The sequence below is a fragment of the Rhinoraja longicauda genome, chromosome 40, assembly GCF_053455715.1.
Source record: "Rhinoraja longicauda isolate Sanriku21f chromosome 40, sRhiLon1.1, whole genome shotgun sequence".
In the NCBI taxonomy this organism is placed as follows: domain Eukaryota; kingdom Metazoa; phylum Chordata; class Chondrichthyes; order Rajiformes; family Arhynchobatidae; genus Rhinoraja; species Rhinoraja longicauda.
In genome coordinates, this window is record NC_135992.1 from 2,174,605 (window position 1) to 2,245,746 (window position 71,142).

Consider the following 71,142-nt stretch of genomic DNA (forward strand, 5'->3'; position numbering starts at 1 on the left):
TGCGCCAGCCCATGAATGGCATCGAAAACCCGGCGCTGAAGGGAGGGCGGTACTACCGGCCTGGGACGGGGAAGAGAAACATCGCACCAGACTTTTGTGCCTTCCGACCCACAAGTACCTGGGCCAACTTCAATCCCGAAGTGGTGGACTGGTATGCCGAAGCGGTATCCGCTAGAAGCTGTGCCTCCGCAAGCTCCTGGGGATCCACTTCGCAGTCCACCGCCGAAATAGGGGAAAAAGCAGGTCTAGACAGGGCGTCAGCAATGGCATTAAGCTTACCCGCGACATGACGGACATCGGTGGTAAATTCGGAGATAGCAGTCAGGTGCCGCTGCTGGCGGGCCGACCATGGGTCAGACAATTTAAAAAAAGCAAATGTTAATGGTTTGTGGTCCGTAAAGGCCACAAATGGGCGGCCCTCAAGGAAGTACCTGAAATGACGAACAGCTAAATAGAGAGCCAGAAGCTCTCGGTCAAATGCGCTATACCTCAGCTTAGCCGAATTTAGTTGCCGGCTGAAAAACGCTAAAGGCTGCCAACGGCCACCGACCTGCTGCTCCAGAACCCCACCCACCGCCACGTCAGAGGCGTCAACCGTCAGGGCCGTGGGGGCGGAGGGGCTCGGATGGACCAACATGGTGGCGTCTGCCAAGGCTGCCTTAGCTGCTGTAAAAGCCGACTCTGCGGCCGGGGACCACAACAACTCTACCGGTTTTCCCGCAAGGCATTGGAAGAGTGGGCGCATGACTCGCGCAGCTGCCGGAACGAACCTATGGTAGAAGTTAACCATGTCTACGAACTCCTGTAGCCCTTTTACTGTGGTGGGCCTGGGAAATGCCCGGATAGCCTCCACCTTCTCGGGCAAAGGGGAGGCGCCGGCAGGGGTAATTCTGTGCCCTAGAAAATCAAGAGCAGGAAGGCCGAATTGACACTTGGAGGGTTGGATAATGAGCCCGTGGTCTTGGAGCCGCTGGAACACGGTCCGCAAGTGGGCTTGGTGTTCCTGCACTGAGGGGCTGGCGACCAGGATGTCGTGTAAATAAATAAACAAAAAGGGTAAACCCCGGCCCACGCGGTCCATCAGTCGTTGGAAAGCCTGTGCCGCGTTCTTTAAACCGAAAGGCATACGCAACCATTCAAACAACCCGAACGGAGTAATCGTTGCAGTTTTCTGTATGTCCTCCGGTCGCACCGGAATCTGGTGGTATCCTCGCACCAAATCGATTTTGGAGAACACCACCGCTCCTTCCAGCCCAGACGAAAAGTCCTGTAGGTGCGGTATGGGGTAGCGATCAGCCGTGGTGACAGCATTGAGACGCCGATAATCGCCACATGGTCTCCACCCCCCAGATGCCTTGGAGACCATATGTAACGGCGAGGCCCACGGGCTGTCAGACTGACGGACAATTCCCATTTCCTCCATCTTCCTGAACTCCGCCCGTGCCACCACCAGTTTGTCTGGCGGTAGTCTCCTGGCTCGAGCGAAAACGGGAGGGCCTTCGGTGCGGATGTGATGGACCACGCCGTGCTTGGTCGAAGACGTGTCAAAACGTTGAATGAGCAGCTCTGGAAACTCCGCCAGGATCTCAGCATACGAGTCAGGGGCCGCGACGACGGCCTGGACAGTAGGGCTGGGCGGGGAGGCGATTGTCGGAGCGACGTGCTCATCTCCGGCGGAGGGTCGGAGGTCGTTACCGCGGACATCAGGGACCAGTGAAAAAGCCCAGAGAAAATCTGCGCCCAGGATCGCTTGTCTGACGTCGGCTATGATGAATGGCCATTCGTACGTGCGGAGGCCTAACACAAGGGACATCTTCCGTATACCGAAAGTGCGAATGGGGCTGCCATTAACCGCGATGAGGGTGGGACCTGTCTTACCCGATCTGGTTTCGAGGTCGGTCGGCGGCACTATACTGACGATGGCTCCCGTGTCCACCAAAAATTCTGTGTCCGTGAATCGATCATGGACGTAGAGGCGTCGGTTTTGGCCAATCGTAACTGCCCCTATGTACGATCGGCCGATGCATTTCCCGCGAAGGTACAAGGCGAGCGGCAGTTGCGGGATTCGCTACCCCATCGTAGGTGATAATAGCACCAGCTGCGCTTGTGCGGATCTTTTTGGCGGGCTTTCGGAGAATTGGCGGGAGACGCGGCGCCATCTTGATGTCGCTGTGGCGTGGTCACTGATGTCGAGACCTTGTTGATCGAACCGCTTGCCTTGTTTATAGCCGCTATGAGCGCGTCCGCTTTCGCTGCATATGCTTCGGGGTCCTTAAAAGAACAATCCGTGAGCAGCAGTCGGACATCCTCAGGGAGCTTCTCTCGGAATGCCTGTTCGAACATAGGGCAATCCGTATGCTCACCGGCTAGCATCATCATTTCGGACATGAGAACGGAAGGTGAACGCTTGCCGCGCTTAACTCCGGTGTGCCCGGCGCGGCCATCAACAACGAGGCGTCGTGTTCCTGCATAGTCGGTGATCGTCCAGATCACGTCGGGGTCACCAATATGGCGAGTCCGAAAACTTGTTGGTTGTAGAAGAAGTTTATTGCAGCCGCAATATTTGAATACAGAGTTAAACAACAAGGTACAGGACAACCATCAAAAACTTACTGTCTTCTTCGAAGACTTCGCCGAACTGAACATTTCGGGCGCCAAAAGCGCACATGACCACGCTGGCCAATCAGCGATGTCGCTCCCTGGACCAATCCCCATGGTCGCGTTCACACGTGACCTCGCTGGCCAATCCGAGGGTTCGACGACCTGGACCATTCTCTATGGTCGCTACATTATGGCCTTATGACCTTTGCTTTACTGTTCTGTGTACAAAAGATAAACTTACTTAAAGAGAATGCACTGACAATTCACAAGACTGTTCCTTAGTTTAGAGATATAGCACAGAAACAGGCCCTTCGGCCCAACGAGTCTGCACCGACCAGCGATCCCCACACACTAACACTATCCGACACCCACCAGGGACAATTTACACAGGGGGCGCAGTGACCTCCTCCCCTCCACAGGGGGCGCTGTGAACTCCCTCCACAGGGGGCGCTATGAGCTCCTCCTCTCCACAGGGGGCGCTGTGACCTCCACTCCACAGGGGGCGCTATGAGCTCCTCCCCTCCACAGGGGGGCACTGTGACCTCCCTCCACATTGGGCGCTGTGACCTCCCTCCACAGGGGAGGCTGTGACCTCCTCCCCTCCACAGTGGGCGCTGCGACCTTCCCTCCAAAGGGGGCGCTGTGACCTCCTCCCCTCCACAGGGGGCGCTATGACCTCCCTCCACAGGGGGCGCTGTGACCTCCCTCCACAGGGGGCGCTGTGAGCTCCTCCCCTCCACAGGGGGGGCTGTGACCACCTCCCCTCCACAGGGGGCGCTGCGACCTCATCCCCTCCACAGGGGCGCTGTGACCTCCTCCCCTCCACAGGGGGCGCTGTGATCTCCCTCCACAGGGGTTTATATCAAAGGTGTTTATTCACAAAATGCTGCAGTAACTCAGCAGGTCAGGCAGCATCTCAGAAGAGAAGGAATGGGTGACGTTTCGGGTCCAGACCCTGCAGTTATTTTCTTATACTCCCTCCACAGGGAGCGCTGTGACCTCATCCCTTCCACAGGGGGCGCTATGAGCTCCTCCTCTGCACAGGGGGCGCTATGAGCTCCTCCTCTGCACAGGGGGCGCTGTCACCTCCCCTCCACAGGGGGCGCTGCGGCGAGGAGGATAGTCGTTGCTCCGGGAGACGGGCGGGCGGGCGGTCGGTCGGACGAACGGCGGCTTCTCCTTCTCTGCGGACCGGGACCGGGACCAGGTACCTGAGGCGACGGGGGCGGGGGTTGGTTACGAGGCCGGGGCTCTGGGCGCTGGCGCTTCATTCCAGGCCCGCTCGGCTCTTAAAGGGACCGCGTCTCCCCAGGAACAGGCCCTTCGGCCCACTACCTCGCTCCGTGCTCAACACCTCCACACACGCCCGGAGAACCGTCATCGCCCGGAACGTCGTCACCCGTTCCTTCTCTCCACCACAGACGCTGCCTGAGCCGCTGAGTTAGTTACTCCGGCATCTTGTGTCCACCTCCACATGGCTCAGGCCTTCAATTCTTCACAAAAGACTTCGCAAAATGGACCACCCCCACCCCACCCCCACCCCACCCCCACCCCACCCCCACCCCACCCCCACCCTCACCCCACCCCCACCCCACCCCACCCCCACCCCACCCCCACCCCCACCCCCACCCCCACCCCACCCCCACCCCACCCCACCCTCACCCCACCCCACCCTCACCCCACCCCACCCTCACCCCACCCCACCCTCACCCCACCCCACCCTCACCCCACCCCCACCCCCACCCCCACCTCACCCCACCCCCACCCCCACCCCCACCTCACCCCACCCCCACCCCCACCCCCACCCCACCCCACCCCACCCCACCCCACCCCCACCCCCACCCCACCCCCACCCCACCCCCACCCCACCCCACCCCCACCCCCACCCCACCCCCACCCCACCCCACCCCCACCCCACCCCACCCCCACCCCCACCCCCACCCCCACCCCCACCCCCACCCCCACCCCACCCCCACCCCCACCCCACCCCACCCCCACCCCACCCCCACCCTCACCCCACCCTCACCCCACCCCACCCCCACCCTCACCCCACCCTCACCCCACCCCACCCTCACCCCACCCTCACCTCACCCCACCCTCACCCCACCCTCACCCCACCCCACCCCACCCTCACCCCACCCTCACCCCACCCCACCCCACCCTCACCCCACCCTCACCCCACCCCACCCTCACCTCACCCCACCCTCACCCCACCCTCACCCCACCCCACCCTCACCTCACCCCACCCTCACCCCACCCTCACCCCACCCCACCCCACCCTCACCCCACCCTCACCCCACCCCACCCTCACCCCACCCCACCCTCACCCCACCCTCACCCCACCCCACCCTCACCCCACCCCACCCTCACCCCACCCCACCCTCACCCCACCCTCACCTCACCCCACCCTCACCCCACCCTCACCCCACCCCACCCCACCCTCACCCCACCCTCACCCCACCCCACCCTCACCCCACCCCACCCTCACCCCACCCTCACCCCACCCCACCCTCACCTCACCCCACCCTCACCCCACCCTCCCCCCACCCCACCCCACCCCACCCTCACCCCACCCTCACCCCACCCCACCCCACCCTCACCCCACCCCACCCTCACCCCATCCTCACCTCACCCCACCCCACCCTCACCCCACCCCACCCTCACCCCACCCTCACCCCACCCTCACCCCACCCTCACCCCACCCCACCCCACCCTCACCCTCACCCCACCCCACCCTCACCCCACCCCACCCCACCCCACCCCACCCCACCCTCACCCCACCCCACCCCACCCTCACCCCACCCCCACCCCACCCCCACCCTCACCCCACCCTCACCCCACCCCCACCCCACCCTCACCCCACCCCCACCCCACCCTCACCCCACCCCACCCCACCCCACCCTACCCTCACCCCACCCTCACCCCACCCCACCTCACCCCACCCTCACCTCACCCCCACCCCACCCTCACCCCACCCTCACCCCACCCCACCCCACCACAACATGACATGTTCTGCTCAAATCTCCAGTCTCCCTCACTAACTCATTGACTGGATGTCCACACAAGAGGGTGGTGGGTGTATGGAACAAGCTGCCAGAGGAGGTAGTTGAGGCTGGGACTATCCCATCGTTTAAGAAACAGTTAGACAGGTACATGGATAGGACAGGTTTGGAGGGATATGGACCAAGCGCAGGCAGGTGGGACTAGGGTAGCTGGGACATGTTGGCCGGTGTGGGCAAGTTAAGTTGGGCCGAAGGGCCTGTTTCCACACTGTATCACTGTATGACCTGTTGCAGGAAGGAACTGCAGACGCTGGTTTAAACCGAAGGTAGACACAAAGTGCTGGAGTAACTCAGCGGGTCAGGCAGCATCTGTGGAGAGAAGGAATGGGTGACGTTTCGGGTCGAGACCCTTCTTCAGACTCTTTGAGATTTTGATACTCTTTGACGTTTTGAGATGCTGCCTGACCTGTTGAGGTACTGCAGTTTTTTGTGTCTATCTTGTATATCATATCATATCATATATATACAGCCGGAAACAGGCCTTTTCGGCCCACCAAGTCCGTGCCGCCCAGCGATCCCCGTACATTAACACTATCCTACACCCACTAGGGACAATTTTTACATTTACCCAGCCAATTAACCTACATACCTGTACGTCTTTGGAGTGTGGGAGGAAACCGAAGATCTCGGAGAAAACCCACGCAGGTCACGGGGAGAACGTACAAACTCCTTACAGTGCAGCACCCGTAGTCAGGATCGAACCTGAGTTCTCCGGCGCTGCATTCCCTGTAAAGCAGCAACTCTACCGCTGCGCTACCGTGCGCGGACTCGGTGGGCCGAAGGGCCTGTTTCCGCACTGTATCTCTAAAAATCTTTTTTTTTAAATTTTAATCTAAACCAAATTCCACCATAGCAGAATCTAAATTAAAAATAGTTTAATCAATCCAGAATCGCAGGTTTGAGTAGCAGTGACCATGAAGTGAAAGGGTTAGTTACTCAGGTCTGTTGGAGAAGGATCCTCCTCCATCGACTGTGTCCAGGGTCCCCGACAGTCCTTTCAGGTTAGACATAGGTTCACATCCCCCTCCCCAGGTACCTTCCCCAGCAACTGCAGGAGACGCCACACCTGTCCCGATACCTCCCCCCTCGACTGTGCCCAGGGACCCTGACAATCCTTTCAGGTTAGGCAGAGGTTCACTTGCACCTCCTCCAACCTCATCTACTGTATCCGCTGTACAAAATGTGGACTCTTGTACATCGGCGAGACCAAATGCAGACCGGGCGATTGTTTCCCTGAACACCTTCGCTCAGCCCGCCTGAACTTACCTGATCTCCCAGTTGCTAAACACTTTAATTCTCCTTCCCATTCCCACACTGACCTTTCTGTCCTGGGCCTCCTCCATTGTCAGAGTGAGGCTAAGTGCAGATTGGAGGAACAGCATCTCATATTTCTCTTGGGCAGCTTGGAATGAATATTGATTTCTCTAACTTCAAGTAACCCCAGCATTCCCTCTCTCTCCATCCCTCCCCCACCCAAGTCGCACCAGGTTTCCGTTCTCACCTAGCAAACAGCTAACTGTTTCCTTTATCATCGTTATGTTTTTGCATATCTATCATTCATTTGGTTTCATTTCATTCATATCTTTCATTCAAAATGCTGGAGTAACTCAGCGGGACAGGCAGCATCTCTGGAGAGAAGGAATGGGTGACGTTTCAGATCGAAACCCTTCTTCATTCTGATCCGCTGAGTTACTCCGACATTTTGGGTCTATCTTTAATTACTAACTTACTTCTCTATCAGACACCGTGGCATTGTAATATATTACACGTCATTATTTAATTATATGGACTAAACGATGCGTCTCATCACATCTGCAACCAAAGCAAATTCTCAAACTGGCTAAATTGGAGCCCTTCTTCCCCGGAAGCTGTTGTTGACCTCACTGCAACATCTCGTTACCTCTCCACTGTTTCTGAACTGTTAGTCCAGTGGTTCCGACATTTTCCTTGACCTCCGTCCCCATTCATTTCTTGGGGTAGGCCATTTAGAATGGAGATGAGGAAAAACCTTTTCAGTCAGAGAGTTGTAAATCTGTGGAACTCTCTGCCTCAAAAGGCAGTGGAGGCCAGTTCTCCGAATGCATTCAAGAGAGAGCTGGATAGAGCTCTTAAGGATAGCGGAGTCAGGGGGTATGGGGAGAAGGCAGGAACGGGGTACTGATTGAGAATGATCAGCCATGATCACATTGAATGGTGCTGCTGGCTCGAAGGGCCGAATGGCCTCCTCCTGTACCTATTGTCTATTTTCACACCTTACCCATCCATATCTCTGTGTCTCCCTCCCCCCCCCCAACTCAGTCTAAAGAAGGGTCTCGACCCGAAACCTTTGCTTCTCTCCAGAGATGCTGCCTGTCCCGCTGAGTTACTCCAGCGTTTTGTGTCTATTCCCCCACAGTTTGCTGGTGTGTTGTGCCTCTACCCGACAGCACAGCGGGCAGCTCCTCTACAGCAGCATGTCGGACTGGCGCTCGCACTATCACAATGAGGATGCGGAAGATCAGGATGATGCCGAGGACAATGAAGGTACAGCAGCAGCAGCACATCACTGCACGCTCACACCGCCCCTTGGTGAAAGGCAACCGCACGCAGGGAACACGCTTCATGCACAGTACACACTAGTCTAGTCTAACAAAATAACTGCAGATGCTGCTACAAATCGAAGGTATTTATTTCACAAAATGCTGGAGTAACTCAGCGGGTCAGGCAGCATCTCAGAAGAGAAGGAATGGGTGACGTTTCGGGTCGAGACCCTTCTTCAGTCTCGACCCGAAATGTCACCTAGTCTAGTTTAGTCTACTTTAGAAATACAGTGCGGAAACAGGCCCTTCGGCCCACCGAGTCCGCGCCGACCAGCAATCCCCACATACTAACTATCCTACACACACTAGGGACAATTTACACACACACCAAGCCAATTAACCTACAAACCTGTATGTCTTTGGAGTGTGGGAGGAAACCGCAGATCTCATAGAGTCATAGATTGATACAGTGTGGGAACAGGCCTTCGGCCCAACTTGCCCACGCCAGCCAACAATGTCCCAGAGGAAGCCCATCTCGGACAAAGCCCACGTGGTCACGGGGAGAACGTACAAACACCATACAGACAGCACCCATAGTCAGGATCAAACTCTGGTCTCCGGTGCTGTAAGGCAGCAACTCTACCGCTGCGCCACCGTGCCGCACTGCTGTGCCATAGTCGATGATGCTTTCACCAGCACACACTTGTCATGTGTTCAGGTGGTGTTTTGGATCGGGACCCTTCGTCAGACTGAAGAAGGGCCCCGACCCGAAACCCATCACCTATCCATGTTCTCCAGAGATGCTGTCAGACCCGCTGAGCTACTCCGGTATTTTGTGTCTTTCTTTGGTGTAAACCAGCCTCTGCCGTTCGTTCCTGTGAAGGAAGGAGTTCCTGTGAAGGGTCCCGACCAGAAACGTCACCCATCCGTTTCCTCCAGAGATGCTGCCTGACCCGCTGAGTTACTCCAGCACTCTGTATCCATCTTCTCTGCAGTTCCTTGTTATTACATTATAGATTGTGATGTAGTCAGAGGGAGGTGAATCTGTGGAACTCATTGCCACAGACAGTTGTGGAAGCCGAGTCAATGGATATTTTGAAAGCAGAGATAGATAGATTCTTGATTGATACGGGTGTCAGGAAGGCAGATGGGTAGAAGGCAGGAGAAAGAGGTTGAGAGGGAAAGATAGATCAGCCATGATTGAATGGCAGAGTAGACTTGATGAGCCAAATGGCCTAATTCTGCTCCTATCACTTATGAACATGAATTATGTGTTTGTTCTTCTTTCAGAGGAATTTAAGTTAGTAGGAAGGGACAGTTTAATCTTCCTCATTGATGCCTCGGAATGCATGTTTGAAGTGGACCGTGAAACGGACATTTCTCCGTTTGACATGACGTTACAGGTAAGAAGCGTGCTCGCTATAATCCACTAGCCCCCTGAAGCCATCGCCTTTAACTCTGGCAGGTACAGAACCACTAATGCAAAGGCAGTGAGCGGAAGTGGGAGAAATACAAAATTAATTTTGGCGTCGCCTACCTGGTAGCTGCAGCTTTCCATGAATAAACCATCCCAATTGCACCTCATATTTCGCCTGGGCAGCTTGCAGCCCAGTGGTATGAACATCGACTTCCCCAACTTTAGATAGTTCCTCTGTCCCTCTCTTCCCCTCCTCCTTCCCAGATCTCCCTCTATCTTCCTGTCTCCACCTATATCCTTCCTTTGTCCCGCCCCCCTGACATCAGTCTGAAGAAGGGTCTCGACCCGAAACGTCACCCATTCCTTCTCTCCTGAGATGCTGCCTGACCTGCTGAGTTACTCCAGCATTTTGTGAATAAATACCTTCGATTTGTACCAGCATCTGCAGTTATTTTCTCATACAATGTATATCAAGAGTGTTTAATTGTCACATGCTCTGACAACAGACTATTAATTTCCTCCTTGCAGCAGTGTTACAGGTCTGTGAACACAGTACACATAGATAATATATAATAATAAAGCTAAAAATTCAATAAACTAATAACCCAAAAACGAGTGTAAAAAAGCTCGACATACTTTAATCTTCCTGAACAATAGCAGCCCGGTGGCGCAGTGGTAGAGCTACTGCCTCACAGCGCTGGGGACCGGGTTCGATCCTGGCTACAGGTGCTTGTCCGCACGTAGTTTGTACGTTCTCCACGTGATCAGCACTGGTTATCTCCGACATCTTCAGTTTCCTCCCACACTCCAAAGACGTGCAGGTTTATAAGTTAATTGGCTTGGTGGAAATGAAAAATTGTCCCTGGTGTGTGTAGGATAGTGTTAGTGTCGCTGGTCGGCGCGGACTCAGTGGGGAGGCGAGGGGCCTGTTTCCACGCTGTATCTCTAAAACTTAACAAGAACCTAAAGCAGTGGCGTTGATGGACTTTCTTTACGATTGGCATCAATGTGAGTCCGTCACCGTGCCCATCGGAAACCATAACCACTGCGTCACTAATGTTCTCAACGATTTTAATTAATTCATTCATTAACGCCAGGCACGACGCAGATCTTCACAGGTAGGCACGCCCAGGAACTGGACACTGACCGATCTTGCTCAGGAACAGTTGTGGGGCGTGTGGATTGCACACTGACACTGTTAACTGAGAGCATCTGTTGTTGGAGTAGAGTGGAGGATGCTGCTTTGCAATCTCTTGACTAGAAAGTATTAGAAAGTGAAAATGGTTAGTTCTTTCACCTTGATTCGCACAGAGTTCAACGTCAGGAAAACAGCAGCAAAGCGGGCATGAGGTCTCACGGACGATTACACCTGTCTTGATACCCAGTGACTGGGTGAGGCAGTGAAGGTAGACACACAAGACTGGAGTAACTCAGCGGGGCAGGGAGTATCTCTGGATAGAAGGAGTTCCTTCTCTCCAGAGATGCCGCCTGTCCCGCTGAGTTACTCCAGCATTTCCTGTCTATCTTCAATGTAAATAGACAATAGGTGCAGGAGGCCATTCGGCCCTTCGAGCCAGCAACACCATTCAATGTGATCATGGCTGATCATTCTCAGTCGTCAAGTTTATTTGTCACATACACATACACGATGTGCAGTGAAATGAAAGTGGCAATGCCTGCGGATTGTGCACAAAAAAGAATGACAGTTACAGCATATAAATAAAGTTAATAAAGTTAATATAGAGAAGACAAAAATTTAGTCCCTGGAGTTATAAACGTTAACAGTTCTGATGGCCTGTGGGAAGAAACACCGTCTCATCCTCTCCGTTTTCACAGCGTGACAGCGGAGGCGTTTGCCTGACCGTAGCAGCTGGAACAGTCCGTTGCTGGGGTGGTAGGGGTCCCCCATAATGTTACTGGCTCTGGATCTGCACCTCCTGATGTATAGGTCCTGCAGGGGGGCGCTTCCGCAAACTCACTGACGTCTCTGGAACTTGCAGTACCCCGTTCCTGCCTTCTCCCCATACCCCCTGACTCCACTATCCTTAAGAGCTCTATCTAGCTCTGTTTAGTAAACCAGCATCTGTAGTTCCTTCCTACACATTGGGCTAGGCAACGTTTGCTCGCAAAATGGTTACGTAACTTGACCATTGATCCAAAAGTCTAAACTCATCAAGGCATCCGAGTTCAAATCCCACTTTGGAAACTGGGAAATTTACACTTGTGTTATTATATTGATCTGGCTTTAAATGAAAATAGCAGCAATAACCATGAACTAACTAGATTTCTGTCAATTCAACCCCGTTAATAATGTCACCACTGGGTCTGGCCGGCCTGCGTACGACTCCAAAATTGGCTCAGAAGGACGGTGCGGTGACGCAGCGGGTAGAGCTGCTGCCTCACAGCGCCATAGACCCGGGTTTGATCCTGACCACGGGTGCTGTCTGCGTAGAGTTTGCACCTTCTCCCCGTGACCATGTGGGTCTTCTCCATGTGCCCCTGGCTCCAAAGATTTGCAGGTTAATTGGCTTCTGTAAGTTGTCCCTAGTGTGTAGGGTAGAGCTAATGTACGGGTGATGGTTGCTCAGCCCGGACTCCACGCTGTACCTCTAAACTAAACTAAATCGTTCATAAGTTCCAGGAGCTGAATTAGGCCTTTTGGCCCATCGTCTACTCTGCCGTTCAATCGTGGCTGATATAAATTGTCCCGCCCCATCCCCTGACATCAGTCTCGTCCCGAAAAGTCACCCATTCAATAGACAATAGGTGCAGGAGGAGGCCATTCGGCCCTTCGAGCCAGCACCGCCATTCAATGTGATCATGGCTGATCATTCTCAATCAGTACCCCGTTCCTGCCTTCTCCCCATACCCCCTGACTCCGCTATCCTTAAGAGCTCTATCCAGCTCTCTCTTGAATGCATTCAGAGAATTGGCCTCCACTGCCTTCTGAGGCAGAGAATTCCACAGATTCACAACTCTCTGACTGAAAAAGTTTTTCCTCATCTCAGTTCTAAATGGCCTACCCCTTATTCTTAAACTGTGGCCCCTTGTTCTGGACTCCCCCAACATTGGGAACATGTTTCCTGCCTCTAACGTGTCCAACCCCTTAATAATCTTATACGTTTCGATAAGATCTCCTCTCATCCTTCTAAATTCCAGTGTATACAAGCCTAGTCGCTCCAGTCTTTATTATCCCGCCCCATCCCCTGACATCAGTCTCGTCCCGAAAAGCACCCATTCCTTCTCTCCCGAGATGCTGCCTGACCCGCTGAGTTACTCCAGCATTTTGTGTCCACCTTCTGTCAACTCCATTCTCCTGTCTTGTCTCCGTAACGCTCCCCAGCATTTGAGGTGAAGGGGTGGATGGGTAATGCATGGTGTTGTTGATTAGCTGTGGCACTGTTGGTGATTGACGTGACTCTGTTTTGCTCGCAGTGTGCCCACAAGGTGTACACCAGCAAAATCATCAGCAGTGACCATGACCTCCTGGCGGTTGTCTTCTTCGGCACTCGAAAGCACAAGAACTCTGTTGACTTCAAGCACATCTATGTCCTCCATGACCTGGACACTCCAGGTAGGTTCACCTGCCAGATCCAGGCCCCACTCTGTTTGAACCCAGGTATGGCGTGTTCCTTGCAGTGTCCTTTCCCCATTCTTTGTAATCTCCTTTAGTTTAGTTTAGAGATGCCGCGCAGACACAGGCCCTTCGGCCCACCTAGTCTGTGCCACCCAGCGATCACCGTACACTAGCACTATCCTACACACATGGGGGATCATTTACAATTTTTATTGAAGCTGATTAACCTGCACGTGGGAGAAAACCGGAGCACCCGGGGAAAGCCCACGCAGTCACGGGGTGAACGTACAAACTCTGTACAGACAGCACCCGTAGTCGGGATGGAACCCGGGTCTCTGGCGCTGTGAGGCAGCGACTCTACCACTGTGCCGCTCTGGCCGATGGAGTTGCTGAAGCAGGCCGTGATGCAAGCAGTCAATACGCTCTCTATCCACAAACAGGACTGCAGTTACAACCAAGAAATCTGCTTCATGATGTTGCCTGAGGAATAATTCCAAGGTATTATTTTCACGAGTCGCTTTAAGAGCACCGCATTAGCTGTGAAATGATACAGGATGTCCAGAGTTTAAGAAAGATAATTCATGATAATTCATGATTGCGACTGTTTTCAATTTGCTTTTGCACAGGTCCCATTCACCACTCGCTTCTTCCTCCCCATTTCCTTCAGCCGATTCAGTGTTCAGTTTCTGCATCAACCACAAATTGTGCACTTCTCACTCCTTCACACCTTGTGTGAAGACATTTCTTTGCCCAATGAGAAATCTGGCTTTAGTTTTTACTTTAGTTTAGAGATACAGCACGGAAACAGGCCCTTCGGCCCACCGGGTCGGCGCCGACCAGCGATCCCCGCACGCTAACACTATCCTACACACGTTAGAGACAATTTACAAATACACTAAGCCAATTAACCTACATACCTGTGGAGTGTGGGAGGAAACTGAAGATCTCGGAGAAAACCCACCAGGTCCCGGGGAGAACGTACAAAGTCCGTACAGACAGCACCCGTAGTCGGGATCGAACCCAGGTCTCCAGTGCTGTGAGGCCGCAACTCTACCGCTGCGCCACCGTGCCTCCCTTTAACTCTACCGCTACACCACCCCGGCATTTAAATTTGTTTCAGTAGCTCATCCTAGCTGTTGGCCACATTCTGTTTCTGCCAATCCCATCCCTTTCCTTTTATGAACATTACATCATTCTCTTCTCTTACTTTAGAAACTAGAACAAGCTACAGCTCATCATAGTTTGTACTTTCGGACATTAGATGAACAAGGAACACCATCTTCAATGGAGACATAGTTATTTATGACATTCTGCTCTTGTATCAGTGCATTTCATTTATTTCCTGCTTGCGTCAAAATACGCTCAATCACTTACTAAGGAAGGCCATACCTAAATTATAGACTAACTTCAAAAATATGGGGTCCAAGTCCCTCGCTCCCTGAAAGTGGCAACACAAGTAGATAGAATGATAAAGAAAGTATATGGTATGCTTCAGCTTATTGGGCAGGGCATTGAAGATAAGATTCAGGGAGCCATTTTGTAGTTTAATAGGACTTTGATTCGGCCCATTTGGAGTATGGCTTGCAATTCTGGCCACTCCATTACAGCAAGGATGGGAAGGCTTTTGGATAGGGTACAGAAGAGGTTTACCAGAATGCTGAAGAGAGACTCAAAGTGCTGGAGTAATTCAGTGGGTCATGAGAAAAAGAATGGGTGGCGCTTCGGGTCGGAACCATTTACAGCAGTGCTTCTTAAACTGGTGAATGGTTCACCCAAGGGTGAATGAAATTATTTTGGGGTGAATGAAACCAGGGGGGTGAATGAAGGGTGAATGACTTAATATATATAAAATTATACACAAGGGAGAACGAGACGAAAATTACCAAAAAGCATAAGAAAATGTAGTCGAGGGTGAATGAAATTTTGTGATAAAGACTCACGGATGAATGAGACTGAAATAGTTTAAGAAGCACTTATTTACCGTATCAGAAAGCCTCCTGGATCAGTGGGTGTTACCTGTAAGGAGAGTTGGGACAAGGTCCGAGGTTGAGAGGAGACCCGAGTACATAGAGTTATGTGAGATAACGTGTACAATGAAGTATTATGAAGAGGATGGACAGTCAGAACTTTTTTCCCCAGAGTAGAAATGTCAAGGACTGCAGGGCAAAACGTTATGGTGAGAGGGGGAAAGTTTAAAGGAGATGTGTGGGGCAAGTTTTTTAGACGGAGCATAGCGGGGGCCAGGGGTGGTGGAGGAGGCAGATACGATAGTGGTGTTGAGGCTTTTAGGTAGAGATATGCATCACATGTAGGCAGAGGAGATCAGCATCTGTATCTCCTTCCTACACACTCAATCTGGGTCTCACTCACTCAGGGGAGAAGGGTCTCGACCCGAAACGTCACCTATTGCTTTTCTCCAGAGATGCTGCCTGACCCGCGGAATTGCTGCAGAACCTAGCGTCTACCTTCAGTGCAAACCAGCATCTGCGGTTCCTTCCGACACAGTATCAAGCGTCTGTCTATCTATCTGTCTGGAAACAGGTGCCAAGCGAGTGGTGGAACTGGATCGGTACCAAGGCGAGAAGGGGAACAAGATGTTCAGGGAGGACCTAGGCCACAGCCGGGACGTCTCGGTGGGAGAGGCGCTGTGGGCCTGTTCCAACCTCTTCAGCGACGTCAGGCTCAAGCTGAGCCACAAGCGCATCATGCTGTTCACCAACGACGATGACCCTCACGCCAACGACAGCTCCAAGGCACGCATGGCCAGAACCAAGGCCAGCGACCTCCGTGAGACAGGTGGGTGGCTGCCCCCGCTGCTATGCAAGCAATAATATCTGTACGACGCAGTCTGCCAGCCACTACAACAGTAACACCACACGCTGTTCAGTCTAGCACACTGCACAGCAGTAATACACAGCATAATTCATAGAAGCATGGAAAACAGGTGCAGGAGTAGGCTATTCAGCCCTGCAGCCAGCACCGACCGCCATTCAATATGGCTGATCATCCAAAATCAATGCCCCGTCCCTGCTTTCTCCCCATATCCCTTGATTCCGTTAGCCCAAAGAGCTAAATCAAATTCTCTTTGAAAACATCCAGGTTGTGTGAGTGGGCAGATGCAGTATAATATAGATAAATGTAAGGTTATCCGCTTTGGCGGCAAAAACAAGGAGGCAGATTATTATCTCAATAGTGTCAGGTTAGGTAAAGGGGAAGTGGAGCAAGACCTGGGTGTCCTTGTATACCAGTCACTGAAGGTTGGCGTGCAGGTACAGCAGGCAGTGAAGAAAGCTAATGTCATGTTGGCCTTCATAACGAGAGGATTTCAGTATCGGCGTAAAGAGGTTCTTCTGCAGTTGTGTTGGACCGTGGTGAGACCACATCTGGAGCATTGCGTACAGTTTTGGTCTCCTAATTTGAGGAAGGACATCCTTGTAATTGAGGCAGTGCAGTGTAGGTTCACAAGATTGATCCCTGGGATGGCGGGACTGTCATATGAGGAAAGATTGAAAAGACTAGGCTTGTATTCACTGGAGTTTAGAAGGATGAGGGGATCTTATAGAGACATATAAAATTATAAAAGGACTGGATGAGCTAGATGCAGGAAAAATGTTCCCAATGTTGGGGGAGTCCAGAACCAGGGGCCACAGTCTTAGAATAAAGGGGAGGACATTTAAAACTGAGGTGAGAAGGAACTTTTTCACCCAGAGAGTTGTGAATTTGTGGAATTCTCTGCCACAGAGGGCAGTGGAGGCCAAATTACTGGATGGATTTAAGAGAGAGTTAGATAGAGCTCTGGGGGCTAGTGGAATCAAGGGATATGGGGAGAAGTTGGGCACAGGTTACTGATTGTGGATGATCAGCCATGATCACAATGAATGGTGGTGCTGGCTCGAAGGGCCGAATGGCCTCCTCCTGCACCTATTTTCTATGTTTCTAATTGCCCTCCACTGCCTTTGTGACAGAGAATTCCACAGATTCTCAACTCTCCGGGTGAAAAGGTTTTTCCTCATCTCAGTGTTAAATTCATACAAAATCACTGCTGAATATTCCAGAGCATTTTGCAGCAGTATCGGAATAGATGAGCACTGAAATGTGAAGTGATGTAGAGATCTGGGAGAAAGCGGAAATCAGGCTTGCTTGGATGTTGGATGTTCATAAGTGATAGGAGCAGAATTGGGCCATTCGGCCCATCAAGTCTACTCCACCATTCAATCATGGCTGATATACCTTCTCCCCATAACCCCTGACACTGACATCCGTACTAATCAAATTAGTATTGTTGAAGGTGAGGTCACTTGAGTCTTGTAAAAGAAGTAGTGGAACTTCTGGTGAAGAATTGGATTTAACTAGTAACTTAAGGAAGGCATATATTCACAAAATGCTAGAGTAACTCAGCAGGTCAGGCAGCATCTCAGGAGAGAAGGAATGGGTGACGTTTTGGGTTGAGACGTCTGAAGAAGGGTCTGGACCCGAAATGTCACCCATTCCTTCTCTCCTGAGATGCTGCCTGACCTGCTGAGTTACTCCAGCATTTTGTGAATAAATACCTTCGATTTGTACCAGCATCTGCAGTTATTTTCTTATAGTAACTTAAGGAAGGAGATTGAGAGGGAGTGATGAGGAAGGAATTCCAAAGCGTTTGGAATTCCCTCAAATATCACTTCGTTTAGTTTAGAGATACAGCGTGGAAACAGGCCCTTCAGCCCACCATGTCCACACCGACCAGCGATCCCCACACATTAATACTATCCCAAGCCAATTAACCTACAAGCCTGTACGACTTTGGAGAGTGGGAGGAAACCAAAGATCTCGGAGAAAACCCACGCAGGTCACATGGAGAACGTACAAACTCCGTACAGACAAGCACCCTACGTCAGGATGGAACCCGGGTCTCCGGTGCTGCAAGTGCTGTAAGGCAGCACCTCTACCGCTGCGCCACCGTGCAGCCCTTAGGGGGTAAAGCTGTAGGGCTTGTGGCAGCCTGTAGCTGGCGTGTTGACGATGGTTTACCCCTGCCGTTGTTTAGGTATCATCCTCGACCTGTTGCACCTGAGGAAGCTTGGTGGGTTCGACAAGTCGCTCTTCTACTGTGACATTGAGAGCCAGTCGGCGGATGAAGATGTGGGCATTCAGGTCAAGGAATCGGCCAAAGTGGACGACCTGCTTCGGAAAATCTGGGCCAAGGAATACAAGAAAAGAGCGGTCACCAGGTCAGCCACCTCAGGCTGAGCTTCTCCTGGCTCCTAAAACACCTGCGGTTCCTGATCCCTCTCCCTCTTTAGGGTGGACCGTGACACACGTGTCTAAGATTATGTCTCGGTGCAGAATCAGGCCTTACGGCCCATCGAGTCAACTCTGCATTAGTGGTGCTGTATCTGCCAGAGCTAAAGGCGATGGGGGCAGGTGGATTAGAGCGACCTGCTTCTTACCTGTATCGTCATGTCAAACGGTGACATGTCTTAAACGGACATGACGATACATGTTCACTTCAAACATGCATCAATGAGGAAGATTAAACTGTCCCTTCCTGCGAACTTAAATTCCTCTGAGAGAACAAACACATAATTCATAAGTGAGAGGAGCAGAATTAGGCCATTCGGCCCATCAAGCCTACTCCGCCATTCCATCATGGCTGACATATCTTTCCCTCTCAACCCCAATCTCCTGCCTTCTCCCCGTAACCCCTTGACATCCTTACTAATCAAGAATCTGTCAATCTCTGCCGTACAAATATCCACTGACTTGGCCTCCACAGCCGTCTGTGGCATTGAGTTCCACAGATTCACCACCCTCTCGCTAAAGAAATCCCTTCTCATCTCCTTTCTGAAGGAACGTCCTTTCATTCTGAGGTTGTGGCGTCGGGTGCTAGTGGAAACACCCTCTCCACATCCACTGTATCCAGACTTTGCACTATCCGGTAAGCAGTTTGTGGTGATGTTGACGTGTGTTCTCCCTTGTCCCAGGCTGAACCTGAAGCTGGGAGGAGGTGTGGAGCTGTCGGTCGGCGTGTACAACCTTGTCCACAATGCCAAGAGACCGTCTGCAGTCCGCCTGTACCGAGAGACCAACGAGCCCGTCAAAACTAAAACCCGCTGGTTTAACGGTGAGACCGGCAGCCTGCTGCTGCCCAGTGACACCAGAAAGGCCCAGGTAATGAACCCTACAGGAACGGGGTACTGATTGAGAATGAGCAGCCATGATCACATTGAATGGTGGTGCTGGCTCGAAGGGCCGAATGGCCTCCTCCTGCACCTATTGTCTATTGTCTCCACCACCTGCATTGCTCACAGGAGGCCAATCAGCCCATTGAGTCCAGGGACAGCCTCGAACTCTCATTAGACTTTCGAGATACAGGCCCGACGGTGATCGCTGGTACTGACCAGCGATCACCCACCCCCCCCCCCCCCTGTACACAAGCACCGTCCGAAACATTAGGGACAGTTTACAATTTACAGAAGCCAATTAACCAACAAACCTGAACGTCTTTGGGATGGGGGAGGAAACCGGAGACCTAAAGTCTGGACTTCTCTCTCAAAACCTCTTGTCCTTCAAGCTTGTGGGGTTAAAACCTGCAACTTCAGCCTGCCCTGGTGCAGCTCCTATGCAGCTCGTCAAATGTTGTTGCTTGGACAGGTAGACGGATTGGAAAGATTTTGAGGAATAGACACAAAGTGCTGGAGTAACTGAGGCAGCATGTCTGGAGAAAACGGATGGGTGACATTTTGGGTCGGGAACTTCTTCACGTTTCGAGGGGTATGGACTAAAATGCAGGCAAATGGGACTGGGCGTCTTGGACCGGCTAAGCCGAACGGCCTTGTTTCCCTTGCGGTATGACTAAGACTTATTTGGAACACATGGTACACCTTGTTTAGTTTAGTTTAGAGATACAGCGCGAAAATACCGTCGGCACACCAGGTCCGCACCGACCAGCGATCCCCGAATATTAACACTATGTGGCACGGTGGCACAGCGGTAGAGTTGCTGCCTTACAGTGAATGCAGCGCCAGAGACTCAGGTTCCATCCTGACTTCGGGCGCCGTCTGCACGGAGTTTGTACGCTCTCCCCGTGACCTGCGTGGGTTTTCTCCGAGATCTTCGGTTTCCTCCCACACTCCAAAGACGTACAGGTTTGTAGGTTAATTGACTAGATAAATTGTCCCTAGTGTGTGTAGGATAGTGTTAATGTGCGGGGATCACTGGGCGACGCGGACTCGGTGGGCCGAAGGGCCTGTTTCCGCGCTGTATCTCTAAATCTAAATCCTACACACACTCGGGACAATTTTTACATTTACCAAGCCAATTCACCTACAAACCTGTACGTCTTTGGAGTGTGGGAGGAAACCGAAGATCTCGGAGAAAACCCACGGGGAGAAGGTACAAACTCCTTACAGACAGCACCCGTAGTCGGGATGGAACCCGGGTCTCCGGCGCTGCATTCGCTGTAAGGCAGCTACTCTACCGCTGTGCCACCGTGACCGCCCCTATAGGTGAGGATTGTTAGTGTGAGGCCACAGAAATTGAAGCCTGCTCTTGTGCTCTGGAAACCAGGTGTATGGACAAAGACAGATTGTCTTGGAGAAGGAAGAAACTGAAGAGCTGAAGAGGTTTGATAATCCGAGCTTGGTCCTCATTGGCTTCAAACCATTGTCTCTGTTGAAGAAGCACCATCACACCAGGCCCTCGCAGTTCATTTACCCTGAGGAGGAGTTCATAACAGGTAACCCACACCTCCAGTCACTGCCACTTACACAGGGCACTTGCTTTTATGAGGTTTTTGGATATGGAGAAATATGGATTATGTGCAGGCATATAAGAGTTGATCTAGGCATCATGTTCTGCATGGACATTGTGGGCCGAAGGGCCTGTTCCTGTGCTGTACTGTTCTGTGTTTACCACCCGTTGCAGGCAGGGGTCAGTGGGGATGAATCCCATTGAGGGCGTTGAGTGATACTCTGCCACAAGCTGCAAGATCGCAAGGTCCAACTAGTTCATAGCAACACCCCCGCCTCCTCTGTTAGGCTTCAAACGGTGAACGTAAAATAGCACCGCACAGAAACAGGCCCTCAATGTCTGCCAAACATGATGCCTAGTTCAATTAGTCTCCCCTTCCTGCACATGATCCCTCCATTCCACACGTGTATATCCACGTGCCTGTCTGAAAGGCTCTTGAACACCACTACTGTACCTGCCTCCACCCACGTCACCCTGAACCTGGGCCATCTGCTTTCTCAGCATGCATTAGGATTGTGTGGGCACCACCTCGTGTGGGCACCACGCTTGTGCGGGCACCATGCTTGTGTGGCACCACCTTGTGCGGGCGCCATTCTTGTGTGGCACCACGCTTGTGTGGGCACCACCTTGTGTGGGCACCAGGCTTGTGTGGCACCACCTTGTGTGGGCACCATGCTTGTGTGGCACCACCTTGTGCGGGCGCCATTCTTGTGTGGCACCACCTTGTGTGGGCACCATGCTTGTGTGGGCACCATGCTTGTGTGGGCACCAGGCTTGTGTGGCACCACCTTGTGTGGGCACCATGCTTGTGTGGCACCACCTTGTGCGGGCGCCATGCTTGTGTGGCACCATGCTTGTGTGGGTGCCGCCTTGTGTGGCAGGATTTCCAGAAACTGGGCAAGGGATGGCATCACCATGCGGCGCTGTTTTCATAGCTCCCCGTACACAGCGAGCCCTGCTGTTGTCAGGGAGTCTTCATCCAGCTCTGCATATACAACAGGCTACATTAAGACCAGCCTGGTGTGGGCTGCACACAAGGAGTCCCTCTTTTCCTGGCCTCGCTGCTTTGAGACTCCCCACGATCCCACCACATCTGCCCTTCTCACCATCCTCCCCAATCGACAACCCCATTCCCCTCCCCACAGGTCCTCATTCAAGGATCCACCTCCTGCCCCTGATCAGGCCATTCCCCACAAAGACGCGGTGGTGCAGCGGGTAGAGCGGCTGCCTCACAGCCCCTCGTTGTCTTCCCCCCCCCCCCCCCTCGCCGGGCCCCTCGTTCTCTCTCCCCCCTCGCGGGGCCCCTCGTTGTCGTCGTCCCCCCCTCGCCAGGCCCCTCGTTGTTCTCCCCCCCTCGCCGGGCCCCTCGTTGTCGTCCCCCCCCCCTCGCGGGGCCCCTCGTTGTTCTCCCCCCTCGCCGGGCCCCTCGTTGTTCTCCCCCCCTCGCCGGGGCCCCTCGTTGTTGTCGTCCCCCCCCCTCGCCGGGCCCCTCGTCGTCGTCCCCCCCCTTGTCGGGCCCCTCGTTGTTCTCCCCCCCTCGCCGGGCCCCTCGTTGTTCTCCTCCCCTCGCCGGGGCCCCTCATTGTTCTCCCCCCCTTGCCGGCCCCTCGTTGTTCTCCCCCCCTCGCCGGGCCCCTCGTTGTTCTCCTCCCCTCGCCGGGGCCCCTCGTTGTTCTCCCCCCCCTCGCCGGGCCCCTCGTTGTTCTCTCCCCCCTCGCGGGGCACCTCGTTGTTCTCCCCCCCTCGCCGGGCCCCTCGTTGTTCTCCCCCCTCGCCGGGCCCCTCGTTGTTCTCCCCCCTCGCAGGGCCCCTCGTTGTTCTCCCCCCTCGCCGGGGCCCCTCGTTGTTCTCCCCCCTCGCGGGGCCCCTCGTTGTTCTCCCCCCCCTCGCCGGGGCCCCTCGTTGTTCTCCCCCCCCTCGCCGGGGCCCCTCGTTGTTCTCCCCCCTCGCCGGGGCCCCTCGTTGTTCTCCCCTCCTCGCCGGGGCCCCTCGTTGTTCTCCCCCCCTCGCCGGGCCCCTCGTTGTTCTCCCCCCCTCGCCGGGCCCCTCGTTGTTCTCCCCCCCTCGCCGGGGCCCCTCGTTGTTCTCCCCCCCTCGCCGGGGCCCCTCGTTGTTCTCCCCCCCTCGCCGGGCCCCTTGTTGTCGTCCCCCCTTGCCGGGGCCCCTCGTTCTCCCCTCCTCGCCGGGCCCCTCGTTGTTCTCCCCCCCCTCGCGGGGCCCCTCGTTCCCCCCCCTCGTCAGGCCCCTCGTTCTCTCTGCAGCCCCCCCTCGCCCTCTTTGTTCTCGGCTGTGGGCCCTTTGACCGACTGACGCGTGGGTGACCGACCTTTACCCAGGTGCTCCTCAACGTTCGATGGGGTTACGTTCCGACAAACCCATCGTAAACCGAAAATATCGTAAGCGGAGGCACGGCAAGTCGGGCAGCATCTGCATAACCTTAGTTCAGCGACCAGGGGCCGTTGCCTCTCCGCTGCCCGCTGGCTCTCTGCTCACCGCTGACTCTACAGGGTCCTAGTGCCTGGCTCATCTGATTTTTGCCTGTGCTTGTATGGCCAACAGGAAGCACGAGTCTGTTCAGCGCGTTGCTGACCAAGTGCCTGGAGAAAGGAGTGTACGCCGTTTGTCGGTACACCCCGCGGCGCAACACGCCACCTCGGTTCGTGGCCATGGTCCCACAGCACGAGCAGCTGGACGACCAGAAGATGCAGATCCTGCCTTCAGGTCAGTGGCCAACGGGTCCACTCAACACCCAATCTTCAACGGCACTTTGTAGGAAGGAACTACAGCTGCTGGGTTAAACCGAAGAGAGACACAAAAAGCTGGAGTGACCCAACAAACAGCTAACAAAGGCCTGTTTCCTTTATCATCTTTACTTGTTTGCATATCTTTCATTCATTGTTCTTTATCTCTCTACATCATCATCTATATCTCTCATTTCCTTTATCCCTAACCAGTCCAAAGAAGGGTCTCGACCCGAAACGTCACCCATTCCTTCTCTCCTGAGATGCTGCCTGACCCGCTGAGTTACTCCAGCATTTTGTGTCTATCTTCAATGGTACTTTATTTTCACATGTGCCTAGCTACAGTTAAATGCCTTTTATGCATGCGGTCCAGTGATATCTTACCATACATTGGCGCTATCATACTTAAGTACAAGGGTGTCGGAAGAGTTCAGTTCACTTTAGTTTATTGTCTCGTGTACCGAGGTACAGTGAAAAGCCATTGTTGCGTGCTAACCAGCCAGCGGAAAGACAATACATGATTACAATCGAGTCGTTTACAGTGTATAGATACATGATAAGGCAATAACGTTTAGTGCAAGGTAAAGCCAGCAAAGTCTGATCAAGGATAGTCCAAGGGTCACCAATGGGGTAGAGATTAGTTCAGCACTGCTCTCTGGTTGTGGTAGGATGGTTCAGTTGCCTGATAACAGCTGGGAAGAAGCTGTCCCTGAATCTTGAGGTGTGTGTTTTCAACATCTGTACCTTTCACGTACAGTCAAAAGCCTTTTATGTATACAGTTCAGTAAAAATCTTGGACGATCCTTGATCGGACTTTGCTGGCTTTACCTTGCACTAAACGTTATTCACTTTATCATGTATCACTGTAAATGGTTCAATTGTAATCATGGATTGTAATCATGGATTGTAATCATGGATTGTCTGTCCGCTTTGCACTGTGACAATAAACTAAACTAAACTGGATTTAGGTACAAGAGTAGGGCGGCAAGGTTGTGCAGCGGTAGTCACTGCCTTACAGCGCATGCAGTGCCAGAGACCGGGCTCCATCCTGACTGCGGGTGCTGACTAGGCTTGTATACACTGGAATTTAGCAGGATGAGAGGGGATCGAATCGAAACGTATAAGATTATTAAGGGGTTGGACACGTTAGAGGCAGGAAACATGTTCCCAATTTTTGGGGGAGTCCAGAACCAGGGGCCACAGTTTAAGAATAAGGGGTAGGCCATTTAGAACGGAGATGAGGAAATACGTTTTCAGTCAGAGAGTGTGGAATTCTCTGCCTCAGAAGGCAGTGGAGGCCAATTCTCTGAATGCACTCAAGAGAGAGCTAGATAGAGCTCTTAAGGATAGCGGAGTCAGGGGGTATGGGGAGAAGGCAGGAACAGGGTACTGATTGAGAATGATCAGCCATGATCACATTGAATGGCGGTGCTGGCTCGAAGGGCTGAATGGCCTCCTCCTGCACCTATTGTCTATTGTCTGTCTATATATTAATGATTTGGATGAGGGAATTAGAAGCAACACTAGTAAGTTTGTGGATGACACTAAGCTGGGTGGCAGTGTGAACTGTGAAGAGGATGTTAGGAGGTTGCAGGGTGACCTGGACAGGTTGAGTGAGTGGGCAGGTGCATGGCAGATGCAGTATAATGTAGATAAATGTGAGGTTATCCACTTTGGCGGCAGAAACAAGGAGGCAGATTATTATCTCAATGGTGTCAGGTTAGGTAAGGGGGAAGTGCAGCGAGACCTGGGTGTCCTTGTACACCAGTCACTGAAAGTTGGCGTGCAGGTACAGCAGGCAGTGAAGAAAGCTAATGGAATGTTGGCCTTCATAACGAGAGGATTTCAGTATAGGAGTAAAGAGGTTCTTCTGCAGTTGTATTGGGCCCTGGTAAGACCACATCTGGAGTATTGTGTATAGTTTTGGTCTCCTAATTTGAGGAAGGACATCCTTGTAATTGAGGCAGTGCAGAGTAGGTTCACGAGATTGATCCCTGGGATGGCGAGACTGTCATATGAGGAAAGATTGAAAAGACTATGCTTGTATTCACTGGAGTTTAGAAGGATGAGAGGGGATCTTATAGAGACATATAAAATTATAAAAGGACTGGATGAGCTAGATGCAGGAAAAATGTTCCCAATGTTGGGGGAGTCCAGAACCAGGGGCCACAGTCTTAGAATAAAGGGGAGGCCATTTAAAACTGAGGTGAGAAGGAACCTTTTCACCCAGAGAGTTGTGAATTTGTGGAATTCTCTGCCACAGAGGGCAGTGGAGGCCAAATTACTGGATGGATTTAAGAGAGAGTTAGATAGAGCTCTGGGGGCTAGTGAAATCAAGGGATATGGGGAGAAGTTGGGCACAGGTTACTGATTGTGGATGATCAGCCATGATCACAATGAAAGGTGGTGCTGGCTCGAAGGGCCAAATGGCCTCCTCCTGCACCTATTTTCTATGTTTCTAATTGGCCTCCACTGCCTTTGTGACAGAGAATTCCACAGCTTCACCACTCTCCGGTTGAAAAAGTGTTTCCTCATCTCAGTCCTAAATTCATGCAAAATCACTGCTAAATATTCCAGAGCATTTTGCAGCAGTATCGGAATGGATGAGCACTGAAATGTGAAGTGATGTAGAGATCTGGGAGAAAGCGGAAATCAGGCTTGCTTGGGTTATTGATTGAGAATGATCAGCCATGATCACATTGAATGGCTGTGCTGGCTTGAAGGGCCGAATGGCCTCCTCCTGCACCTATTGTCTATTGTCCTGTTCCTTGTCATTGGTAAACAATTCCCCCATTTACCACCTAACAAATGGTGCAATAGAGGACACATGTACACCCATTTCACCATTGACCAATGTGTGTAGGAAGGAACTACAGATGCTAGTTTATACCGAAGATAGGCACAAAAAGCTGGAGTAACTCAGCGGGTCAGGCAACATCTCCAGAGAAAAGGAACAGGTAACGTTTTGGGTCGTCGTAAGAAGGCTCCCGATCCGAAACATCACCTATCCCTTCTCTCCAGAGATGCTGCCCGACCCGCTGAGCTACTCCAGCTTTTTGTCCCTGTCTTCCATTGAAAAATGGTCAATATCCTGTTTCCTGTCAATCCCTCTATTTGTCTAACAAAAGGGTGTTATAAGGGACACTGTTTCCTGTTACCTGTGGAATTTACACCTATCACATCCATTCATCCATCCAGTGTGAAGAAGGGTCTCGACCCGAAACGTCACCCATTCCTTCTCTCCAGAGATGCTGCCTGTCCCGCTGAGTTACTCCAGCTTTTTGTGTCTATCTTCGGTTTAAACCGGCATCTGCGGTTCCTTCTTACACATCCATTCATTGCCCTGCTCAACATCCCCTCTGCTTCCCTCATTCCATGCTGCCATCTCCCCCTCATCCTGCCTTCCCAGCACGTAAAGCTCCTGGGCTAAACACTCCACAAACTACTCATCCTCTTCCAGAAATTCCCACATCACACTGACTGTGTGGTCAGTGGTTTATGGGGAGTATATTCAGTTGCTCTGGGCAGTCAGATCCCAGCTTTGACCATATTTCTGTGGAAAGGTTGACATCCATTCTAAGGTTCAAGCAAGCAAATCAAATACAGCCTATGTCCATAAATTATAGGAGCAGAATTAGGCCATTCGGCCCATTAAGTCTACTCTGCCATTCAATCATGGCGGATCTATCTCTCCCTCTTAACCCCATTCCCCTGCCTTCTCCCCATAACCCCTGACACCCGCACTAATCAAGAATCTCAATCTCTGCCGTAAAAATACTCAATGACTTGGCCTCCACAGCCGTCTGTGGCAATGAATTCCACAGATACACCACCCTCTGACCACAGAAATTCCTCCTCATCTATCTAAAGATACGTCCTTTTATTCTGTACCCACATGTGGAACCAAAGTCTGGGGGAATATGGATCATGTGCAGGCAGATCAGATTAGTGACCCGGCCTTAAACGTCACCTATCCATCCTATCCATGTTCTCCAGAGATGCTGCCTGACCCACTGAGTCACTCCAACACTTTATGTCTGTTTTTGTAAATCAACATCTGTAGATTAGTTTTGTTAAGTTTGGAAATACAGCGCAGAAACAGGCCCTTCAGCCCACCGAGTCCATGCCGACCAGTGATCCCCACACACTAACACTTTCCTACACACACAAGGGACAATTTACAACTATACCAATATAATTAACCAACAAACCTGTACGTCTTTGGGTAGGGGAAGAGAAAATACATTCTGGCCTTCCATCACAGTGAGGAGGTGACTGGAGGAGACTCACTGTGATGGATGTCTCTTTTTGTTTTGTGTTGGTTTGTGATTGTGTGTGTTATTGTTTCTTTTTATTGCTCTTATTGTTGGACTGTGGGTAATCTTTCATTTCACTGCATGTGTATGTGACAAATAATATTGACTATTGACTTTGGCGTGTGAGAGGAAACCGGAGATTCCTGAGAAAACCCACGCAGGTCACGGGGAGAACGTGCAAACTCTGTGCATACAAACACCCGTGGTCAGAATCGAACGCGGGTCTCTGGTGCTGTGCGGTAGCAACTCTACCATTGTGCCACCCTCGTACCTCCTTGAAGCTTCATGTATCTCCCCTACACATGGGCAGTGTGAGCATGTAAAATGCCTTCTTAGTTACAGTTTAGTTTATTGTCACGTGTAGCGAGGTGCAGTGAAAAACTTTTGTCTTGTCCTACAAAGCCCTAAATGGGCTTGCCCCCTCCCCCCCCCATATCAAAAATCTTCAAACCCACCACTCTATCTCCAGGTCCCTCAGGTCGGCTGACTTGGGGCTACTCACTATCCCGCGGTCTAGGCTTAAGCTCAGGGGTGACCGCGCTTTTGCGGTTGCATCTCCTAGACTGTGGAACAGCATCCCTCTCCCCATCAGAACTGCCCCCTCCATCCACTCCTTTAAGTCCAGGCTCAAAACCTATTTCTACTCCCTAGTGATGGAGGCCCTCTGAGGGGGCGCTGTGAACTGTTTATGTATGTGCTGTTATGTTTGTGTGCCATTGTATGTTCGTTCTTAGTACCTGAACTGATGTACAGCACTTTGGTCAACGTGGGTTGTTTTTAAATGTGCTATACAAATAAAATTGACTTGACTTGTCGGGTGGGTGTCAATAAACCATCTGTGTTGTCCTCAGGATTCCACCTGACCTTCTTGCCATTTGCTGACGACATCAGGAAGGTCAGCTTTCCAAAGAGCGCGGAGGCCAATCGAGATCAGATCGAGAAGATGAAGAAAGTGGTGCAGAAACTCCGCTTCAAGTACAGGTCAGCGGAGGTTCAGACAATAGCTTTATCGAGCGGCTGTGAATCTGCCCACTGCGTCTTTGAAGACGGTTTTATGCCCTGGGTCCTTTGCCACTGGAACTGCATTGGGTTGAGCCTGCAAAGTCCGTGCACGCAAACAGCTTGCGGTGGTGCGGAATCGCAAGCAACTGCAGGTGCCGGTTTACAAAAAGCGCAGGAGTGACTCTTTGGGTCAGGCAGCATCACCGGGAGACATGGGTGGGTGACATTGCAGGTCGGGCACCCTTCTTCAGACTGATCATAGCAGGGGGGAGAAAACGGGAAGAGAGAAGGGGGCGGGGTTGGTGGGGGGGGAAGGGTTGGTGGGGGGGGCGGGGTTGGTTGGGGGGGATTGGCGGGGGGGGCGGGGTTGGTGGGGAGGCGGGGTTGATGGGGGGACGGGTTGATGGTGGGGGGCGGGCGCCGAGAATAAAGGGGGAACTGCCTGGTGGGGAGGGGGGGTGCCATGTGCAGCGGCAGGCGAGAGAGAGGACTGTTCGATGAACTTTATGGAAAGGCAGGGGAATGAGGTTGAGAGGGAGAGATGGATCGGCCATGATTAAATATTGGTGTAGACCTGATGGCAGAATGCCCTAATCTGCTCCTGGAATGTAAGAACTTCTGAACTTCTGACAACAGGCCGGAGAGTTTTGAGAACCCCGTCTTGCAGACGTACTTCCGCAACCTGGAGGCCCTGGCGCTCGACCAGAACAAACCGGAAGAAATGGAGGACCTGACTTGTGAGTTGTGGGAAGAGAGTTGACAGGAGTTTAGAAGGATGAGAGGGGACCTCATAGAGACGTATAAAATTATGAACGGACTGGACAAGCTCGATGCGGGAAGAATGTTCCCAATGTTGGGGGAGTCCAGAACCAGGGGCCACACAGTCTAAGAATAAAGGGGAGGCCATTTAACACTGAGGTGAGAAAGAACTTTTTCACCCAGAGAGTTGTGAATTTGTGGAATTCTCTGCCACAGAGGGCAGTGGAGGCCAATTCACTGGATGAATTTAAAAGAGAGTAAGATACTCTAGGGGCTAGCGGAATCAAGGGATATGGGGAGAAGGCAGGCACGGGTTACTGATTGTGGATGACCAGCCATGATCACAATGAATAGCGATGCTGGCTCTGTTAAATCAAGTTCTTTACCTTCAGACCATAGACAATAGATGTAGGAGGAGGCCATTCGGCCCTTCGAGCCAGCACCGCCATTCAATGTGATCATGGCTGATCATTCTCAAATCAGAACCCCGTTCCTGCCTTCTCTATAAAGAGAGTTAGATCGAGCTCTAGGGGCTAGTGGAATTAAGGGATATGGGGAGAAGGCAGGCACGGGTTACTGATTGTGGATGATCAGCCATGATCACAATGAATGGCTGTGCTGGCTTGAAGGGCCAAATGGCCTCCTCCTGCACCTATTTTGTATGTTTGCTATTGTTTGTGTAAGAGGGAAGCGTGACGCTTTGAGGGATTGCTGGTCTCTGTCAGTCTGGGTTAAGGCTGCCTACTGCTCAGAGCTGTTGGAAGCAACAGCAGCTGCTGGTTTAAACCGCAGATAAGACGCAAGATGCTGGAGTAACTCAGCGGGACAGGCAGCATCTTCGGAGTGAAGGAACGGGTGACATTTCAGGTCGAGACCCTTCTTCAGACTGAGAGTCAGAGGGGAGGGAGACACAGAGATATGGAAGGGTAAGATGTGAAACCGAGAAATCAAAGGGGACGGAGGACAAGGAAAATGTCGGAACCACTGGGCTAACAGTTCAGAGACAGTAGAGAGGTAACGAGATGTTGCAGTGAGGTCAACAAAAGCCTCCGGCGAAGAAAGGCTACAATTTAGCCAGCTTGCGAATTTGCTTTGGCTGCAGATGTGACAAGACGCATCGTTTAAAGGTTTCAAAGGTCTTTTTTGTCACGTGCCAATTAAGATACTGTGATATGTGAATTACCATACAGGCATACGGAAAAAAGCAACAAGACACACAACTACATGAAAGTTAACATGAACTTCCACCACAGCTGATCCCCCACATTCCTCACTGTGATGGAAGGCAATAAAGTCCCACCTTCTTCCTCTTTATTCTCCTGCGGTCGGGGCAGTCGAACCATTCGCAGTCGGGACGATCAAAGTCCCCGCAGCCGATGATCAAAGCTCCTGTGTCGGGGCGATCGAAACGCCCGCGTCCATATAATTAAATAATGACAAGGAATGGGTGACGTTTGGGGTGGAGACCCTTCTTCAGACTGGTTAGGGAGAAGGGAAAGGAGAAATATAGACGGTGATGTGGAGAGATAAAGAACAATGAATGAAAGATATGCAAAAACGTAATGATGATAAAGGAAACAGGCTGTTGTTAGGTGTTTGCTGGGTGAGAACGAGAAGCTGGTGTGACATGGGTGGGGGAGGGATGGAGAGAGGGAATGCCGGGGCTACCTGAAGTGAGAGATATCAAGATTCCCACACTGGGCTGTAAGCTGCCCAAGCGAAATATGAGATGCTGTTCCTCCGCTTTGCGTTTAGCTTCAATCTGACAATGGAGGAGACCTAGGACAGAAAGGTCTGAGACTTGGCTTGAGTCTAAAGAAGGGTCTCGAACCGAAACGTCACCCATTCCTTCCCTCCAGAGGTGCTGCCTGTCCCGCTGAGTTACTGCAGCATTTTGTGTCTCTATCTTGGATGAAGTTAGGTCATTGTGGTAGAACGGTTTGGTTCCCACCTCCCCTTCTCAGAGGCTGACTGACCGCTCTTCCCCCCCCCCCTCCCTTGTTTATGTTGTGATCTCTGTGCTGCTGTCTATCTACTGGTTAAAGCTACTGCTTTACCGTGTCAGACCCGGGTTCGATCCCGGCCACGGGTGCTACCTGTACCGAGTTTGTTCGTTCTCCCTGTGACCTGCGAAGATCCACAAGATCTTCGGTTTCCCCCCACACTCTAAAGGTGTACAGGTTTGTAGGTTAATTGACTTGGTATGGATGTACAATTATCCCAAGTGTGTATAGGATAGTGTTAATGTGCGGGGATCGCTGGTCGGTGCGGACTCGGTGGGCCGAAGGGCCTGTTTCCGCGCTGTATCTCTAAACTAAATTAAACTCTTCGGCCCATTGTCCACTGTTCTAGCTCCTGAGAGGTCTGGCTGTTGGAAGCCACATGTGTTTAAAAAAGGGGCAAGGGTGGTTTAGTTTGAAGACGCAACACGAAAACTGGCCCTTCGGCCCACTGAGACCCAGCCAGCGATCCCCGCACACTAATGCTGTCCACACCAGGGGCAATTTACGATTTTTACTAAAGCCAAATTAATCATCAATCCTATACATCTTTAGAGGGTGGGAGGATACCGGACACCCGGAGAAAACCCAGTGCGGTCACGGGGAGAACCCGGTGGTGCGGGGAGAGGAGGGGGCAGGGGCTGTGAGATCAGGGGGCAGGGGCTGTGAGATCAGGGGGCAGGGGCTGTGAGATCAGGGGGCAGGGGCTGTGAGATCAGGGGGCAGGGGCTGTGAGATCAGGGGGCAGAGGCTGTGGGATCAGGGGGCAGGGGCTGTGAGATCAGGGGGCAGGGGTTGTGAGATCAGGGGGCAGGGGCTGTGAGATCAGGGGGCAGGGGCTGTGAGATCAGGGGGCAGGGGCTGTGAGATCAGGGGGCAGGACGGTGAGGTGGGTGCTGTCCTTTTGCTGGAAGACCTGCCCTCTTTGCCCGACGTGGGGCGAGGGAGAGTGAGGCGGGACCCCCTGTGGTCCACTGGTGGGGAGGCTGGACCCCTGTGGTCTTTTGAGAGGGAGGTGGGTCCTCTGTGATATGCTGGTGGGCAGCAGAGGTCGCTGTGTGGTCTGGGCATCAGCTGAGTGAGGGAGGTTGAACCAGGGTGGAGCCAGGCCTGCCTCAACACTCAGACTGGCACACTGAGAGCTGGCAGTGCCTCCAGCACAAGGGCTGGGACACGGGGCCCCTAAACAAACAGTGAGAGGAACGAACAAGGGGCATGGATATACACACTCACATACACACATACACACACACACATACACACACTCACACACTCACGCACACACACACTCATACTATACACATACACTCACACATACACACTCACGCACACACACACTCACATACACACACACACATACACACACACATACACACACTCACACACACACACAATATACACACACACACATACACACACTCACGAATACACACACTCACACGTACACACACATACACGGCACATGTACACACACTCACCGGGGGCACATACATACATACATACCCACACGCTCGTACAACCACACACAGGGTGCACATACATGGGGCACACACACACGTACACATGCACACACACAGGAGCCACGCACATACATACATGCGCACACACGTACACATGGGCACACACACAGCCATGCACATACATACATGCACACACTATCACACACAGGAGCCACGCGTATACATACATGCACGCATACCCACACACATACACATGCGTGTGCACACACACAGGAGCCACATACATGCATACCTGCACACACACACAGGAGCCACACACATACATACATACATACATGCACACACAAACATGCACACACAAGGTACATGCACAAACACACATATTCAGAGGCACATGCACAAATACAAACAAACATGCGTGTACATACAGACATCCACAGTAATGTGTGGGGCAGAGTGGGTCAGGGTCATGATTCCAGTTGTCAGCGTTGTGCACTGCTCATAACTACGACATGCATTGTCTGTTTCCCTGCAGTGCCAAAGATCGACATGATTGATGGGAGGATTGGAAATCTGGCTGAGGAGTTCAGGATCCTGGTCTACCCACCTGACTACAACCCCCTCACAAAGAAACGCAAGCTGGGTGAGTGCACCACAGACAGTGCGGGGCCCTGGCACACGGGCAGCTTGCACACTCACACACATGCACCCTGACACACACGCACACTCACACACATGCACCCTGACACACGCACCCTGACACACGCACACTCACACACACACACACACACTCACACGCACCCTGACACTCACACACACGCACCCTGACACACGTACACTCACTCGCACGCACTCACACACACACACACACACACACTCACACGCACCCTGACTCACACATACGCACCCTGACACACACGCCCACTCACACACACACTCACATGCACCCTGACACACACGCACCACTCACACACACGCACCCTGACGCACACTCACACGCACCCTGACACACACCCTGACACACACGCACCACTCACACACACGCACCCTGACACACTCACACCCTGACACACATGCACCCTGACACACACACACACACACCCTGACACACTCCCACACACACACACCCTGACAGAAACGCACTCTGACACACACGCACTCACTTACTCACATGTACTGTCACACACACACATTCTCACTCACAGACACACACCCTCTCTCACACTCTCTTGTGCCTCTTGCACTCTCTCTTGCACTCACACACACATTCTCATTCTCATACTCTCATTCTCACACTCATTCTCACACACTCATTCTCTCTCTCTCTCTCTCTCTCTCTCTCTCTCTCACACTCAGCACCCGTGGCAGCTGAGCTTGCATTTCCCCAGTGCCCTTCACCACCGGGCCTTTGGTAATGGCTGAGGCGTAGCAGCTCTGACAGCACTACAAATGTGATGGTCACTCTCTCTCTCTCTCACACACACACACACAAGATCTCAAAGGGACCAGATACCAACCAGCAATCTTAGTTGAAGGGTAAATATTAGCCCACACCCATGCTTGGAGCAGCATGGAAACAGGATGCAAACAGGCCCTTCAGCCCTTCAACCATCTACTATCCAAACCTCCACCGCCACCCCTCACCTATATTCATGTGTAACTTGCAATAACATAACTTGTTTTAGAAACATAGAACATAGAAAACATAGAAAAATAGGTGCAGTAGGCCATTCAGCGCTTCGAGCCAGCACCGCCATTCAATGTGATCATGGCTGATCATCTAAAATCAGTTCCCCGTTCCTGCGTTTCCCCCATATCCCTGGATTCCTTTAGCCTTAAGAACTAAATCTAACTCTCTCTTGAAAACATCCAGTGAATTGGCCTCTACTACTTTCTGTGGCAGAAAGTTCCACAGATTCACAACTCTCTGGGTGAAAATCCGACATCTTATTCTTAAACTGTGACCCCTGGTTCTAGACTTCCCCAACATCGGGAACATTTTTCCTGCATCTAGCCTATCGAATCCTTTAAGAATTTTATATGTTTCTATAAGATCTTCTCTCATCCTTCTAAATTCCAGTGAATACAAGCCCAGTCGACCCATTCTTTCATCATATGTCAGTCCCGCCACCCCAGGAATTAACCTGGTGAACCTACGCTGCACTCCCTCAATAGCAAGAAAGTCCTTCCTTCAATTAGGAGACCAAAACCTCCACACAATACTCCAGGTGCTGTCTCACCAGGGCCCTGTACAACTGCAGTAGGACCTCCTTGTTCCTAAACTCAAATCCTCTCGCAATGAAGGCCAACATGCCATTAGCTTTCTTCACTGCCTGCTGTACCTGCATGCTTACTTTCAGTGTCTGATGTACAAGCACACCCAGGTCTCGTTGCACCTTCCATTCTCCTAATCTGACACAATTCAGATAATAATCTGCCTTCCTGTTCTTGCCACCAAAGTAGATAACCTCACCTTTATCCACATTATACATTCTTGCGATTAAAGGAAATGAGAGAGAGAGAAGACACAGGAACTGCAGATGCTGGTTTATGCCAAAACACCAAAGTGCTGGAGTAACTTAGTGGGTCAGGCAGCAATTGTGGAGGACACAAATAGATGACGTTTCAGATCAGGACCCTTCTTCAGACAGAGGTTTCACATGACGGTTTTGTCAGTCTGAAGAAGGGTCCCGACCTGAAACGTCACCTATCCACGTGCTCCAGAGATGCTGCCTGGTCCCGCTGAGTTACTCCAGCACTTTGTGTCCTATCCTGGGGTAGATGGGAAGTTTCAGTTCAGTCTAGTTTATTGTCACGTGTACCGAGGTACAGTGAAAGTCTTTTGTTGCTTGCTAACCAGACAGCGGACAGACAATGCATGATTACAATTGACCCACTTACAGTGATACATTATAAAGGGAATAACGTTTAGTGCAAGGTAAAGCCAGCAAAGTCCGATCAAGGGTAGTCCAAGATTTTTACTGAACTGAAAACATACAGTTGGGCGGTCACGGTGGCGCAGCGGTAGAGTTGCCGCCTTACAGCGAATGCAGCGCCGGAGACCCGGGTTCCATCCCGACTACAGGTGCTGTCTGTACAGAATTTGTACGTTCTCCCCGTGACCTGTGTGGGTTTTCTCCGAGATCTTCGGTTTCCTCCCACACTCCAAAGGCGTGCAGGTTTGTAGGTTAATTGGCTTGGTAAATGTAAAGATTGTCCCTAGTGGGTGTAGGATAGTGTTAGTGTGCGGGGATCGCGGGTCGGCGCGGACCCGGTGGGCCGAAGGGCCTGTTTACGTGCTGTATCTCTAAACTAAACTAAACATAATAGGCATTTGACTGCAGCTAGGTACATGAAAGGTACAGAAGTTGAAAACGCACACCTCCAGATTCAGGGACAGTTTCTTCCCAGCTGTTATCAGGTAATTGAACCATCCTACCACAACCAGAGAGCCATGCTGGACTGCTACCGACCTCTTTGGTGACCCTCAGACAAATGGGGATAACGTTTAGTGCAAGGCAAAGCCAATAAAGTCCGATCAAGGATAGTCAGGGGGTCACCAGTGAGGTGGATAGTAGTTCAGCACTGCTCTCTGCTTCTGGTGGGATGGTTGAGTGGAGACGAGGTGAGAGAGCAGCAATCTGAGAGGCAGAGTCTTGGTCCTGGTGGCGTATTAACCCTTGACCTCCCAGCGGAGCGAGCTGTCCGTCGGGGATTGTTGCCGACTGGCCCGCTGCAGACTGCAGGAGTACGTGCTGAGGGACGCACTGAAGCTTGGTGCAGCCAACGCAAGGCTCTGTGGGGGAGGACCACTGTCTAGGGTCCTTCCGCTGCTGGACATGGGGGGGCAGGGTGTGGCGGAGAGAGACGCCCCTCCAAATAAGGGAAGGGATTCCACGCCAGTGGGCCACACGAGTGGCAAGGGTGGGGGGTAATTTTATGTAATTGGTGTATTGAATGTATGTATAGACAATAGGTGCAGGAGGAGGTCATTCGGCCCTTCGAGCCAGCACCGCCATTCAATGTGATCATGGCTGATCATTCTCAATCAGTACCCCGTTCCTGCCTTCTCCCCATACCCCCTGACTCCGCTATCCTTAAGAGCTCTATCTAGCTCCCTCTTGAATGCATTCAGAGAATTGGCCTCCACTGCCTTCTGAGGCAGAGAATTCCACAGATTCACAACTCTCTGACTGAAAAAGTTTTTCCTCATCTCCGTTCTAAATGGCCTACCCCTTATTCTTAAACTGTGGCACCTTGTTCTGGACTCCCCCAACATTGGGAACATGTTTCCTGCCTCTAACGTGTCCAACCCCTTAATAATCTTATACGTTTCAATAAGATCCCCTCTCATCTAAATTCCTTCTCTAGCCTCCGACAATGGCAGATGGAGGTTTGTAAGGAACAAAAAAAAAAAGTAACGCGGACTGGAGGGAGCAGCTGATTTTGAGTAACCTCAGGTTTGTACTTCTGCTTTCTGATAGCACTTTGAGTTAAGGGTTCTGGGTTTTTTAGTTAAAGGTACAGCTTAAAAGGATTACGATTTTTAAATAGGGAGTGTGCTGATTTGATTTGATTTAATTTAAGGGATTTGATTTAATATAAAGGGTAAGCCATGTCAGCTGAGATCGGCCCCGTGGTTTGCTCATCATGTAGCATGTGGGAAATCAGGGATACTGACGGTTTCTATGTTTCTATGAACATGTTTTGTATATATTTATTTCTCAAATAAGGTATATTTTGAAATATATATATTTTTAATGTAACCCCTTGTCTCCTGTGATCAGACGAGCCGGGAGGCCGTGGGGAGAAGGTGAAGGTGGAGGCGCCGGTGGGAGAGGAGGAGATCAGGCGGCACCTGGAGAGCGGGACCCTGGGCAAGCTGACGGTGCCCGTGCTGAAGGAGGTGTGCAGGCAGTACGGGCTGAGGGGCAGCAAGAAGCAGGAGCTGCTGGACGCAATCTCCGCCCGCTTCCCCGCCCACTGAGGGCAGTGCCACACACGCACACTCGCCCACTCTGCGGCACCACCAGGTCTATGGCAGTGCCACTCACACCCTCTCGCCCACTCTGTGGCAACACTAGGTCTATGGCAGTGCCACTCACGCCCTCTCAGCAGCAGCACCAGGTCTATGGCAGTGCCACACATGCCCACTCGCAACACTAGGTCTATGGCAATGCCACACACGCGCTCCCACCCACTCGCCCACTCTGTGGCACCACCAGGTCTATGACAGTGCCACACACGCCCTCCCACCCACTCGCAACACTAGGTCTATGGCAGTGCCACACACGCCCTCCTACCCACTCGCCCACTGTGGCAGCACCAGGTCTATGGCAGTGCCACACATGCCCTCCCACCCACTCCACGGCACCACCAAGTCTATGGCAGTGCCACTCCCACCCACTCCACGGCACCACCAAGTCTATGGCAGTGCCACTCCCACCCACTCCACGGCACCACCAGGTCCACGCCCCATTACCCACCCAGGGCACCACACATAGAAAAACCTGCCCGCTATTTTTGTACCACTTCTTCACAAGTTTACTTTCGCTTTTGCTTTTGTGAAAGCTTGTCAATAAAGTCTTATATATAAGAAGGCAGTTTGCCCTGTTTGTACACGGTGGCACAGTAGTAGAGTCGCTGCCTCACAGCGCCAGAGACCCGGGTTCCACCCTGACTACGGGTGCTTGTGTGTGAGGAGTTTGTACGTTTTCCCTTTGACCGCGTGGGTTTTCTCCAAAAACTCCCGCCAACACTCCAAAGACGTACAGGTCCCACATAGATTCGTGGGCAAAATTAGAGCACATGGTATTGGAGGTAAGGTACTGACACGGATAGAAAATTGGTTGACAGACAGGAAACAAAGAGTAGGGATTAACAGGTCCCTTTCAGAATGGCAGGCAGTGACTAGTGGGGTACCGCAAGGCTCGGTGTTGGGACCTTTCAGAATGGCAGGCAGTGACTAGTGGGGTACCGCAAGGCTCGGTGTTGGGACCTTCCAGAATGGCAGGCAGTGACTAGTGGGGTACCGCAAGGCTCGGTGTTGGGACCTTTCAGAATGGCAGGCAGTGACTAGTGGGGTACCGCAAGGCTCGGTGTTGGGACCTTTCAGAATGGCAGGCAGTGACTAGTGGGGCACCGCAAGGCTCGGTGTTGGGACCTTTCAGAATGGCAGGCAGTGACTAGTGGGGTACCGCAAGGCTCGGTGTTGGGACCTTTCAGAATGGCAGGCAGTGACTAGTGGGGTACCGCAAGGCTCGGTGTTGGGACCTTTCAGAATGGCAGGCAGTGACTAGTGGGGTACCGCAAGGCTCGGTGTTGGGACCTTTCAGAATGGCAGGCAGTGACTAGTGGGGTACCGCAAGGCTCGGTGTTGGGACCGCAGCTATTTACAATATACATTAATGACTTAGATGAAGGGAATAAAAGTAACATTAGCAAATTTGCAGATGACACAAAGCTGGGTGGCAGTGTGAACTGTGAGAAAGATGCTATGAGGTTGCAGGGTGACTTGGACAGGTTGTGTGAGTGGGCGGATGCATGGCAGATGCAGTTTAATGTAGATAAGTGTGAGGTTATCCACTTTGGTGGTAAAAACAGGAAGGCAGAGTATTATCTGAATGGTGTCCAGTTAGGAAAAGGGGACGTACAACGTGATCTGGGTGTCTTAGTGCATCAGTCACTGAAAGGAAGCATGCAGGTACAGCAGGCAGTGAAGAAAGCCAATGGAATGTTGGCCTTCATAACAAGAGGAGTTGAGTATAGGAGCAAAGAGGTCCTTCTGCAGTTGTACAGGGCCCTAGTGAGACCACACCTGGAGTACTGTGTGCAGTTTTGGTCTCCAAATTTGAGGAAGGACATTCTTGCTATTGAGGGCGTGCAGCGTAGGTTTACTAGGTTAATTCCTGGAATGGCGGGACTGTCGTATGTTGAAAGACTGGAGCGACTAGGCTTGTATACACTGGAATTTAGAAGTATGAGAGGGGATCTTATTGAAACATATAAGATTATTAAGGGGTTGGACACGTTAGAGGCAGGAAACATGTTCCCAATGTTGGGGGAGTCCAGAACCTAGGGCCACAGTTTAAGAATTAGGGGTAGGCCATTTAGAACGGAGATGAGGGAAAACTTTTTCATTTAGAGAGTTGTAAATCTGTGGAATTCTCTGCCTCAGAAGGCAGTGGAGGCCAATTCTCTGAATGCTTTCAATAGAGAGCTAGATAGAGCTATTAAGGATAGCGGAGTCAGGGGGTATGGGGAGAAGGCAGGAACGGGGTACTGATTGAGAATGATCAGCCATGATCACATTGAATGGTGGTGCTGGCTCGAAGGGCCAAATGGCCTCCTCCTGCACCTATTGTCTATTGTTTCTAGGTTAATTGGCTTGGTATAAATGTAAATAAGATCGTCTCTACCATAGGACAGTGTTTAGTGTGCGGGGATCGCTGGTCAGCGTGGACTCGGTGGGCCGAAGGGCCTGTTTCCGCGCTGTATCTCTAAGCTAAACTAAAGTACAAGGGTGGGGACATCTCTTGGTTGGCACACAAAAAGCTGGAGTAACTCTGCGGGTCAGGCAGCTTCCGTGGAGAGACGGAATGGGTGACGGTATCGGGGAGAGAGGGAAACTGGAGGCAAGAAAAGGTGGAGCCCACAATGGTCCATTGTTGGCTGTGGAAGAGGAGATAACAATGGGACATGTATATGAATGCGAACAGCCCCTGAAGAAGGGTCTCGACTCATAACGTCACCCATTCCTTCCCTCCAGAGAAGGCTGCCTGACCCGCTGAGTTACTCCAGCATTTTGTGTCTATGCCTGAATGGGTTACACAGTTCTGGATCCTTCCCTGAGACCAGACAGTTTATGGTCATCGTCGTGAACTTTGCCTCCTTGCAACTGGCCGATGGAGGTGCACACAGTCCAGGGTGAATGGGGTTTATTGTCATGTGCACTGGTACAGCGAGCATCTGTGTTTAGTTTTATGTTTCCTGCAGAACAGTCAGACCACGCCACCTCCTTATTATCTTATGTAAGTCAGGACTTACCATCTGAGCGTGCGATCCCTTGCCTGGGATCCACGCTCCAACTGCGGCCTACGGACTTTAACATCAAAGAGCTCCCAGTCTCGGGTTGAGACTGAAACATAGAAAATTGGTGCAGGAGTAGGCCATTCGGCCCTTCGAGCCTGCACCGCCATTCAATATGATCATGGCTGATCATCCAACTCAGTATCCTGTACCTGCCTTCTCTCCATACCCCCTGATCCCTTTAGCCACAAGGGCCACATCTAACTCCCTCTTAAATATAGCCAATGAACTGGCCTCAACTACCTTCAGTGGCAGAGAATTCCACAGATTCACCACTCTGTGTGAAAAAAAACGTTCTCATCTCAGTCCTAAAAGAATTCCCCCTTATCCTTAAACTGTGACCCCTTGTTCTGGACTTCCCCAACATCGGGAACAATCTTCCTGCATCTAGCCTGTCCAACCCCTTAAGAATTTTGTAAGTTTCTGTAAGATCCCCCTCAATCTTCTAAATTCCAGCGAGTACAAGCCGAGTCTATCCAGTCTTTCTTCATATGAAAGTCCTGCCATCCCAGGAATCAATCTGGTGAACCTTCTCTGTACTCCCTCTATGGCAAGAATGTCTTTCCTCAGATTAGGAGACCAAACCTGCACACAATACTCCAGGTGTGGTCTCACCAATGCCCTGTACAACTGCAGCAGAACCTCCCTGCTCCGATACTCAAATCCCCTCGCTATGAATGCCAACATACCATTCGCGCTATGAATGCCAACATACCAGTCAGGAGCTCCAAGCGGCATGAAGTTCGACAAGCCCGGACCCGGGGTAGATCGCCCGGCACGGGGGAGACACATTATAGCAAGTCCTTATGTTTAACGTGGCCCTGCTGTGCCTTCCTTGGAAGGCAGATCGAGGAGGAACAGCAGGGTTGTTGGCAAAGTCCAGCGTCGTGGAAAATAACTTAAACAATCACAATCATGTGTAGGAAAATAACTGCAGATGCTGGTTCAAATTGAAGGTAGACACAAAATGCTGGAGTAACTCAGCGGGTCAGGCAGCATCTCGGGAGAGAAGGAATGGGTGACATTTCGGGCAGTCTGAAGAAGGGTCTCGACCCGAAACAATGGGACATATATATGAATGCGAAAAGCCCCTGAATAAAGGTCTCGACCCGAAACGTCACCCATTCCTTCTCTCCCGAGACGCTGCCTGAGGAACATATGAGGAATTTCATTTGCCGCACAGTCATAACAACATAAAGCAACAGGGCACATAATAACGTGAACATCCACCGCAATAGACAATATGTGCAGGAGGAGGCCATTCGGCCCTTCAAGTCAAGTCAAGTCAAATTTATTTGTCACATACACATACTCGATGTGCAGTGAAATGAAAGTGGCAATGCCCGCGGATTGTGCACAAAAAGAATTACAGTTACAGCATATAAATAAAGTTAATAAGTTACTATTAGTGTCGACAAAAATTTAGTCTCTGGGGTTATAATAGTTAACAATCCTGATGGCCTGTGGGAAGAAGCTCCGTCTCATCCTCTCCGTTTTCACAGCGTGACAGCGGAGGCGTTTGCCTGATCGTAGCATCTGGAACAGTCCGTTGCTGGGGTAGCAGGGGTCCCTCATGATCTTACTTGCTCTGGATCTGCACCTCCTGATGTATAGGTCCTGCAGGGGGACGAGTGTAATTCCCATGGTGCGTTCTGCCGAACGCACTACTCTCTGCAGGGCCATCCTGTCCTGGGCAGAGCTGTTCCCAAACCAGACTGTAATGTTGCCGGACAGGATGCTCTCTACAGCCCCAGAGTAGAAGCAATGAAGGATTCTCAGAGACACTCTGAATTTCCTCAGTTGTCTAAGGTGGTAAAGGTGCTGCTTTGCCTTACCCACCAGTGCGGCAATGTGCGTTGCCCACGTCAGATCCTCTGCGATGCGGACTCCCAAGTATTTGAAACTGCTCACCTCTATCCACAATAGACCCATTTATCTCCAGTGGCGTGTACGTCCTTGGATGTTTAGCCCTTCTGAAGTCCACAATCAGCTCCTTTGTTTTAGTGACATTCAAGAGGAGGCTATTGTCCTGACACCAGAGTGCCAGATCAGCCACCTCCTCCCGGTAGTCCTTCTCATCGTTGTTGGAGATCCGGCCCACCACCACAGTGTCATCAGCAAACTTGATGATGGAGTTTGAGCTGAACCTGGCCCCACAGTCATGTGTGTACAGGGAGTACAGTAGGGGGCTAAGGACGCAACCCTGGGGGGATCCTATGTTCAGGGTGAGGGAACTAGATGTGTGTTCCCCCATCCTGACCACTTGGGGCCTGGCAGTGAGAAAGTCCAGGACCCAGGCACACAGAGGGGTGCTAAGCCCCAGTTCCAGCAGCTTCTCAACCAGTCTGCTGGGGACTATTGTGTTGAATGCTGAACTAAAGTCAATGAACAGCATCCTCACATAGCCCCCCTTCTGGCTGTCCAGATGAGAGAGAGCGGTGTGTAGAACCTGGGAGACCGCATCATCCGTGGACCTGTTCGGACGGTATGCGAACTGTAGTGGGTCCATGTTGCGAGGAAGGAGGGCGCAGATGTGCTTCTTGACTAGCCTCTCAAAGCATTTCATGACAACCGAGGTGAGGGCCACCGGTCGGTAGTCATTTAAACATGCTGGAGAGGCATTCTTTGGCACCGGTACAATGATGGATCTTTTGAAGCATGCAGGGACCATGGACTTGGCCAAGGAGAGGTTGAATATTGTGGTGAGCACTGGAGCAAGCTGAGTAGCACAAGACTTTAGTACTCGCCCAGATATACCATCTGGGCCTCCAGCTTTCCTCGTGTTCACACGCGTCAGAGCCCACCTCACCTCATGCTCGGACACCGAGAATGTGTGCACATCCCCGGGGGTGGATCCCCCTCCAGCCTCGCTAGCCAGCGCCCCTTCGGGGCTGTTTTTAGACGGCGAGCTGGTGGTGTTACCCGTCTCAAACCGTGCGTAAAAAGAGTTCAGGTCATCAGCTAAGGAGGAGCCGGCACTTCCGGTTGAGGGGGTGCTGGACCTGTAGCTAGTTATTGTCCGTAGCCCCTGCCAAAGGCGCCTGGTGTCCTGCTGCTCCATCTGTGACTCCATCTTGTCCCGGTACCTCTTTTTTTGCATCCTTCACTGCCCTTCGCAGTCGGTAGGACTCTCCCTTGTAGTCGTCCATGTTGCCGGATGCCAGGCCGGAGTTGTAAGCAGCGGTGCGAGCATTCAAGGCCACGCGATTAGACCTGTCCACCCAGGGTTTTTGGTTAGGGAAGATACTGACCCTTACCGTGGGGATGATGGTATCGGCTATTGTGGCAATGAAGTCCGTAACCGCTTCCGCAAACTCATTTACGTCTCTGGAACTTGCTTGGAACATGTTCCAGTCGACTTCGCTCAGTGCATCCTGCAGCATGGCCTCTGAATGGTCAGCCCACCGCTTTACGTCCCTCGTCACTGTCACTTCCCGTATTATCCGTTGTTTGTACTCCGGCAGCAGGAAAATGGCAGCATGGTCAGATTTCCCAAAAGGAGGGAGAGAAAAGGCCTTGTAGCCTTTCCTGAACGGCGTGTAGCAGTGGTCCAAAGTTATATCCCCCCTGGTGACACACGTGATGTGTTGGTAGAAGTTGGGCATGACCTTTTTGAGATTTCCCCTATTGAAGTCTCCAGCCACCAGCACAGCCGCATCAGGGTTCTTGTTTTGGTGTTGACACAACACATCGTGTAGGGTGGACAGTGCCACGTCGGTGTCCGCATGCGGTGGGATATAGACGGCTGTGATGATCACCGAGCTGAACTCCCGGGGTAGGTAGAATGGTCGGCATGAGATAGTTAGATGTTCCAGGTCCGGCGAGCAGGAACGAGAAAGCGTCTTAATATTTCCAGGATTGCACCAGTTATTATAGGTCAAGAAGCAGACTCCTCCGCCCTTGGATTTCCCGGATTCTTCCGTTCTGTCCGCCCGGAAAACAGTGAAGGACTCGGATGGGCAGATCACCTGGTCAGGCACCAGCGGGGTCAGCCATGTTTCGGTCGGACAAAGGATGTTATAGTTCTTTATGTCCCTCTGGAATCTGATCCTTGCCCTCAGGTCATCCAGCTTGTTCTCCAGGGACTGGACGCTGGCCAGAAGTATGCTGTACAGAGGTGGACGTAAGGCTTGGGTTCTCAGCCTGTTCCGAATCCGAGCCAGCACCGCCATTCAATGTGATCATGGCTGATCATTCTCAATCAGTACCCCGTTCCTGCCTTCTCCCCATACCCCCTGACTCCGCTATCCTTAAGAGCTCTATCTAGCTCTCTCTTGAATGCAGTGACTGCCCCACATTCCTCACTGTGATGGAAGGCTAAAAGAAAAGTTCAATCTCTTCCCTCCTTTCCCTCCAGCGGTCAGGGGCCTCGAGCCTTCCATTGACGGGACGATTTTGACTCCCGTAGCCGGCAGTCGGGCCTTCCTCGTCAGGGGGCAATCAATCTCCTGCTTCGGGGGATGGAGGGGGGGGTCTCAGCTCCCCCACGCCGGGCGATCTACCCCTGGTCGGGGCTTGTCGAACTTCATGCAGCTTGGAGCTCCTGACCTCGGACCGCACCTGGAGTACTGTGTGCAGTTGTACAGGGCCCTAGTGAGACCGCACCTGGAGTACTGTGTGCAGTTGTACAGGGCCCTAGTGAGACCGCACCTGGAGTACTGTGTGCAGTTGTACAGGGCCCTAGTGAGACCGCACCTGGAGTACTGTGTGCAGTTGTACAGGGCCCTAGTGAGACCGCACCTGGAGTACTGTGTGCAGTTGTACAGGGCCCTAGTGAGACCGCACCTGGAGTACTGTGCGCAGTTTTACAGGGCCCTAGTGAGACCGCACCTGGAGTACTGTGCAGTTGTACAGAGCCCTAGAGAGACCGCACCTGGAGTATTGTGCGCAGTTGTACAGGGCCCTAGACCTCACCTGGAGTACTGAGTGCTATTGAGGGTGTGCAGCGTAGGTTTACTAGGTTAATTCCCGGAATGGCGGGACTGTCGTATGTTGAAAGACTGGAGCGACTAGGCTTGTATACACTGGAATTTAGAAGGATGAGAGGAGATCTTATCGAAACGTATAAGATTATTAAGGGGTTGGACACGTTAGAGGCAGGAAACACGTTCCCAATGTTGGGGGAGTCCAGAACAAGGGGCCACAGTTTAAGAATAAGGGGTCGGCCATTTAGAACGGAGATGAGGAAAAACTTTTTCAGTCAGAGAGTTGTAAATCTGTGGAACTCTCTGCCTCAGAGGGCAGTGGAGGCCAATTCTCTGAATGCATTCAAGAGAGAGCTAGATAGAGCTCTTAAGGATAGCGGAGTCAGGGGGTATGGGGAGAAGGCAGGAACGGGGTACTGATTGAGAATGATCAGCCATGATCACATTGAATGGCGGTGCTGGCTCGAAGGGCCGAATGGCCTCCTCCTGCACCTATTGCCTATTGTCTACCCGAGACTGCGAGCTCTTTGATGTTAAAGTCCGCTGGCCACGGTTGGAGCGTGGATCCCAGGCAAGGGATCGCACGTTCAGATGGTAAGCCCTGACTGGAACAAAACAAAGATAATAAGGAGGTGGCGCAGTCTGACTCTTCTGCAGGAAGGAAACATAAAACTAAACACAGATGCTGGAAAACTGAACCTAAAGCAGGTAATGCTGGGGAAACTCAGCAGGTCAAACCGTATCTGTGAATAAACACTCAGAATTGGGGTCTGCAGCCCTTAGTTCAAACTGGGAAAGGGAGAGTACAAATTAGTTTAAAGTAAGGGAAATTGGTGGAGTTCACAAGTTATAGTAGAATTAGGCCATTCGGCCCATCGAGTCTACTCTGCCATTCAATCATGGCTGAACTCTGCCTCCTAATCCCAATTTCCTGCCTTCTCCCCACAGCCCCTGACACCTGTTCTAATCAAGAATTTGTCTATCTCTGCCTTAAAAATATCCATTGACTTAGTCTCCATAGCCTCCTGTGACAATGAGTTCCACAGATGCACCACTGAAGAAGGGTCTCGACCCGAAACGCCACCCATCCCTTCTCTCCTGAGATGCTGCCTGACCCACTGAGTCACTCCAGCATTTTGTACCACCCTCTGACTAAAGAAATTCCTCCTCATCTCCTTCCCATAGGAACGTCCTTTAATTCTGAGGCTGTGCCCTCTGGTCTTAGACTCTCCCACCAGTGGAAACGTCCTCTCCACATCCACTCTATCCAAGCCTACGCAGGGAGGGACGGTGGCACAGTGGGTAGAGCCGCTGCCTCACAGCGCCAGAGACCCCGGATCGATCCTGACCTCGGGAGCAGTCTGTGTGGAGTTTGCAAGTTTGCACGTTCTCCCTGTGACCACGTGGGTTTCCTCCGGGTGCTCCGGTTTCCTCCCACATCCCAATGACCTGCGGGTTTGCGGGTTAATCGGCCCCTCTGTAAATTGCTCCCCGGTGTGTAGTGAGCGGATGAGAAAGTGAGATAGGATGGAACCAGTGTGAACGGGGGATCGATGGTTGGCGTGGACCCGATGGGCCGAAGGGCCTGTTCCCACGGTGTATCGTCCAATCATCTCTTCTGTGCAGAAGAGCCCAGACAGTGATCGGAGTGGGGGTAAGATGGCGGCCGGAAACAGGATAGCCAGAGTCCTCCCGAGGGCCAGGGCATACAATGTGGCCCTCATCGTGCACTGTGAATACTGAATACAGGTGCTCCTCGACTTACAATGGGGTCATGTTCCGATAAGCCCATTGTAAATCGAAAATATCGTAAGTCAAAAATGCATTTAATACACCTAACCTACCCAACATCACAGCCACCCAACCTACCCAACCTTCCCAGTTCTCCCTCTATCTTCCTGTCTCCACCTATATCCTTCCTTTGTCCCGCCCCCCCTGACATCAGTCTGAAGAAGGGTCTCGACCCGAAACGTCACCCATTCCTTCTCTCCTGAGATGCTGCCTGACCTGCTGAGTTACTCCAGCATTTTGTGAATAAAAACCCACCCAACATCATAGCCACCTAACCTACAAAGGCCTTTTCGGCCACCTTATCTACCTGCGAACCTACCTTCGAGCAAATAGATCACATAGTGAACAAAAGAACGTTCAATCAAAATTTTTAATCAAACTTTTCTCCGGGATCGTCAGTTTCCTCCCGCGCTCCAAAGACATGCAGGATTGTAGGTCATTCGGCTTGGTATGAACGTAAATTGTCCCTAGTGCGTGTGGAGCAGTGTTAACGTGCGGGGATCTCTGGTCGGCGCGGACTCGGTGGGCCCGTTTCCGCGCTGTATCTCTGAACTAAACTAGTCTAACAGCCCAAAGTCGCTGGTGCAACCTAGACCGTGTGTAGTTTGTAGTTTAGTCATTGTTTGCGGTAGTCAGCAGATGGTCGTTACTGGGGCTGGAGGTAGCCGCTGTGGGGTCAAGGTTTCAGGAACCCGAGTAATCTCCATCTGTCAGCTGAGCGAGTGAATCACCAGTGATCATCACTTACAGCAACCCGACACCAGGCTTTACAGCAAATCACCAGACTTCAGCTGGTAATAAAGCTAGCCGAACAACTGCAGATAATCTGCAGTGTTATATATATAACATATAATATATAACAATTACAGCACGGAAACAGGCCCGTTCGGCCCTACCAGTCCACGCCGACCACTTTCCCTGACCTAGTCTCATCTACCTGCTCTCAGACCATAACCCTCCAATCCCCTCCTATCCATATACCTATCCAATTTACTCTTAAATAATAAAATCGAGCCAGCCTCCACCACTTCCACCGGAAGCCCATTCCATACAGCCACAACCCTCTGAGTAAAGAAGTTACCCCTCATGTTACCCCTAAACTTTTGTCCCTCAATTCTGAAGCTATGTCCCCTTGTTGGAATCTTCCCTACTCTCAAAGGGAAAAGCCTACCCACGTCAACTCTGTCCGTCCCTCTTAAAATTTTAAAAACCTCTATCAAGTCCCCCCTCAACCTTCTACGCTCCAAAGAATAAAGACCCAACCTGTTCAACCTCTCTCTGTAGCTTAAGTGCTGAAACCCAGGCAACATTCTAGTAAATCTCCTCTGTACCCTCTCCATTTTGTCGACATCCTTCCTATAATTTGGCGACCAGAACTGCACACCATACTCCAGATTCGGCCTCACCAATGCCCTGTACAATTTCAACATTACATCCCAACTTCTATATTCGATGCTCTGATTTATAAAGGCAAGCATACCAAACGCCTTCTTCACCACCCTATCCACATGAGATTCCACCTTCAGGGAACAATGCACAGTTATTCCCAGATCCCTCTGTTCCACTGCATTCCTCAATTCCCTACCATTTACCCTGTACGTCCTATTTTGATTTATCTGGCCTGTGTCTCATTACAGCTCGTTAACCACAAGCTGCCTGCTATTCCCCCAGCCTTGCATCATTCTGGACAGCGTTGGGGCATCCCAAGGCGCTAAATCAATGCAGTCCGGGTTTTTTTTAACTGGGATTTTTCGTGAGAAAACTTTCATGATCCGCACATTTTGTGTGTTTGCATTAGGAGCAGCAAAGGAGCTTGCATGAGCCGGGACATCACGTATTTTGGGCTAAATCGGTTTGTCCCGCACGGGGACCGCCCTTGTCCCGTGTTAGTAGGGGTTGCCAACTTCCTCGCTCCCAAATACGGGACAAAGGGTGACGTCACCGCCCCGCGCCCCACGTGACCTCACCCAGCCAGCGGCCACGTGCTCCCGCTCCACCAATGGCGGCCGCTGGCTGGGTGAGGTCACGACTTTGGGATTCGACTTGCGTTTTGGGAATCCTGCACCAGCACTCCCAAACCCCATTTGCACCTCCGATTTCTGGATCCTCTTCCCATTTGTACGGAGTTTGTACGTTCTCCCTGTGACCTGCGTGGGTTTTCTCAGGGCGCTCCGGTTTCCTCCCACACTCCAAAGACGTACAGGTTTGTAGGTTTCACACACAGGTTTGTAGGCATCGGAACACAGCTACCAGCCTTGGAGGGCATCTACAACACACGATGCCTCAGAAAAGCCACCAGCATCCACAAAGACCCTGCAACAGTCTGTTCGAACTTCTACCATCGGGCAGACGATACAAGGCCTTCTACGCCCGCACCTCCAGACTCAGGAACAGCTTCATCCCCAGGGCCATAGCTGCTATGAACCGGTCCTGCTGATCCGGATGGTCACATCGCACAGTGATCCGGCACAGATCAACTTGCACTTTATTCTGTCTTAAAACTTACAATTTGTTTCGTTGGGTTGTTGTTTAAATTAATTAATTTATTGCATCGTAATTTATTGAGGCGCATTCCCAATCTCGTTGTACCCCTGTACAATGACAATAAAGATATATTGTATTGTATTGTTTGGTGAAATTTGTAAATTGTCCCTAATGTGTAAGATAGTGTCAGTGTGCGGGGATCGCTGGTCGGTGCGGACTCAGTGGGCCGAAGGGCCTGTTTCTGCACTGTATCTCTAAACTAAACTAAACTAAAAAATACCTTGCTGTTTGTGGTTATTTAGGGTCAGTCTACGGTCAAGAGAATCAAGAGTCAAGAGTGTTTTATTGTCAGATGTCCCAGATAGAACAACGGCATTCTTAATTCACTGAAATTCAATGAAGTTAAGTTTCCCTCCGTGCACAGGAGGCAGAGCTCCAGAGACCGAGGTTCGATTCTGACCCACCAGTACTGTTTGTGTGGAGTTTGCAGGATCTCATTGCGTGGGCGGCACGGTGGCGCAGCGGTAGAGTTGCTGCCTTACAGCGAATGCAGCGCCAGAGACTCAGGTTCGATCCCGACTACGGGCGTCGTCTGTACGGAGTTTGTACGTTCTCCCCGTGACCTGCGTGGGTTTTCTCCGAGATTTTCGGTTTCCTCCCACTCTCCAAAGACGTGCAGGTTTGTAGGTTAATTGGCTTGGTGTAAATGTAAAAATTGTCCCTAGTGTGTGTAGGATAGTGTTAGTGTGCGGGGATCGCTGGGCGGCGCGGACCCGGTGGGCCGAAGGGCCTGTTTCAGCGCTGTATCTCTAAATCTAAATCACGTGGGTTTCCCCGGGCGCTCTGTTTTCCTCCCGCACTCCAAAGACGTACAGGTTTGTAGGTTAATTGGCTTTGATAAAAATTGTGAAATTGTGCTTGATAGGGCTGGTCGCTGGTTGGAGTGGTCTCTGTAGGACAAAGGGCTCTTTCCACGCTGTATCTCTACAGTCTAAAGTCCTCCTCCATGTTGATATGGGAATAAACAGGTGTGAGACCAACAATACATCTCACATCCCCTCCCCTCTCCATCTTTCTTGTCCCCCCCCACTCCCAATTCTCCCACTATATCCCACCCACCCCCCGTCACCCCACTCCTTTCCCCTCCCACACACACTCAACTCCCATCCCCGAGTCTCTCATTTCCCTCCCCCCCACCCCGCTGTCTTACAACTCCAGAGACCCAGGCTCGATTCCAACCTCCGGTGCTGTCTGTGTGGAGTTTGCAGGCTCTCTCCTGATGATCACATAGGTTTCCCCAGGGTGCTCCAGTTTTAGCCCACACTCCAAAGGCATGCAGATCCCTGGATGAATCGGGGATAGGACAGATGTGAGCTAGCATTGTCTCAAAGGGCCGAATATCCTTCGAATGATGTCCGAACAAGGGGCGGCACGGTGGCGCAGCGGTAGAGTTGCTGCCTTAAAGTGTCAGAGACCCAGGTTCGATCCTGACTACGGGTGCTGTCTGTGAGGAGTTTGCACGTTCTTCCTGTGTCTGCACTGGTTTTCTCTGGGTGCTCTGGTTTCCTCCCACACTCCCAAAGTCATGTATGTTTGTAGCTCAAATCTGTAGGAACGGCAGATGCTGTTTTAAACCAAAGATAGACACAAAATGCTGGAGGCAGCATCTTTGGAGAGAAGGAATGGGTGACATTTCAGGTCGAACAGGCAGACTTGAAGACAGGTTTGTAGATAATTGGATTTGGTAAAAATTGTAAGAACGTCCCTAGTGTGTAGGATAGTGTTAGTGTATGGGATAATCGCTGGTTGGCAGGTAGACTGGGAAAATCAGGTTGGAAATGGACCCCAGGAAAGAGAGTTTGTAGAGTGCCTTCGAGATGGATTCTTAGAACAGCTTGTACTGGAGCCTACCAGGGAGAAGGCAATTCTGGATTTAGTGTTGTGTAATGATCCTGATCTGATAAGGGGACTAGAGGTAAAAGAGCCATTAGGAGGCAATGATCACAACATGATAAGTTTTACTCTGCAAATGGAAAGGCAGAAGGGAAAATCGGAAGTGTCAGTATTACAGTATAGCAAAGGGGATTACAGAGGCATGAGGCGGGAGCTGGCCAAAATTGACTGGAAGGAGGCCCTAGCAGGGAAGACGGTAGAACAGCAATGGCAGGTATTCCTGGGAATAATGCAGAGGTTGCAGGATCAATTTATCCCAAAGAGGCGGAAAGACTCTAAGGGGAGTAAGAGACACCTGTGGCTGACGAGGGAAGTCAAGGACAGCATAAAAATAAAGGAGAGGAAGTATAACATAGCAAAGAAGAGTGGGAAGACAGAGGATTGGGACTCTTTTAAAGAGCAACAAAGGTTAACTAAAAAGGCAATACGGGGAGAAAAGATGAGGTACGAGGGTAAACTAGCCAATAATATAAAGGAGGATAGCAAAAGTTTTTTTAGGTACGTGAAGAGGAAAAAAATAGTCAAGGCAAATGTGGGTCCCTTGAAGACAGAAGCAGGGGAATTTATTATGGGGAACAAAGAAATGGCAGACGAGTTAAACCGTTACTTTAGATCTGTCTTCACTGAGGAAGATACACACAATCTCCCAAATGTTCTAGGGGCTGGAGAACCTAGGGTGATGGAGGAACTGAAGGAAATCCACATTAGGCAGGAAATGGTTTTGGGTAGACTGATGGGACTGAAGGCTGATAAATCCCCAGGGCCTGATGGTCTGCATCCCAGGGTACTTAAGGAGGTGGCTCTAGAAATAGTGGAAGCATTGGAGATCATTTTTCAATGTTCTATAGATTCAGGATCAGTTCCTGTGGATTGGAGAATAGCAAATGTTATCCCACTTTTTAAGAAAGGAGGGAGAGAGAAAACGGGTAATTATAGACCAGTTAGTCTGACATCAGTGGTGGGGAAGATGCTGGAGTCAATTATAAAAGACGAAATTGCTGAGCATTTGGATAGCGGTAACAGGATCATTCCGAGTCAGCATGGATTTACGAAGGGGAAATCATGCTTGACAAATCTACTGGAATTTTTTGAGGATGTAACTAGGAAAATTGACAGGGGAGAGTCAGTGGATGTGGTGTACCTCGACTTTCAGAAAGCCTTCGACAAGGTCCCACATAGGAGATTAGTGGGCAAAATTAGAGCACATGGTATTGGGGGTAGGGTACTGACATGGATAGAAAATTGGTTGACAGACAGAAAGCAAAGAGTGGGGATAAATGGGTCCCTTTCGGAATGGCAGGCAGTGACCAGTGGGGTACCGCAAGGTTCGGTGCTGGGACCCCAGCTATTTACGATATACATTAATGACTTAGATGAAGGGATTAAAAGTACCATTAGCAAATTTGCAGATGATACTAAGCTGGGGGGTAGTGTGAATTGTGAGGAAGATGCAATAAGGCTGCAGGGTGACTTGGACAGGTTGTGGGCGGATACATGGCAGATGCAGTTTAATGTAGATAAGTGTGAGGTTATTCACTTTGGAAGTAAGAATAGAAAGGCAGATTATTATCTGAATGGTGTCAAGTTAGGAAGAGGGGATGTTCAACGAGATCTGGGTGTCCTACTGCATCAGTCACTGAAAGGAAGCATGCAGGTACAGCAGGCAGTGAAGAAAGCCAATGGAATGTTGGCCTTCATAACAAGAGGAGTTGAGTATAGGAGCAAAGAGGTCCTTCTACAGTTGTACAGGGCCCTGGTGAGACCGCACCTGGAGTACTGTGTGCAGTTTTGGTCTCCAAATTTGAGGAAGGATATTCTTGTTATTGAGGGCGTGCAGCGTAGGTTCACTAGGTTAATTCCCGGAATGGCGGGACTGTCGTATGTTGAAAGGCTGGAGCAATTAGGCTTGTATACACTGCAATTTAAAAGGATGAGGGGGGATCTTATTGAAACATATAAGATAATTAGGGGATTGGACACATTAGAGGCAGGAAACATGTTCCCAATGTTGGGGGAGTCCAGAACAAGGGGCCACAGTTTAAGAATAAGGGGTAGGCCATTTAGAACGGAGATGAGGAAGAACTTTTTCAGTCAGAGAGTGGTGAAGGTGTGGAATTCTCTGCCTCAGAAGGCAGTGGAGGCCAGTTCGTTGGATGCTTTCAAGAGAGAGCTGGATAGAGCTCTTAAGGATAGCGGAGTGAGGGGGTATGGGGAGAAGGCAGGAACGGGGTACTGATTGAGAGTGATCAGCCATGATCGCATTGAATGGCGGTGCTGGCTCGAAGGGCTGAATGGCCTCCTCCTGCACCTATTGTCTATTGTCTATTGACTTTAGTTTAGCTTAGTTTAGAGACACAGTGCGGAAACAGGCCCTTCGTCCCACGAAGTCGGCACCGACCAGCGATCCCAGGAGGTGTAGGAAAATAACTGCAGATGCTGGCTCAAATTAAAGGCAGACACAAAATGCTGGAGTAACTCAGCGGGTCAGGCAGCATCTCAGGAGAGAAGGAATGGGTGATGTTTTGGGTCTGAAGAAGGGTCTCGACCCGAAACGTCATCCATTCCTTCTCTCCTGAGATGCTGCCTGACCCGCTGAGTTACTCCAGCATTTTGTGTCTGCCTCCTACACATTAGCGACAATTTGCAATTTTACTGGAAACTGCAAACATTTTGGAGTGTGGGAGGAAACCGGGGCACCCGGAGAAAACTCACGCGGTCACGGGGAGAACGTGCAAACTCCGTACAGACAGCACCCGTGGTCAGGATCGAACCCGGGTCTCTGGCGCTGTAATGCAGCAACTCTACCGCTGTGCCAGTGTGCAGAAGGGCCTGTTGCCACGCTGTATTGATAAAGTGCTCCTCCATATTGAAATGGGAATGGAGAAAACATGGTGTGAGACCGGCGAGAAATCTCGCATCCCCTCTCCTCTCCATCTCTCCCGTGACCCCACCACTCCAGTGCACTCCCACTATTTCCCACCCCTCTCAAGTCCCCCTGCTCCTAACTAGGGTTGCCAACATGAGCCGGGACATCCCGTATTTTGGGCTCAATTAGTTTGCCCTGTGCGGGACCGCCCCTTGTCCCGTATTAGTAGGGTTGCCAACTTCCTCACTCCCCAAATAAGGTCACGTGGGGCGCGGGGCAGTGACATCACCTTGTCCCGTATTTGGGAGTGAGGAAGTTGGCAACCCTACTCCGAATCCCTCCTCGGTACTCTCACCTCACATCCCCAAGTTTCTAATTTCCCTTCCCCTCTGCCCGCCACCCCCCCCCCCCTCTCACCTTCCATCCACACACACACCCCACCCCCCCCCTCTGGCTTTACATTCATTCCCCGCCTCCTCTCCTCATCTGACACGAGGATGTTGCCAGGTCTAGAGGGTGTGAGCTACAGGGAGAGGTTGAGCAGGCTGGGTCTCTATTCCTTGGAGCGCAGGAGGATGAGGGGAGATCTTATAGAGGTGTATAAAATCATGAGAGGGATAGATCGGGTAGATGCACAGAATCTCTTGCCCAGAGTAGGTGAATCGAGGACCAGAGGACATAGGTTCAAGGTGAAGGGAAAAGGTTTAATAGGAATCTGAGGGGTAACTTTTTCACACAGAGGGTGGTGGGTGTATGGAACAAGCTGCCAGAGGAGGTAGTTGAGGCTGGGACTATCCCAACATTTCAGAAAGAGTTAGACAGGACAGGTTTGGAGGGATATGGACCAAACGCAGGCAGGTGGGACTAGTGTAGCTGGGACATTGTTGACCAGTGTGGGCAAGTTGGGTCAAAGGGCCTGTTTCCACACTGTGTCACTCTATGGGTATTGTGTTCTCCAGTTACTCCAGCATTTTGTGAATAAATACCTTCGATTTGTACCAGCATCTGCAGTCTTATACATACTCCTATACTAAAATCCTCTTGTTATGAAGGCCAATATGCCATTAGCTTTCTTCACTGCCTGCTGTACCTGCATGTTTACATTCAGTGACTGATGTACAAGGACACCCAGGTCTCGCTGCACTTCCCCCTTACCTAACCTGACACTCTGCGAGGAACAGCAGGTGCTGCTTTACACAGGAGACAAACACAAAGTGCTGGAGGAACTCAGGCAGCACCATCATAAATGTGAGGTTATCCACTTTGGCGGTACATTTATGCTGGTGCTGCCTGAGTTCCTCCAGCACTTTGTTTTTGTCTCCGGTGTAAAGCAGCAGCTGCAGTTCCTTCCGCAAACAACCCGCCCCAGCCCCGCCCCCAGCCTCAGCCCCGCCCACAACCCGCCCCAGCCCCGCCCACCCCACGCCCCGCCCCAACACAGCCCCCAACATCGGCCCGCCCCCAGCCCCGTCCCCGCCCCAGCCCCGCCCCCCCGCCTCCAGCTCCGCCCCCCTCGCCTCCAGCCCCGCCCCCCCCCGCCCCAGCCCCGCCCCCAGCGACCAATCACAGGCACCGGGGCCGCCGAATGTATCCAATGTCGCCGCCTCTCGGCCAATGGGCGGCAGCGGCGCATGTTGCAACTTGCAGGCGGCGGCCAATCAGGAGGCGTCGGAGCGGACAGACGCGCATTAGAGGGGCGGAGCAGCCTGGGAGAAGGGACGGGGAGAGGGACAGGCTGCAGGCGGGGGGGATAGCAGCGGCTGCAGGCGGGGCTGGGAGCGGCCACAGGCGGGGGGATAGCAGCGGCCCGGGGAGCGGCCGCAGGCGGGGCTGGGACCAGCAGCAGCCGGACGATGAGCGAGAGGGAGCGGGGGGACGCCCTATCCTCGCTCGCCCACCTTCTGTCCTACGACAGCCTGGTGCACGCCGTGGCCGGCTCTGCGGTAAGATGCCTCTTCTCCCCCCCCCCCCCCACCCCACCCACTCTCTCCCCCCCACCCACTCTCTCCCCCCCACCCCACCCACTCTCTCCCCCCCACCCCACCCACTCTCTCCCCCCCACCCACTCTCTCCCCCCCACCCACTCTCTCCCCCCCACCCACTCTCTCCCCCCCACCCACTCTCTCCCCCCCACCCACTCTCTCCCCCCCACCCACTCTCTCCCCCCCCACCCACTCTCCTCCCTCTCTCTCCCCCCTCTCTCTTCCCCCTCCTCTCTTCCCCCCTCTCTCTTCCCCCTCTCTCTTCCCCATCTCTCTTCCCCCCTCTCTCTTCCCCCTCCTCTCTTCCCCCCTCTCTCTTCCCCCCTCTCTCTTCCCCCCTCTCTCTTCCCCCCTCTCTTCCCCCTCTCTTCCCCCTCTCTCTTCCCCCTCACTTCCCCCCTCTCTTCCCCCTCTCTCTTCCCCCCTCTCTCCCCCCTCTCTCTCCCCCTCTCTCTTCCCCATCTCTCTTCCCCCTCTCTCTTCCCCCTCCTCTCTTCCCCCCTCTCTCTTCCCCCCTCTCTCTCCCCCCTCTCTCTTCCCCCCCTCTCTTCCCCCCTCTCTCTCCCCCCTCTCTCTTCCACCCACCCACTCTCCCCCCCTCTCTCCTCCCCCTCTCTCTTCCCCCCTCTCTCTTCCCCCTCTCTCTTCCCCCTCTCTCTTCCCCCCTCTCTCTTCCCCCTCTCTCTTCCCCCTCTCTCTTCCCCCTCTCTCTTCCCCCCCTCTCTTCCCCCCCTCTCTTCCCCCCCTCTCTTCCCCCCTCTCTTCCCCCCCTCTCTTCCCCCCCTCTCTTCCCCCCTCTCTTCCCCCCCTCTCTTCCCCCCCTCTCTTCCCCTCTCTCTTCCCCCCTCTCTCCCTCCTCTCTCCCCCTCTCTCTCCCCCCTCTCTCTCCCCCCTCTCTCTTCCCCCCCTCTCTTCCCCCCCCTCTCTTCCCCCCCTCTCTTCCCCCCCTCTCTTCCCCCCCTCTCTTCCCACCCTCTCTTCCCCCCCTCTTTTCCCCCCCTCTCTCCCCCCTCTCTCTTCCCCCTTCTCTCTTCCCCCCTCTCTCTTCCCCCCCTCTCTTCCCCCCCCTCTCTCCACCCACTCTCTCCCCCCCACCCACTCTCCCCCCTCTCTCCTCCCCCCTCTCTCTTCCCCATCTCTCTTCCCCCGCTCTCTTCCCCATCTCTCTTCCCCCCTCTCTCTTCCCCCTCTCTCTTCCCCCTCTCTCTTCCCCCTCTCTCTCCCCCCCTCTCTCTCCCCCCCTCTCTCTTCCCCCCTCTCTCTTCCCCCCTCTCTCTTCCCCCCTCTCTCTTCCCCCCTCTCTCTTCCCCCCTCTCTCCCCCCCTCTCTCCCCCTCTCTCTTCCCCCTCTCTCTTCCCCTCTCTCTCTTCCCCCTCTCCCCCCCTCTCTTCCCCCTCTCTTCCCCCTCTCTCCTCCCCATCTCTCTTCCCCCTCTCTCTTCCCCCTCTCTCTTCCCCCTCTCTCTTCCCCACTCTCTCCCCCCACCCACTCTCCCCCCACCCCCACCCACTCTCTTCCCCCACCCACTCTCTCCCCCCCCACCCACTCTCTTCCCCCCACCAACTCTCTTCCCCCTCTCTCTCCCTCCCCCCCCCCCCTTCTCCCCGTCTCTGCCTTAAAAATATCCACTGACTTGGCCTCCACAGCCCTCTGTGCCAGTGAGTTCCACAGATTAACTACTCTCTGACTAAAGAAGTCCCTCCTCACCTCCATTCTAAAAGAGCGCCCTTTAATTCTGAGGCTGTGCCCTCTGGTCCTGGACTCTCCCACCAGTGGAAACATCCTCTCCACATCCACTCTATCCAGGCCGCTCACTATTCGGTACGTTTCAATGAGGTTCCCCCTCAACCTTCTAAACTCCAGAGAGTACAGGCCCAATGCCGACAAACGCTCATCATGTGCTAACCCACTCATTCCTGGGATCGTTCTTGGAAACCTCCTCTGGGCCTTCTCCAGAGCCAGCACATTCTTCCTCAGATATGGGGCCCAGATTTGCTCACAGTGCTCCAAATGCTGGCAGTCCAGAGCCTTATGGAGACTCAGCATTACATCTCTGTTTTTGTACTCCAGTCCTCGATATAAATACTAGCATTGACTTTATAGGAAAATAACTGCAGATGCTGGTACAAATCGATTTATTCACAAAATGCTGGAGTAACTCAGCAGGTCAGGCAGCATCTCGGGAGAGAAGGAATGGGTGACGTTTCGGGTCAAGACCCTTCTTCAATCTGCATTGACTTTGCTTTCCTTACCACCGATTCGACTTGCACATTAACTATTTGGGAGTTAGGAAGTTGGGAGTCCAGAGAGAAGGAATGGGTGGCCTTGGTAACGTTGACCTTCAATACGAGAGGATTTGTGTACAGGAGCTAAAAAGTTCTTTTATCGAAACGTATAAGATTATTAAGGGGTTGGACACGTTAGAGGCAGGAAACATGTTCCCAATGTTGGGGGAGTCCAGAAAAAGGGGCCACTGTTTAAGAATAAGGGGTAGGCCATTTAGAACTGAGATGAGGAAAAACTTTTTCAGTCAGAGAGTTGTGAATCTTTGGAATTCTCTGCCTCAGAAGGCAGTGGAGGCCAATTCTCTGAATGCATTCAAGAGAGAGCTAGATAGAGCTCTTAAGGATAGCGGAGTCAGGGGGTATGGGGAGAAGGCAGGAACGGGGTACTGATTGAGAATGATCAGCCATGATCACATTGAATGGTGGTGCTGGCTCGAAGGGCCGAATGGCCTCCTCCTGCACCTATTGTCTATTGTCTATTGTCCTGGTATCAGGCCCTGGTGAGACCGCATCTGGAGTATTGTGTGCAGTTTTGGTCTCCTAATTTGAGGAAGGACGTCAATGCCATTGAGGTAGTGCAGCTTAGGTTCACGAGGTTAATCCCTGGGATGGCGGGACTGTCATATGAGGAAAGATTGGAAAGACTGGGCTTGTATTCACTGGAGTCTAGAAGGATGAGAGGGGATCTTATAGAGACATATAAAATTATAAAAGGACTGGACAAGCTAGATGCAGGATAAATGTTCCCAATGTTGGGGGAATCCAGAACCAGGGGCCACAGTCTAAGAATAAAGGGGAGGCTATTTAAAACTGAGGTGAGAAGGAACTTTTTCACCCAGAGAGTTGTGAATTTGTGGAGCCACAGAGGGCAGTGAAGGCCAAATCACTGGATTAATTTAAGAGAGTTAGATAGGGCTCTAGGGGCTAGTGGAGTCAAGGGGTATGGGGAGAAGGCAGGCACGGGTTACTGATTGTGGACGATCAGCCATGATCACAATGAATGGCGGTGCTGGCTCGAAGGGCCGAATGGCCTCCTCCTGCACCTATTTTCTATATTTCGATGCTGCCTGTGCCGCTGAGTTAGCCCAGCATTTTGTGTCAATCATCAGTCAAGGTATCGAGTATAGAAGTTGGGAAATTTTGTTACAGTTGTACAAGACGTTGGTGAGGCCACACTTGGAGAGAAGATTTACGAAGAGGTTGCCAGGACTTGAGGGGCTGAGTTATTCGGAGAGGTCGGGCAGGCTGGGACTTCGTTCCTTGCAGTGCAGGAAGCTGAGAGGTGATCTTAGAGGCGTATAAAATCTCAAGGGGAATAGGTAGTGTTTTACCCAGAGTAGGGGAACCGAGAACCAGGGGACATAGGTTTATGGTGCGAAGATCAAGATTTCATACAAACCTGAGGGGCAACCTTTTTCACTGATTGTAGCAAATTTTAGAAGACACCTGGGCAGGGTCATGAATAGGAAAGCTTTGGAGAGATATATGGGCCAAATGCGGGCTTGGGCCAAGCTTAGATGGGGCATTTTGGTCGGTGTGGAACGGATGGGCCGAAGGGGCCTGTTTCTGCGCTGTACGACTCTGATATACAAGATTATTAAGGGGTTGGACACGTTAGAGGCAGGAAACATGTTCCCAATGTTGGGGGAGTCCAGAACCAGGGGCCACAGTTTAAGAATAAGGGGTAGGCCATTTAGAACGGAGATGAGGAAAAACTTTTTCAGTCAGAGAGTTGTGAATCTGTGGAATTCTCTGCCTCAGAAGGCAGTGGAGGCCAATTCTCTGAATGCATTCAAGAGAGAGCTAGATAGAGCTCTTAAGGATAGCGGAGTCAGGGGGTATGGGGAGAAGGCAGGAACGGGGTACTGATTGAGAATGATCAGCTTGAATGGTGGTGCTGGCTTGAAGGGCTGAATGGCCTCCTCCTGCACCTGTTGTCTATTGACTCTGTGATTCACAAATTAAAGTCCTACATTGGGGCAAGGCGAAAAAATGGTGGAGTTAGACATGAACTCGCAAAGGTTGGCTGGGAGAAGCTGGCTGCAGATTACGGTACACCTGGCAAGAGGGAGGCTTGGACGTGAGATCGGGCGAGCCCAGGCCCAGCGTGCTTCTGTTGGTGTGAAGGGAGAGACAGACAGGACTGGGCAACCCTGGCTGATGCAGTCATAGTGATACAGTGTGGAAACAGGCCCTTCATAGAGTGATACAGTGTGGAAACAGGCCCTTCATAGAGTGATACAGTGTGGAAACGGGCCCTTCACAGAGTGATACAGTGTGGAAACAGGCCCTTCATAGAGTGATACAGTGTGGAAACAGGCCCTTCATAGAGTGACACAGTGTGGAAACAGGCCCTTCAAAGAGTCATAGAGTGATACAGTGTGGAAACAGGCCCTTCACAGAGTGATACAGTGTGGAAACGGGCCCTTCACAGAGTGATACAGTGTGGAAACGGGCCCTTCACAGAGTGATACAGTGTGGAAACAGGGCCTTCATAGAGTGATACAGTGTGGAAACAGGCCCTTCATAGAGTGATACAGTGTGGAAACAGGCCCTTCACAGAGTGATACAGTGTGGAAACGGGCCCTTCACAGAGTGATACAGTGTGGAAACAGGCCCTTCACAGAGTGATACAGTGTGGAAACAGGGCCTTCTGCCCAACTTGCCCACTCCGGCCAACAATGTCCCAGCTACACTAGTCCCACCTGCCTGCGCTTGGTCCATATCCCTCCAAACCGGTCCAATCAATGTACCTGTCTAACTGTTTCTTAAACGATGGGATAGTCCCAGCTTCAACTACCTCCTCAGGCAGCTTGTGGTGAGTACCTACCGACAGTGGTCCGAGGAGGGACAGGGTGTTGGGCACCCAAGGCTCATCGATGCGCGAGGGCAACGAAGGCGATCCCGTCTGGCCCGAACCGACAGAAGGTCGACTGTGGCACAAGTCACAGAAAATGTTAATGGTGGTGACGGGAGGAATGTCAAGTCAAGTCAAGTCAATTTTATTTGTATAGCACATTTAAAAACAACCCACGTTGACCAAAGTGCTGTACATCTGATTAGGTTCCAATGGAAAAAAAATGAAACATACAGTAGCACGCAAACAGTTCACAGCGCCTCCTCAATGAGCCTCAAACGCTAGGGAGTAGAAATAGGTTTTGAGCCTGGACTTAAAGGAGTGGATGGAGGGGGCAGTTCTGATGGGGAGAGGGATGCTGTTCCACAGTCTAGGAGCTGCAACCGCAAAAGCGCGGTCACCCCTGAGCTTAAGCCTAGACCGCGGGATAGTCAGTAGCCCCAAGTCGGCCGACCTGAGGGACCTGGAGATAGAGAGGTGGGTTAGAAGATTTTTGATGTAGGGAGGGGAATGTCCTTTTAGGGCTTTATATGTGAATAGGAGGAGCTTGACGTTAATTCTGTACCGTACAGGGAGCCAGTGGAGAGAGGCCAGAATCGGGGTGATGTGGTCCCTTTTACGGGTACCCGTCAGGAGTCTCGCTGCGGCGTTTTGGACCAGTTGCAGGCGGGACAGGGAAGATTGGCTGATCCCAGTGTATAGGGAGTTGCAGTAGTCTAGGCGGGAGGAAATGAAAGCGTGAATGATTTTTTCTGTGTCGTCGAATTGGAGGAAAGGTTTGATTTTAGCTATGGTTCGAAGTTGGAAGAAGCTGGCTTTTACCACAGCGTTGACTTGCTTGTCAAACTTTAATGCAGAGTCAAATATCACGCCGAGGTTTTTGACAAGCGGTTTGACGAGGCAGGACAGGCTTCCAAGACTGCCTGTTATCAATTTGATGGAGTCGGGGGGGCCGAATAGGATGACCTCAGACTTGCTCTCATTTAATTGGAGGAAGTTCTGTGCCATCCAACATTTTATGTCCTCAAGGCAGTGTAAGAGGCTGTTTAAATTTGACTGGTTGTTGGGTTTCAGAGGGAGGTAAAGCTGTGTGTCATCGGCATAGCAGTGGAAAGAAATGCCGTGCCTTTGAATGATTTGGCCAAGGGGGAGCATGTACAGAGAGAAGAGAATGGGGCCTAGGATGGAGCCTTGTGGAACTCCGCAGGAGAGGCTAGCTGTGTCACAATACACAGTGCATCGCACCCTGCTGTGTATGGGGCTGCACATGGAGGACCAACAGCATATGAGGCAGGTGGGCATAATGTTTTGGTTGATCGGTGTAAGTGGGGTCGTTCTTAATAGGGAAAAATGGCGCACAATTGGCGAAACTTTGGCCAAGCCTGCAGCAAAGATAATGGCAGAATGATCGGAGATGGCGCAAAGAGGTCTTTTGATCGTAATTGTCTCTCAAATGATACTGTTCGTCGAAGCATCACCGAAATGGCTGAAAATATAAAACAAATATTATTGTCCGACATCCGTCAGAATCGTTATTGTGAATTGCAGGCAGACCAATCCACTGACATTGCGAATTTTGCAAATCGTTTGGTGCTCGTTAGGTATGACAAAGTCCAAAAACTTCATGACAACCGTTTATTTTTGCCAACCTTTGCCTGAACGTACAACTGGAGAAGAAATCTTTAACATTATGGATGAAGGCAGTGCAGCGTAGGTTCACGAGATTGATCCCTGGGATGGCGGGACTGTCATATGAGGAAAGATTGGAAAGACTAGGCTTGTATTCACTGGAGTTTAGAAGGATGAGAGGGGATCTTATATAGACATATAAAATTATAAAAGGACTGGACACGCTAGATGCAGGAAAAGTGTTCTCAATGTTGGGCGAGTCCTGAACCAGGGGCCACAGTCTAAGAATAAAGTGGAGGCCATTTTAAACTGAGGTGAGAAGGAACTTTTTCACCCAGAGTTGTGAATTTGTGGAATTCTCTGCCACAGAGGGCAGTGGAGGCCAAATCACTGGATGGATTTAAGAGAGAGTTAGATAGAGCTCTAGGGGCTAGTGGAATCAAGGGATACGGGGAGAAGGCAGGCACAGGTTATTGATTGGGGACGATCAGCCATGATCACAATAGTTCCTCACCTCCCCTTCCCAGATCTCCCTCTATCTTCCTGTCTCCACCTATATCCTTCCTTTGTCCTGCCCCCCTGACATCAGTCTGAAGAAGGGTCTCGACCCGAAACGTCACCCATTCCTTCTCTCCTGAGATGCTGCCTGACCTGCTGAGTTACTCCAGCATTTTGTGAATAAATACCTTCGATTTGTACCGGCATCTGCAGTTATTTTCTTACACAATGAATGGCGGTGCTGGCTCGAAGGGCCGAATGGCCTCCTCCTGCACCTAATTTCTATATTTCTATGAATTTATGCAGCAAAACAAACCTGATTGGAAGCATTGTGTTGGAATTAGCTGAAGGCCAAAGACGGATGTAACAAAGGGCTTGTTTCAAGGATTAAGACTATTGCACCGGATGCAAAATTAACACATTGTTGCATGCACAGCGAGGCTTTGGCGAGACATGATATCTGCAGACCTAAAACAATCTCTAGACCAAGCAGTGAAAATCATAAATTATATGGCTTGTATACACTGGAATTTAGAAGGATGAGGGGGGATCTTATTGAAACATATAAGATAATTAGGGGATTGGACACATTAGAGGCAGGAAACATGTTCCCAATGTTGGGGGAGTCCAGAACAAGGGGCCACAGTTTAAGAATAAGGGGTAGGCCATTTAGAACGGAGATGAGGAAGAACTTTTTCAGTCAGAGAGTGGTGAAGGTGTGGAATTCTCTGCCTCAGAAGGCAGTGGAGGCCAGTTCGTTGGATGCTTTCAAGAGAGAGCTGGATGGAGCTCTTAAGGATAGCGGAGTGAGGGGGTATGGGGAGAAGGCAGGAACGGGGTACTGATTGAGAGTGATCAGCCATGATCGCATTGAATGGCGGTGCTGGCTCGAAGGGCTGAATGGCCTACTCCTGCACCTATTGTCTATTGTTTATTATATTAAAGAACGACCGTTAAATGCCCACCTTTTCTCACAACTGTGTGAAGATATGGGTAGTGATCGTACCAAACTACTTTTCCGTTGGCTTTCTCGTGGGAAAAGTGTTAACTGGTTTATTTGAACTCTGGAACGAACTATATGGTTTTCCTTCATGAAAGCTTTGAGTTCAAAGAATGTTTTCAAGACTGGACACAAAATGCCGGAGTAATTCGTAATTGTTAACTGTATGTTTGTGTTGTCATTTGTGAGCGGAGCACCAAGGCACATTCCTTGTACGTGCACATACTTGGTCAATGAACTCATCCACTCAACTCAGCGGGTCGGGCAGCATCTCGGGAGAGAAGGAATGGGTGACGTTTCGGGTCGAGACCCTTCTTCAGACTGATGTCAGGGGAGGGGGCGGGACCTGCCCTAGATTGGCTAGACAGTCAGAACCTTTCTCCCAGACTGGAAATGTGAGATTGGAAGGCACAGCTTTAAGGTGAGAGGGGGAAAGTTTAAAGACTAGACCAAGTGGACCCGAACATCTCCTGCATTGGTGCAGCACCCCCCCCCCCCCCCCACTCTGATGTGCGGGGCGTGTGGTGGGTGCCTGGAACGGGCTGCCAGGGGTGTTGGCGGAGGCAGGTACCATAGTGGTGTTTAAGGGGCATTTAGACTTGCACATGGATGTGCAGGGCATGGAGGGGTCTGGATCATGACTGGTGTAGCTGGGACATGTTGGCTGGGGTGGGCAAGTTGGGCCGAAGGGCCTGTTTCCACACTGTACCACTCTAGGACTCCATGTGCAGGTAGGTTAGATTAGTTTAACTTTGCATCAAATTCGGCACGGGCATCGTGGGCCGAAGGGTTTTTTCACCCAGAGAGTTGTGAGTTTGTGGAATTCTCTGCCCCCTCCCCTGACATCAGTCTGAAGAAGGGCCTCGACCCGAAACGTCACCCATTCCTTCTCTCCCGAGATGCTGCCAGACCCGCTGAGTTACTCCAGCATTTTGAGGTGTCTGTCTTCGATTTAAACCAGCATCTGCAGTTCGTTTTTTATCCTTTACAAGACTGGAGATGGCTCTGTCAATCAGTATAACTGGCAGAGATATTTTCTGTTTCAAATAATCTTAATTTCTCCTTGCAAGGCAAGGACATTTCTCTATTTCACGTTCAAGATAGGGGGAGTGCCACATTGGCAAAAGCGAGTTGTTAATGGAGGAGTGGACTCTTTTCCATCTACCCCTTCATGAATTACAGACAAGTTCAGGCGAACAAAGTGAAGACAGCGTGATGATTATTATAACACAGCGATTACAGATCAACCTGGAAAAGTATTTCTCTGAATTGGGCAAAGATATTGAGTGGATATCAATCCCATTCAACATCTATCAATCAGTGCCTAAAGGTCTCGCAAACAGTAGAACAACAACTTTTGCAACTAGCTTCTGATGGATTCTTAAAAAAACAAGTATAAGGAGGACACATTAGACCACAGACAATAGGTGCAGGAGGAGGCCATTCGGCCCCTTGTTCTGGACTCCCCCAACATTGGGAACATGTTTCCTGCCTCTAACGTGTCCAACCCCTCAATAATCATACGTTTCGATAAGATCTCCTCTCATCCTTCTAAATTCCAGTGTATACAAGCCTAGTTGCTCCAGTCTTTCAACATATGATAGTCCCGCCATTCCGGGAATTAACCTAGTAAACCTATGCTGCATGCCCTCAATAGCAAGAATATCCTTCCTCAAATTTGGAGACCAAAACTGCACACAGTACTCCAGGTGTGGTCTCACTAGGGCCCTGTACAGCTGCAGAAGGACCTCTTTGCTCCTATACTCAACTCCTCTTGTTATGAAGGCCAACATTCCATTGGCTTTCTTCACTGACTGCTGTACCTGCATGCTTCCTTTCAGTGACTGATGCACTAGGACACCCAGATCACGTTGTACGTCCCCTGTTCCTAACTTGACACCATTCAGATAATACTCTGCCTTCCTATTCTTACCACCAAAGTGGATAACCTCACACTTATCCCCATTAAACTGCATCTGCCATGCATCCGCCCACTCACACAACCTGTCCAAGTCACCCTGCAACCTCATAGCATCTTCCTCACAGTTCACACTGCCACCCAGCTTTGTATCATCTGCAAATTTGCTATTTAACTTCACTTTGGTTACAAACACAAAATGGATTTCCAGGACTGTCAGATTCTAAGCCCTAAAGTTCATTTTTCCTTTATCAAGCTCATATCGTGTGTGAAGTTGGATTTTCGGCCCTTGTGGTCACTAAGACAAAGAAGAGGAACTGCATATTAGATGGCGAACCGCAACTGAGATTCAAATGAACAACCACAGAGTCAAATTTTGACAAACTATTTTCCCAACATAAGCAATTTCATCCTTCACATCGATGATAAATTATTTGGAATTAAGAATTTATTTAATGGATACTTTATTAATTTTATCCTAGTAATTATACATTATATTATAGAAAACTTTTGTTTACGTGCATACTAGAGAATAGGTGCAGGAGGAGGCCATTCGGCCCTTCGAGCCAGCACCGCCATGCAATGTAATCATGGCTGATCATCCACAATTCCTGCCTTCTCCCCATACCCCCTAACTCCGCTATCCTTAAGAGCTCTACCTAGCTCTCTCTTCAATGCATTCAGAGAATTGGCCTCCACTGCCTTCTGAGGCAGAGAATTCCACAGATTCACAACTCTCTGGGTGAAAAGGTTTTTCCTCATCTCCGTTCTAAATGGCCTACCCCTTATTCTTAAACTGTGGCCCCTGGTTCTGGACTACCCCAACGTTGGGATCAATACCTTAATCCAAAATAAAAATGCATGCAATTTTTATTGATTTTCACAATGAAATAGGATTGTTTTTAACTCGGGGTACAAGGTGCTCATGCAAATTAAAGAGGAATACACAGCTATCAAGACTTTGGGAATCACTGAGCTGGACAATTGGACACCACATTGACTTGGTGGTCGGAGTCTTTACTTTGTACTTTACTTTAGCGATACAGCGTTGAAACAGGCCCTTCGGCCCACCGGGTCCGTGCCGACCAGCGTACTCTTCCCCCATCCTGTCTCGGAGACGGCGATAGTATATTTGTCCCCTTTCCCGATGGGGCCCCAGGGTTGTGGCACTGTGTTTGTACCTCTCCCCGGCCCCCCACTCACTGTGTTTGTACCTCTCCCCGGCCCCCCACTCACTGTGTTTGTACCTCTCCCCGGCCCCCCACTCACTGTGTTTGTACCTCTCCCCGGCCCCCCACTCACTGTGTTTGTACCTCTCCCCGGCCCCCCACTCACTGTGTTTGTACCTCTCCCCGGCCCCCCACTCTCTCCCCGGCCCCCCACTCACTGTGTTTGTACCTCTCCCCGGCCCCCCACTCACTGTGTTTGTACCTCTCCCCGGCCCCCCACTCACTGTGTTTGTACCTCTCCCCGGCCCCCCACTCTCTCCCCGGCCCCCCACTCACTGTGTTTGTACCTCTCCCCGGCCCCCCACTCACTGTGTTTGTACCTCTCCCCGGCCCCCCACTCACTGTGTTTGTACCTCTCCCTGGCCCCCCACTCACTGTGTTTGTACCTCTCCCTGGCCCCCCACTCACTGTGTTTGTACCTCTCCCTGGCCCCCCACTCACTGTGTTTGTACCTCTCCCCGGCCCCCCACTCTCTCCCCGGCCCCCCACTCACTGTGTTTGTACCTCTCCCCGGCCCCCCACTCACTGTGCTTCCCCTCTTCACAGGGCGGCCTGGCGGCCATGACTATCTTCTACCCACTGGACACCGCTCGCTTGAGGCTCCAAGGTGAGACTCTGCTCTCCCTCGCCCCCTGCCTCCTCACCCCTGCCTCGTTACCCCTGCCCCTTTGCCCCTGCCCCCTCTCCCCCTTCGCCCCGGCCCCCTCGTCCTCTGCCCCCTCGCCCCCTGCCCCCCTGCCTCCTCACCCCTGCCTCGTTACCCCTGCCCCCTTGCCCCTGCCCCCTCTCCCCCTTCGCCCCCAGCCCCCTCGCCCTCTGCCCCCTCTCCCCCTTTGCCCCCTGCCCCCGGCCCCCTCGCCCTCTGCCCCCTGCCCCCCTGCCTCCTCACCCCTGCCTCGTTACCCCTGCCCCCTTGCCCCTGCCCCCTCGCCCCCAGCCCCCTCGCCCTCTGCCCCCTCTCCCCCTTTGCCCCCTGCCCCCGGCCCCCTCGCCCTCTGCCCCTGCCCCCCTGCCTCCTCACCCCTGCCCCCTTGCCCCTGCCCCCTCTCCACCTTCGCCCCCAGCCCCGGCCCCCTCACCCCCTGCTCCCTCTGCCCCCTGCTCCCTCTGCCCCCTGCTCCCTCTGCTGGAGCTCTGTGCAACTGCAGTCGGAACAACTTGTCTCCCCTCTCCACAGATGCCGACTCTTCCCAGCATTTTCTGATTGTTTGAGCGACGGGGAGTGGGTGGGGGGGGAGGGGAGAGCGGGCGGGTGAGGGAGAGAGGGAGTAAGGGTGTGAGGGGAGGGGTAGGCGGGAGGGAATGGAGGGGAGGGGAGGGAGGGGAGAGCGGGAGGGTGAGGGAGTGAGGGGAGGGGGGATGGGAAGGATGAGGGAGTAGGGGGAGGGTGGGGTGAGCAGATGGCAGGTGAGGGATGGGGGAGTAGGGGAGGGTGAGCGGGAGGGAGGGGTGAGTGGGTGGGTGAGGGAGTAGAGGAGGGGTGTGAGGGGAGGGAGGAGGGGTGAGTGAGTGGGGGAGGGAGGTTGTGCGGGGGGGAGGGGTGAGTAGGTGGGTGGGGGGAGAGGGGTGAGTAGGTGGGTGGGGGGGCGTGTGCGAGGGTCCGGCTGCTGTTCCTGACGCTGCTGTCTGCTCTTGCAGTGGATGATAAGATGAAGGCAAAGTCCACGCCCGTGGTGCTGGCAGAGATCATCAAGGAGGAAGGGCTGTGAGTAGGAGCGAGGCGGGGGATAGTACGTGTGTGTGCGGGCGGAACGGCCTCCGGTCTGGCTGTGGGGGGGGGTGCGTGAGGGGGAGGGGCCAGGGGGGGGCTAGTCTGTGTCCCGCCACCTGTACCCGGTTCTGAACCGTCACCTGCGGCCTCACAGGGAGACCGACGTTGTCGGAGGGAACTGCAGATGCTGGAAGACAAACACAGAGTGCTGGAGTAACTCAGCGGGACAGGCAACATCTCTGGAGAGAAGGAATGGGTGACGTTTCAGGTCGAGACCCTTCTTCAGACTGATGGGTAGAACGGTCTTGACCTGAAACGTCACCCTATCCATGTTCTCCAGAGATGCTGCCTGACCCTCTGAGTTACTCCAGCACTCTGTGTCTGTCCTTGTGTGTGTTGTCCATTCAAACTGTGCTGGACCTGATTCCATGATATTGGAGAGACAGTGTAGGCCTGGACAGTGTAGGCCCGGACAGTGTAGGCCCGGACAGTGTAGGCCCGGACAGTGTAGGTCCGGACAGTGTAGGCCCGGACAGTGTAGGCCCGGACAGTGTAGGCCCGGACAGTGTAGGCCCGGACAGTGTAGGCCCGGACAGTGTAGGCCCCGACAGTGTAGGCCCCGACAGTGTAGGCCCGGACAGTGTAGGCCCGGACAGTGTAGGCCCGGACAGTGTAGGCCCGGACAGTGTAGGCCCCGACAGTGTAGGCCCGGACAGTGTAGGCCCGGACAGTGTAGGC

General features: G+C 52.0%; 2 protein-coding genes across 8 annotated transcripts in view; both read left to right on the forward strand.

Annotated features, from left to right (window-relative positions):
- The first annotated feature begins 3,712 nt into the window (after positions 1 to 3,712).
- On the forward strand, positions 3,713 to 38,786 carry LOC144611487 (X-ray repair cross-complementing protein 5-like). 7 transcript variants are annotated; one of them, XR_013549529.1, is made up of 14 exons: positions 3,722 to 3,808; positions 8,059 to 8,186; positions 9,473 to 9,585; positions 13,035 to 13,173; positions 15,718 to 15,972; positions 18,206 to 18,389; positions 19,143 to 19,329; positions 20,728 to 20,896; positions 23,470 to 23,631; positions 28,819 to 28,948; positions 29,606 to 29,706; positions 33,724 to 33,831; positions 37,976 to 38,413; positions 38,518 to 38,785. XR_013549529.1 is itself a non-coding variant. In XM_078430619.1 (14 exons), the coding sequence occupies exons 2-13, from the start codon at positions 8,117 to 8,119 to the stop codon at positions 37,607 to 37,609; spliced, it is 1,668 nt and encodes a 555-aa protein (XP_078286745.1). In that variant the 5' UTR covers positions 3,722 to 3,808; positions 8,059 to 8,116; the 3' UTR covers positions 37,610 to 37,648; positions 37,976 to 38,108. The 7 variants fall into 7 exon arrangements, 4 of the variants coding, with proteins under 4 accessions (XP_078286743.1, XP_078286745.1, XP_078286742.1 ...); XM_078430619.1 differs by lacking the exon at positions 38,518 to 38,785 and adding an exon at positions 37,560 to 37,648 and having other exon boundaries at positions 37,976 to 38,108; XM_078430616.1 differs by having other exon boundaries at positions 37,976 to 38,784.
- An 18,123-nt stretch (positions 38,787 to 56,909) lies between these two features.
- LOC144611426 (peroxisomal membrane protein PMP34-like) overlaps positions 56,910 to 71,142 on the forward strand; it is a 36,485-nt gene continuing 22,252 nt past the window's right edge. The window contains 5 exon segments of the mRNA XM_078430503.1: positions 56,910 to 56,939; positions 56,941 to 56,979; positions 56,981 to 57,238; positions 69,240 to 69,300; positions 70,332 to 70,398. Of these exon segments, the coding sequence (XP_078286629.1) occupies positions 56,910 to 56,939; positions 56,941 to 56,979; positions 56,981 to 57,238; positions 69,240 to 69,300; positions 70,332 to 70,398 (455 nt within the window).

Bases quoted from the DNA above. Each gene is read 5' to 3' on its own strand.
- LOC144611487 (XM_078430616.1), top strand. From the start codon at position 8,117: ATGTCGGACTGGCGCTCGCACTATCACAATGAGGATGCGGAAGATCAG. The intron at 13,174-15,717 runs GTAGGTTCACCT...GTCTGGAAACAG, and splicing joins CCATGACCTGGACACTCCAG to GTGCCAAGCGAGTGGTGGAA. The intron at 29,707-33,723 runs GTGAGTTGTGGG...GTTTCCCTGCAG, and splicing joins AGAAATGGAGGACCTGACTT to TGCCAAAGATCGACATGATT.